The sequence below is a fragment of the Gossypium hirsutum genome, chromosome A08 (assembly GCF_007990345.1).
Source record: "Gossypium hirsutum isolate 1008001.06 chromosome A08, Gossypium_hirsutum_v2.1, whole genome shotgun sequence".
NCBI lineage: Eukaryota > Viridiplantae > Streptophyta > Magnoliopsida > Malvales > Malvaceae > Gossypium > Gossypium hirsutum.
Window position 1 is genome coordinate 94,469,099 of NC_053431.1, and position 72,089 is coordinate 94,541,187.

At 33.2% G+C, this 72,089-nt stretch overlaps 2 protein-coding genes and 1 long non-coding RNA gene across 3 annotated transcripts; 1 reads left to right on the top strand and 2 right to left on the bottom strand.

Annotated features, from left to right (window-relative positions):
• The first annotated feature begins 3,863 nt into the window (after nucleotides 1-3,863).
• On the top strand, nucleotides 3,864-4,620 carry LOC107926883 (protein SENESCENCE-ASSOCIATED GENE 21, mitochondrial). The gene is made up of 2 exons (XM_016857820.2): nucleotides 3,864-4,119; nucleotides 4,204-4,620. The coding sequence occupies exons 1-2, from the start codon at nucleotides 4,046-4,048 to the stop codon at nucleotides 4,424-4,426; spliced, it is 297 nt and encodes a 98-aa protein (XP_016713309.1). The 5' UTR covers nucleotides 3,864-4,045; the 3' UTR covers nucleotides 4,427-4,620.
• A 3,794-nt stretch (nucleotides 4,621-8,414) lies between these two features.
• Nucleotides 8,415-17,557, bottom strand: LOC107926864 (uncharacterized). The gene is made up of 3 exons (XR_001692315.2): nucleotides 17,365-17,557; nucleotides 17,068-17,122; nucleotides 8,415-8,629 (listed from the first exon to the last, which is right to left on the bottom strand). It is a non-coding gene; the product is annotated as an uncharacterized lncRNA (long non-coding RNA).
• A 2,353-nt stretch (nucleotides 17,558-19,910) lies between these two features.
• LOC107926875 (sucrose synthase 2) lies at nucleotides 19,911-25,421 on the bottom strand. Its single transcript, XM_041074568.1, has 15 exons — nucleotides 25,092-25,421; nucleotides 24,796-24,928; nucleotides 24,150-24,301; nucleotides 23,829-24,021; nucleotides 23,496-23,614; nucleotides 23,133-23,349; nucleotides 22,947-23,042; nucleotides 22,677-22,850; nucleotides 22,365-22,481; nucleotides 22,090-22,256; nucleotides 21,607-21,831; nucleotides 20,919-21,240; nucleotides 20,592-20,836; nucleotides 20,360-20,498; nucleotides 19,911-20,253 (listed from the first exon to the last, which is right to left on the bottom strand). The coding sequence occupies exons 1-15, from the start codon at nucleotides 25,187-25,189 to the stop codon at nucleotides 20,221-20,223; spliced, it is 2,430 nt and encodes an 809-aa protein (XP_040930502.1). The 5' UTR covers nucleotides 25,190-25,421; the 3' UTR covers nucleotides 19,911-20,220.
• Nucleotides 25,422-72,089: the final 46,668 nt, after the last annotated feature.

Below are 72,089 nucleotides of genomic sequence, written 5' to 3' on the forward strand. Positions count from 1 at the left end.
ACATCGGAGACTCTGTGTACCACATACTTACTCAAAATGATCCAAATTATTTGAAAACCAGTTCTTCTTCAAAACACAATTTTAGAACCCAAAATTCACAGCACGAGTTTTGCAACCTAGCTCTGATACCATTAAATATAACGTCCTAAACTCGGCCTAGACAGTATGAACGAATCTGAGAGTTTTACAAAGAAGGGTTATGAACCCGATGGTACTTCGATAAAATAATGTTTAGTTAATTGATAAAACGTCTAAGTTTTATAGAACATATTCATTTATATATATTGCTAAAACCATTACAAGTTTTTCTTTAAAGTTAACCAACTATTTCGAATCGAAAGTTTGAAAATCCTTTAAAACAAAACCACGTTCATGTTTTCAAAAAATAACATTTGTTCGCGTAAAATCGATATTTGGTCAAATCATTACAGTTTAGAAATCATAACGTAATCAACCCAAAAGTTCAAACCAAAAATCCAAAAGGTTTGGAGAGTTTAAAAATTACAAAACCCTTATGAAAATCAAAAATCTCAGTAAAACCATTAATTAATAATAATAATAATAGTTCCCATGAAGTGGTCACCGCTGAACCTCCGTCGCACCGACCCACCTATGTTTGTAGATTTCCTAAATAGAACAGACAACAGATGTGAGTATTTGTAAACTTAGTGTGTAACCTAACAGAAATAACCATGCAACATACAAAAAATTTCATGTACAGTCAGATACTGATTCGGACCTAAGTCCATAACAGATACAGATATCAAAATCAGATAAACAGAACAGATATTTAGAATCTTACCCCCATCTTCCACACACCATCTCTGATCATCCCATCACACCATGTAGGGTTAAAAACTCTCACCCATCCTAACACACCATATAGTGTTGATGCGATACATAACAGAATAATATGTAGTTATGCTACCAGAATATAGGCAAAAGGTCACCATACAGATAACTTCCTCCATATATGCAAATCCCACCCCAAACATAGATACAAAATACATAATTAACAGAATTAAGGTGCTTAACATGCTTGTAGTCAGATATCATATATACTCAAATAGAATAGTCAAACATACCTATCAGTGTCCTACTTAGTTCTGATTATCAGAATATCATATCACATGGGTTAGGCTTTGGTTAGCCCTTACCGACCCTACAGTAGGCCCACAATTGATCAAAACGACCCGTACGACCCTAGAGGAAAATTTCAGAATCCTGGGGTCACATGCCCGTGTGGCTTACACTCTCAGATTGGCCTTACCCGTATGGTCCACACAGCCTGACCCAAAACTCACATGCCTGTGTGGCCCACACGCTCAATCTGGCTTAGCCCATGTAGCCCACACGGCCACACTCACATCGTCACATTGTTGTGTCTCATACACGACCACACCTACGACATTCACAGCCGGGCGCACGCCCATGTGGATACAACAGTGCCCTTTTTCAGCTTTTACTGAATCTTCGATTTTTCGTGTTTAGGGTACACACATGGTTCGATTTCGAAGTACTTTCAAAGGTGATAATCCCAGTACCTATAATCATCAATACTTTAACAAATTAAACCATATAAACTCTCAAATTATTGATTCAACATCATCGATGTTCTTAACATGTTGAAAAACTCGAACAATCGCAACCACTCAAAATTTGGTGGGCTCGCATACCCTCGAAGATAAGGACCAACAACAATCAATCTATCGAAGAAATACCCAATGACTCACAATTCTCCCCTAATCGATTATCAAACAATAAACCAAAGGGAAAATGGTCAAAAGAAAACCCCTTAAACACGCTACAACACAAACAAAACCCCCAATCTATTCGTCAATCTCCATAACTAAAACATAAATAAAGTCACATATTTACCAAAACAATAGCAATCAAACTTGGACAACAAGGATTTCCCCAAACCAAACTTGAAATACTTAAATAGGAAAGTAGACAAAGAAAAACAAAAGAAAGAAAACCCAAAGAAAAAGAACGTGAAAAGAATTGATGGATTTTTAGGATAGAGAGGAAAATAAAATAAAAAAATAATCAAAAAGATTATCCCAACTTCCCATTATCCCACTAACTAAAAATCCCCTAAAAACTGACCCACTACCACAGACTTCCACTTCCATCAAACCTCTACTACACCACCGAAACACTCACAGGAGCAAAAATTAACATCCACGTTCACACAGGGATTCAAACCAAGACCTTAAAGCAAGCTAACACCTTACCACTCGAACTAGCATATAAACAATATCACATAAACCTACCCAACAAGGATAAGGCTAGGATACAAATAACAAAATTGCCAAAAGTGGGACTTGAACCCCAGACCTCACACACTCATCCAAAACACTTAGCCACTAAAACAGATACACATTTGTGTCAAATTTCACCAAAAGCAAACTTAAATTATTCAGTGCGTTACATCCTAAGTACTTTTAATCCATTTCAAACTATAGATTTTTTTATACAATGCTTAAAGCTATCCATACTCCCTTCTCACCCTTTAAATAGGAAGGTAAATACATTTTAGCGTGCTCAAACCCACATCCTCCTACGTTGACAATAATGTTGATCTCATCTGAGTTAAAACTAGTTGGCAACTAAACTTGCTCATGGGTCAGGCCACTTGTCCAGAGCTGAAGGCCCATCCAAAAATGGGAGGGTTTGGACTAAATATGTGGCCCAAAAAATGGGCTTAGATAAAATTTAATGCCCGTTTTATGTATAGGTCAGGCCTTGGGCAATAATTTTTTTTGGCTCAACTCGAATATTATGTTTATAAACTAATATTATATTAATTATATATGTTAAATAATATTTATATTATATTAAATAACTAATCCAATAGCAATTAAATCCATTGCTCAAAACCTAAAAAAACTTACCCAACTAAATAACCACTCAAAATATAAAATTTTAAAATTTATATTTAATACAATAAGATATATATTTGTGTTTTTAATATAATAAAATATTTATTATATTTATAGTAGTGTTTTTTAATATAAATACTTTTAAATGTATTTTAATATGTTAAAAAATTTATTTTAACTTTTTTTACTGCATTTAATGTATTATATTTTTTAAAATTTTAATTTTAAATAAAAATTAATCTAAAAATTAAATATGGATAGGTCGGATAGGGCTTGAGTTTGCTTTTCTTAATTTAGGCCGAGCTTGGAAAAAAAATAAGCTCATTTTTCGGGTCGGACTTGAAAAAGTGGTTTAAATACCTCTATTGAAAACAATACTTTAAATTTTAAATTGGTCATAAACTTTAAAACACTATAACTGAACATTCAAACTATCAGTGTTGAACCAACCAAGTCATTTTGCTAGATTAGTCATTAGCTTGGGTGTTGAATGCTAATTGAGATATGATGATAAATATATTTAAAATTTGGAGATCAAATTATAAATACGTGTATATGTACTACATGAACAAAATTAGTTCATTTAAAAAACCAATCTTACTAAATTTTATTAACATGTTAACTTTTCATAATACATCAAGTTAAGATGTTCACGCGATAGGTATACATATTTATAATTTGGTCTAAATGTTTGATGTCGGATTTAAAGTAGCATTTATCATGAAGTTATATGAAAGACCAAGATTGATACTAAGAGTACTCAATCAAAACGAAGTTTAAAGACTAATTTAAAACCTTAACTATAGTTCGAGGACATAGTTGAAATTAACCCATAATACAAAAAACACAAGTTTCGTAAACCAAAAAAAGCAAGAGCAAAAACCGGGATTAAGAAGTGCCAAGTGGCAGCAAAAGCGTGGTCCGTTATTGAGGAGGTCCGTTAAAACATTCTATATAAACCCCGAAGGAGCCCCCTTCTACAAACCCAACTTTTGGTGAGAGGGAAAGAGTTAATTGGAGAACGGTTTCTTCTTCACTGCTGCGGAATTTTCTTTCTCCTTTTCCACCTCAAAAACAAAATATCCGCAGTAGCGTTTAAGAAGTTTTCTCTTTAAGCTTATATTATTAAAAAAAAAACAAAAAAAAAAGAGAGAAGAAAAATGGCTCGCTGTTTCTCGAACGTGAGGGTTTTCTCTACATTCGTTGTCGATGGAATCTCTAACGCAATCTCAAGGTACCCCATTTATATTTTATTTTAGTTCTATAAAAGAAGTGAGAAAGCGACAGTGATTTAATGGTTTTTGGTTTTGTTTTTTAGACGGGGATACGCTGCAACATCACAAGGAGTAGCGTCGAACGGAGTAAAGGAAGCAGCAAGAAACGCTGCGGAGTTGAAGAAAACAGGGGAAGACATGGCAACAGCAACTAAAGACAAGGCTAACTGGGTTCCGGACCCTGTTACGGGATTCTATAGACCCGAAAACACTGTGAATGAGATCTGCCCCGCAGAACTCAGAGCCACACTCTTGAAGAAGAACTAAATATACATGCATGCATATGATGTGAGATGAGATTGGTTTCAAATGTTATGTGGTGCAAGCACAGGGAAGATTTTGGTTTTTGGTTTTTTTGTTCAATGGCTGAAATCGCTTCTTTCTTTGTCCTTGGTAAACGAAATGCTAATAAATTGTAGGAATGCCCTTTTTATTTATATAAATTAAGAGTTTTCTTTTCATTTAATTTTTATTTTTTCACATTTATTTTGGGTATTTAAGAGTTAAGTAAGAAACTTATTTAACAATTTAAATATTATTGTCAAAAAAATCATAATTAAAACATATTTAATTAAAAACAATTTAAATATAAATTCATTTAATAGCGATCTATGCTTTTAATTTTTACTAAATTGATTTAAAAAAATAATAAAATAATTTAAATAATATTGCTTATTGATTAAATTGAATAGTTTAAATGTAATTAGAGATGTATTACTTCCAACACTTATTATGAGTTTTAATAAAGGTAAAATTTACGTAAATATCTTAAAAGATTAAATTTTAAAAATTTTAAAAAATATTTTGAGAATTGAGAATAGAATTTGATTTAATTTGTATATCCATACTAGATAAAACTAATTATAATTTTAATGTATTAAAATCACACAATTATATTAATGTTAAAATATTAATTTCAATTTTTAATTTTAGTAGTAAAAACTATTTTAGCATTTTACATTTTATTTTTTCTAATTTAAAACCAAATAATTATTAATTAAAAATAAATTACGAGTCATAATATAATTTTTAATTTTCCAATGGTTTATTTTTGCAAGTGAGATTAATAATATAATGTATTATAGAAAATAACAATGAAATAAATAAAGATAAATTAAAAATCCAACTTCCTAAAAAGTTTGATTTAAAAATAAATACTAATAATATTATAATTATGTTTAAATTTTCTATCTTAAATTTCTACTTCAATCCATCATTCTCATCATTATCTTGTATCTTGATCTTCTTCTTCAATCTATCAACATTAGACTTTTGATGCAATTAATAGTTTTGGAGTTGCAAATAACGTAAACAATAATAACAAATTGAAGATTTGTATAAAAATCTAATCATAACACTAATTCCAAAATTAGTATAAAATAAGAAAGTGAAGCTTTCATATTAGATAATGATACAGAAAGTGAATAAACGTAACTTTTTTTAAAAAATAGTATAATAATTACAATAAACTAAACATATGTGGGATGATGAATGCTCATCACTGATTAAAAAATCTTCTACTTATTTCCAGTACTATTCTCATTTGACTATGACTTGAAATTTTCTATTTGAAAAACTATTACTTTAATATTCCATTATTTTTGAGACACTTCAAACTTACTAATGCTAATAAGTAATGACCTCCCTAATGTTATTTACAATGATAGATTTTAATTGCAATTGGTATATAATTGTAACGCTAATTAATTTAAAATAAAATTTATTATTAATAATTAATATTTCACTTGTGTAGTTCAAAACATTTAAATATGACTTTAATTAATATTGAAATATTGAAATTATTATATATATAAATTGAATGATGATTTTGTAATAAATTAAAACTTAGGGATGAAAATATAAACATAAACATACATTTGTGTGTTGAAGGGAAGAAAGAGCCAAAATACATTCATGAGAAGAATATGATCACAATTAAAACCACAAGTTGCCGTATCTACATATGAATGATATTTTTTGACAATGACGTGTACATTTAAATCTTCCCTTTTTAAGTAATCTAAAGCAAAATTAGGAGCCTACGTGGATTTTAAAAAAATAGGGCTATAATTCATATTTGAAATGTAAGTCAAAAGTGCTTTCTTTTAGTTCTCCAAAGAAACAGGTGCGGCTGTGGTTGGGGTGGAGTGAGGCAGTGATCTATTTTCTTTTTCTCATTATAGCAGGAGAAGAGATCTCTCTTCTAGCAGACGAATTAATTCAACTGATAGTTAAGAGCTCATTGGTTAGACTGAGGAGTCAATTTTTGTTATTATGTTCGGTGTGGACAAAAAAGTCTTATAATCCAGACAGTTTATGTGTGCAACTCAGAAGCATATGGAAAACAAGAAGAAAATTCGAAATTTATGAGGCCGGACAGAATTTGTTTTAGATCTCATTCGAGGAATAGGATGATTTAGATATGACTATGGATGGCAGACCGTGGTTTTTCAGAAGACAATTAATTATATTTGATAGGTTGAAAGAGGCGACAGAAAGAAGTAAAATAAAATTAATCTCCTCTCTGTTTTGGCTAAGAGTTGGATCCTGTCTTCTAGAATGCGAGGAGAAAGATCTAATGCATGTGATTGGTTCTACTTTTGGAGGAATTCTAAGATCGGAGATAAAGAACAAAACATATAGAATGAAAGTTGTGTTGGATACTAGGAAACCTCTTCGAAGAGGAATTTTTATTGCAATCGGGGATACAAGAAGAGTCTGGCTTCCTTTTAAATATGAATATTTACCAAATTTCTATTTTGGATGTGAAATAATGGGGCATTTTGTTAAATATTGCAAGGAGATGTTTACGAAATGGAAAGATTTAGGAGTTGATAAGCTCCCTTATTCAATAGTGCTGAAAGCTGAATCCAATCTGGTAGTGAGAGAGAGCTCGCAATTGGGTAGTACAGAAAAGAAATTCATGAAATAATGTTTGTATACTGGGGATAAGGAAGAAAGGGCCACGTATACAGCTATGATACTAGAAGATAACGTCATTAGTACAGAACAAGGGATGCTAATTAGTGGGATTCTAAAAACCCCCAATAAGTCTATCAATGAAGGTATAAATTCGCAGGAAAGTCCTAGGAAAATTAAAGCTGGAGGAAAAAAAAATTTTATCAGATGTTGCTCAAGTGGAGGTCGTGGGAGAAGCTAAAACGGATGCCGTTATACCTGATAAGGGTACTTATAGAAATTAAAAAAAAAAACAAAATGAACACGTAAGGGACGAATGGGGCAGATTAATGATGTACAGATAGAAGCTACTCCATGCAGGCTGGAGAATTCTTCAATCGGTGAGGATAGCTCAAAAATTTAGAATGATCATACTAACAACTACAAAAGGGCTAGAGGGGAATCTAATAAAGGAAATTCTCCTATAATGGAGACAATAGGAGATCAGTTGATAGTGTCTCCACACTTAGGATAGACGGCTGCCAATAGGCAAGCCGACTGGAGCCAATGAAAATGATAAGCTGGAATGTTCGAGGATTGGGGAGTCCTCGAGCAATTAGACGTCTTCAATTTTTACTGAAGCAATACAATCCCCAAATGGTCCTCCTTATGGAGACAAAAGTGAGTGCTACTTGGATGGAAAAAGATAAGAAGGAGATGTGGATACACGAATGGTTTTGATGTGGAAGCAGATGGATCTAAAGGTGGTTTATCACTCACCTGGCAACAAAATATTCAGGTGACAATTTTTAGTAGCTCTAAAAACCACATCGATGGGCTAATAAAAGAAAATCAAGATAGTAAAGAATGGCATTTCACGGGCTTCTATGGGAATCCATTTTCTAATGAAAGGTGCATTACTTGGAATTTACTAAGACAGTTAGGAAGGATCAGATCTTATCCTTAGATCGTTTGTAGAGACTTTAGCAAAATACTTTTTTCTTTTGAAAAAAGAGAAGGGGCACCTAGAGAGGAAAAACAAATGGAGGCTTTTCGTAATGTTCTTGATGAATGCCAGTTGTTGGATGTAGGATTTTCATGATCATGGTTTACATGAGAACGAGGAAATTTAGTTGAAACCAACATAGGGAAAGGTTAGACAGATGGGTAGCAAATGCAGAATGGTTTTTGGCTTTCCCACACGCGCATATTCAACATCTTTCCTACTCACACTCAGATCATTTGTAACACCCCTATAACCCGTATCCGTCGCCGGAGTGGGTTATGAAGAGTTACCAAACCAAAACACTACATTTTTACATTCACATTTACATAAGTTCATTAGCAATTATATGCATAGCCAAACAAAATCAAAGATCGAAATTCAGACTTATACCGACATTCAAAAGTTACCATATTCACATGGCTTATATACAACAACATCTTCAAAATATCATCCACATAAGTCTAGTCTATACATGCCATACAAATTCCAAAACATAATAGTACCAAAACGATAGATAGTGTGACGAGTTGCTGACGATCCCCGAGCAAGTGGCTGGAGTCAACGATCTAAAAACAGAGAAACATAACAAACGGAGTAAGCTTCCACAAGTATAGTAAGTTTTAAGCAATACAAATAATTAAATTAAATTATAAATCGATCAATCAAATTCTCAAGTGACATTTCTTAGGTATATTGCCATTTGGCCGAATATATATACAAACATTTAATGTATATTTAGCATATTAACTTCACTTGAATCTGAATTCATATAACATAAGTAAATCAAATATTTTCACATAACTTCACATTTTGGTCGAATGTATCAGGATCATATACATATAGTCTTAATACTTATTCACATATACATCATATTACATACTTGGGATTCAATCCCCAATAAAGCTCATATAAGTACAAGATACATACCTGGCCAACTTAAGGTATTACACGATTTCAATTGTCGTTTTGTCATGAAATCTCAAAATTTTAGATTTATATCAAATAACCGGCAATTAGCCTGCTAGGTTTAAAACCCGAATTCATCACCGGCACAAAGCCTCTAGACTTTAAGTCTGAACTCATTCACCGACATTACGCCTGCTAGGCTCGAAGCACGATATTAATTCACCAGCATTATAGCCTGCTAGGCTCGAAGCCTGATATTAACTCACCGGTATTATAGCCTGCTAGGCTCGAAGGCTCGAATAGTACCGTACGATAATCAAATCAACAAGTTTCATATAACATAATCATATCAATTAGGTACTAGCATCATGTGAACATATATAATTATACATCTCAAACACTTTTCTCTCATCTCATTTTCACACTTAGCATTCGATAGCTTATGCATAACATTTCGCTCACATTCATTTCAAACTTATCATTCGATTATAAAAGCACATTGCATATTTATCAACATGTTATACTTGCCATTAGGCCATATAAGCATGATACAATACACCATCATTTCATCTTTAACATTCGGCTAAATCCATACCTTACAAGGAGTACCTAATTCACATAATATATCAGATTATAATCAATTGTTATTTACGTTTGATTACTTAAAACTTACCTCAGATGTTATCGAACGATTACAACGGCTATTCGATTACTTTCTCCTTTCCCCTATCCAACTTTGGTCCTCTAAGTTCTTGAGCTAAATCAAACAAATTTACTTCTCAATCAAACACATACATACGGCAACCATATACATTTCAAAAACCAATTCATTCGTATCATTTGTCCACTTAAGTCTATCACCATTTCATTTTCAAATTTATGTACTTTGTAAGTCACATTCGAACACATTCGGTACTATGCATCTTTTCAAATATTTCTTTTAACATTAAACTCAACTTATAACTTTCTTCTAATTAAAAACATTCAACACCAACTAGTCATGCTTACATGTCATAGCCGAATATCATTTTAGACATTTGAGAAATCATTTCTCAACTCAACTTATAATTGTGAATCTCATTCAAAACATCCACACCAATTTATTATACAATTAACCATAGCCAAATACTAAATCAAATAGATATTTGTTCACATTTCCATAACACATATTTATCAACTAGTCCATATATTAGCTTTTAGTCATTAGAGTGACCTATTTAACTTTCAAGCATTCATTTCTAATTTTAATTAAACGATGCCGAATGCCATTAACTACTAATGCCACACACACATATGCATAAAATTCATCCATACATAACCTATAGCTCATTCGGCCATTCATCACTCAAACCAATCAAAGCTTCATATCAAACTTCCTTGGCCGAGTACACATATAAGCACATAATGCACATATATGCTCATTTGTCTAGCTCAACTTCACCTATCTACCATTACTCATAAAAAGAACATGAAACAACCATTTCCTTCAATTCAATTTATGACCGAATGCTCACAACACAATAATTTTCAAAATTTAAACATGGGTTAACTAAGCAATGCTTTGACCATGCTAATTTCGCAAGAATATCAAGAAAATACATGGAACATACCTTTGAATCATGCTAAGTAAATGACAGAATGTGCTTGAGCATTTTCCTCTATTTTTCTCTTAATTTCGGCTATGAAGAACAAAGATGAACAAGTTTTGTCCTTTTCCTCATTTTGTTATTTTATTTATCTTTATTTTATAATATAAAGCCATTAAATATTTTAATGCTAATTTAAAATGCATATATTGTTTATCATTATCATTATGGCCAGCCACTACAAATTAAAGTGGAAAATTTGACATGCAAATCCACTTATTTTAAACCATAAAATATTTGGCCACTACAAATTAACCTATCACATTTTCAAAATTTCTCACATAAGTCCTATTTAATAATTTCACATACAAATGACAAAATCAAAGTATGAAATTTTCACACATACACTTTCACATATAATAAGCATAGAATATAACATTTAATTATTTTTTTGTGATTCGGTTTTGTGATCCCGAAACCACTTTTTGACTAGGATCAAATTAGGGCTGTCACATCATTGCCCTCTTCTTATGTCATTGGATAAGAAAAATAAAACGGCTCACATATCCTCGTTTCGGTTTGAAGCATCATGGTTATTAGAAGACTCCTTTAAGAAGATGATTATAGAGTCTTGGTAGAATTTAACAGGGCTATTAACAGATAAGTTGGAGGGGTTAAAACAGAGAATTCTTCTATGGGCAAACCAAATAAATAATGCAAGAAGAGGTATCAAGTAGAATATAAAAAACAATGGGAATGCTTGCTGGATGAGGATATAAGTGAAGAAAACTTGGCTAAAATCATTGATACGAAAATTTCTCTCAATCTAGAAATTGACAAAGATAAAGCTTACTGGAAGCAAAGTGCACGTGTTAATTGGCGGAGATTAGGAGATAGAAACACAACATTCTTTCACAAATGGGCCACACAACGACATAAAACTAATGATATTCGTAGTTTGCAAGATCATAATGGGGGGAACATGGATGATGAAGATGGGATACAAGGATTATAAAGAATTATTTTTAGGATTTGTTTGCGTCTTTAGGAATAAGTTATACGGAGATGAGTTTATAGGGAGTGCAGAGATGTATAACTGAAGATATGAATGCACAACTTACAGTAGAATATACGGCTGAAGAAATATGGGCAGCATTAAAGGGAATAGGTCCTACAAAAGCCCTCGGTACCGATGGACTTCCAGTAATTTTCTTTCAAAAATGTTGGAACATAGTTGGGACAGAGGTAACCTCTTTTTGTTTGGAGATTTTAAATCAGAGGAAAGATTTAGAGAGTATTAATGGTACGAATATTGTTTTAATTCCTAAAACCTCACAGCCCATTGATATGAAGAACTTTAGGCCTATTGGCCTGTGCAATGTCCTCTACAAGATAATAGCTAAAGTAGTGGCTAATAGATTTTAAAATGTCCTAAAAGTTTACATTGATAAAGCTCAAAGTGCATTCGTTCCAGGCTGACTTATTACGGATAATGTGCTTGTGGCTTATGAGATCATGCATACGTTGAAGAATAAAAGAGTAGGGAAAAAAAGGGCATGTGGCACTTAAACTGGCCATGAGCAAAGCCTATGATAGGGTCGAATGGGAATTTCTTAGGGTTATGATGGAGAGAATGGGTTTTGCACAATCTTGGGTGGCTTTCATAATGAAGTGTATTTCGACGGTCTCCTATTCAGTTCTTTTAAATAGGAAAAAGGGAGAAGTTTTCAAACCAATAAGAGGACTCCGACAAGGGTACCCCCTCAGTCCCTATTTATTTCTAATTTACAGTGAAGGCATGTCCTCAATTATACACCCAGCTCTAATAAGAAAGGAAATCAAAGGATTGAAAGCTAGCAGACGAGGACCTAAGATCTCACACATTCTCTTTGCAGACGACTGCATCATTTTTGGTGAGGCAATATTTTTAGGAGCTTGATAGATCAAGAATATTTTTGCAGAATATGAATCCTACTCAGATTAGTGTGTGAACTTTGCAAAGTCTATAATATTCTTTAGCACGAATACTACAGAAACAAATAAATTGATAGTTACGGGCTTGCTAGGCATGAGGAGATCAACTGATATTGAGAAATACCTAAGTCTCCCTAATTTGATAGGGAAGAAAAAGAAAACTTCTTTCCAAAATTTAAAGGATAGGATGAAAAGAAAAATTGATGGATAGAGTTCTAGGTTCTTGTTACAAAGTGGAAAAGAGGTTTTTATTAAATTAGTTTTGCAAGTGATTCCAACTTATTCTATGATGTGTTTTCTTTTGCCAAAAACTTTATGTGAGGAAATGGAATCAATTATTGCAAGGTACTGGTGGCAGAAGGGTCATGGACGAAAAGGAATACATTGGTGCAGTTGGAAGAATATTTGTGAATTAAAATATGAAGGAGGATTGAGTTTCCAGGATTTGGCCAAGTTTAACGTGGCTCTACTTGCTAAGCAAGGTTGGCGGTTAGTTGAGCATCCAGATTCTTTAGTAGCACAGGTTTTAAAAGCAAAGTACTACCCGACCACTAATTTTCTACAAGTAGGGCTAGGATGTAGACCTTTATACATGTGGAAAAGTATTTGGGCAGCAAAAGGTCTTATTAAAGAAGGTTTGGGGTGGAGAGTTGGCACTAGGGAAAAATCTTAATTAATGAGGATGCGTGGCTCCTTCGGGCAGCTAATTACAGAATTTGTTATCCTATTCTTAATACTGATATTACTACTGTCATATCATTAATTGTTTGTAATAATAGGAGGTGGAAGGAAGAACTGATTCGCAATACCTTTAAGGCAAACAATTCAGACAGAATCTTATGAATCCCACTAGCGTTAGACGAGCATACTGATATGGTCATCTGGTGTGCAGAGCGCTCGGGTAAGTTCACAATTTGTAGTGCTTATAGACTATTACAGACCTAAGATCATACATCAGACTCTACTGCTACACAAAATACAACCAAACTATTTTACAAACAACTCTGAACACTCCAAATACCAAATAAAATTAAAATTATGCTATGGAGGATAACACGAAACTATTCCCATGATGGGCAACTTGTTTCAGTGAAGAGTGGTCCGAGATTATAAGTGCCCTAGATATAAAGCTTGCTCTGAGAATCTATGGTCTACATTCGTTGGGTGTCTTATAGCAATAGAGTTATGGAGAAGATTAGATTTTGAATGGATAAATCAAGGTGAACCCAGTGGATGGTTTGATTGGATTACATGGATTTTTAGTAAATATGGAGAAACCCAGCATCGCGTTTTTGTCTGTGGAATGTGGGTACTATGGCTTGACAGAAACAGAAATTTACATGAAGAGAAGTCATATAAAGGGGAAGATGCAACAAATCATGTTAAATATTATATTGGCGAAATTGATGGATTGAATGGGAGACAACCTAAAATTACCCAGGAAGTTGAAAACTGGAAAGCCTCTGAGAAATAAAAAATCAAAATCAATTTTGATGCCTCGTTTGATAGTAAAAATAACATATCAGCATCTGGGATAGTGGCGAGAACTGAAAATTGTAACATCCCGAATTAGGGCCTAGTCGGAACAGTGGTTTTGAAACCACAAATCTAAAGTAGAAATAATTATTTTATGATTATTATAAGGTCTATGATATGTTTACATTCTTGTGTGAAAATTTCATGAAGAAATTTTGTCTAAGGTGCTCAATTAGACTTTAAGGACTAAATTGAATAAATTGTAAAATATGAGTTCTAGAAGTTTTCAGTATGAAATTGAATTGGAGTTTTAATTAGAGGGTCTTAAATAGCAATTTGACTCAGTTCTAAAATTTTGGACAAAAATGGACTTGAATAGATAAAATTTTAAAGAAAGGCTAAAAGGGCATTTTGGTCATTTGGTCATTAAATGGACTAATGTCTAAATAAATATGGGAATGTGTTGAATTGGATGTACATTGTATGGTTAGCTATGCATATTGAGATACTTGATGAAAATAGAAAATCCTGGTTGAATAAAAAGGGGAATCCGATGGATAAACCATGGCTTACATGACTTGAGATCCTGCATGTATTGCAGAAAAGGATTTAGCCCGGACGGGTAATCCGTTGATCTCAAATATAGAAAATGATCTAGCCTGGACGGGTGTTCCTTGAGTGATCGAGCCTCCCGAAGAATATGTGTGCATTAAGAATTTAGCCTGGACGGGTAATCTGATTAGGATCTGAATTTAGCCTGGACTGGTAATTCAGATCCGATCTCATTTGGGTATATGTCGTTGTAGGGTATTTAGCCTGGACTGGTAATCTCGACAATACTCTATGAGTTTATATTACTGGGGATTTAGCCTGGATTGGTAATCTCGCCGTAAGATGTAAGGTTTGCGGGAGTGCGTATTTGAAATGATCACTTGTATGACTTGACGGTAAATGGATTATCCATCGAGATTTTTGAGAAATTCAACGGGTATTATAATGAATAATGCGATGAAAGTCCCGAGATGGGCATGGTGATAAAGGTAAAGTTAATTGATATGCTACGGATATGTACAGGTACGTACATTATACTCATAAGTGATGCCTTATTGAAATGTGATAAATGATGAGTAAGCAAATTCATGCATATGTATGCGTATACATGATAAACAAGTAAAAAGGTTTGAAAGATGAACCATCCTTATGCTTATGATTATGGATTGTGTTGTAATATCATGTTAATTTACATTGTGTAATGAGATATGGGTTTCATGAAATGATGAGTTCATGATCAATAAGCTTATAATAGTTACTATGAATTTGCACTGAAACAGTTTTGGACAGCAATAATAGTCCAACTTTGAAAATCCACCAAAAATAATGGAAATTGAGTTAGAGACTGAATCAAATATGAAATTAAAGCTTATTGGGTCTAGTTTCAGTTAAAAGGAATGGTGCTAGTAAAGGAATCTCATATGATGAGATATTTGAATTCTTGTGAGACAGTGTCAGAATGAGTTCGAAATCCCCTGTTTTGACTTGGGAAAATTACTAGAAATTGTACAAAAATAATTATGAGTTAGAATCATATTAATGAAATCCTTAATGAGTATAATTTCAGTATAAAGATACGGAAACATTATCCGAGTCTCGTACTATGCGATAAATAAATTTTAGTGAAGAAAGGTAGAAGCTGTCAAACAGTGAAACATGAGAGAATTTGAATAATAAACTGTACTTATTGGCTAGACAAAAAATTCTGGAAATTTTATTGTAAGGAGATAAATGAGTCTAGTTTCAGAAAAAATTAATGAATCTTAATTTGGAGTTCTGTAACTCTAGATATAAATAAATTAATAACTACGACTCGAGAAAACAGCTTAACCAGAATATGAGTAAAAGTGTCATTATGGTTGATTGCCTAAGGAAACATGTTGTTATAATGCTTATTATTTTCATATGGACTTACTAAGCTTTAGGCTTACTCCCTCCTTTCCATTTCCTTAGTGTTCTCAGGTTAGCTTGGGGTTGGAGATCGTCGGAGGCAGCATCAAACTATCAAGTTATCAACTCTAGAGTATTGTCATACGTGTATTAAACACTTTCAAGTGAGTGGCATGTATAAGGATTAGGTTTTACATTAGATGTTGTTATGATTAGCCAAATGTACCAGCTTATATTGATCTATTGTATATAGCCATGAGATGTGGCTTATTATGGTTATGGCTTGTAAGTCTAATTATTCGTGCTATGGGTTAATGCATGTCGTGTGATTATAATTGGTTGCTATGAATAATTAGTATAACACATGTATATGATGAATGTCCTAGAACCATTCGAGGTGATCACGGCCATGGAATGAATATATGGCCTGGTAGTTAGTTGAAAATGATTAAACATGGACAATTGTAGAATGTGTAGAGATTAAATGCTGGGTAATAAACACATGTAAGACAATATGCAATTTATTTATTTGAATCTTTCTCAAGGTCGATTAACAATTAAATTGATGCTATAAGTTAGGTCCATGATGTGTAAAGTATGGGAAAGAATTAAGGACAACATAAGGCTTCGAAAATAGCCTAAGTGTTGGCCATACGGGCAGAGAACGGCCATGTTTCTCAGCCATGTGGAGGACATGGTCTAGCACACGGGCGTATGGCTTGACCGTGTGGATCAATTTGTTTGGCTAACATTATAAATAGAGAGTTACACTGGCCGAGGATATGAGCGTATTCCAAGCCACACAGGCGTGTGTGACCACACGGCCCAACCCACACGGGCATGTGACTCTCCAAAGCAAGAAAATTGGTTAAGTTGTCAAAAGTTTGTCGAAAGTTCTCAGTTCAGTCCGAACCACCCCAATGCATGTTACAGGCTTCGAAGGCCTATTTAAGGGACGATATGCATGTGTTTAAGATGTTTTAATTTTGGGCAAAAATTTTGTGACCTGATTTTGCATGTTGTGAATGTTTAAGTCTGGTAACGCCTCGAACCCTGTCTCGGCATTGAATACGGGTAAGGAGTGTTACAAAAATGAGGAGGTTGAAATTTCTAAATGTTACCTTCATATAACGGTAGGCACGGCCTTTGACGCAGAAGCGATTGCCTGCTACGAAGCTGCTCTCACAAGATTAAAGATAGGATACACAAAGGTTGTTATTGAGAACGACTCCAAGTCCATCATCAACAAATGCATGACACAATCGGTGGACAAATCACAAGTTAGTGCGCATATTCGAAATATTCGAAGAGAAAAAAGTAAGTTCTAGACCATTACATTTCATTATGTTCCAAGATCGGCTAATCACTTAGCCAACACCATTGCTACAACAAGTTTGAAGGAAATGGAGACGATTTACCTGCTTGGAGAGGTCCCTTGCTACACCAATAGACAGTGGGAACTGGATCACCCACGGGAACCTAATTGAAACGAAGAAGAGGAAAACAGGGAATGGGGTATTTGAGAGCGACCCTAATCAAAACTGTCAGGCCTCATCTCCAATGAAAATGAAAAGTTATCCGTGTAAAAGGCAAAGTTGGAGACAGGTCATTCAAAATGGATGAGGATTTTAAGTTTATTTATTGTTTTAATTAGTTTTGGTCTTTTTGCTTCTACTTTTAGCCGTCGCTTTGTTTCTTTTTAGTCTGATGATTAGACTAGTGCTTTTCCCCATTTATTGTTGACATCACATTTATTAGTTTTATGGCTTCAATAAAATATCCCCAATCTGATTTTATTCCAAAAAAAAAAAAAAACTTCCCTTTTAATGGATTTCAAACATTTATGCCCCCTTACCAGATATCTGTCATTAAACACCACCACTTGCCAACCCTCCTATTTTCTTTTTGAATATTAATTTATTTTATATTTATATAAAATTTAAGGATAACACATGTAGTCACCTAATTATAAAATATTTTCATTTTAGGTACTCAAAATAAAAAAAATTATAAATTTAATACTCACGTTACGTAGTTCACTTATTTTGATCACTCTCATTAAAAATACAAATGCCAAGATGACGTAGCAGTTAAAAATCAATATAATAATAAATTTAGCCTACAACTTTTATATATTATATCAATTTAGTCATAATTTTTAAAAAATTAACACTCAAAATTTACAAATGGTCTCAATTTGATCCTAATTCTAAAAAATTCAAATATATATAAAAAGATCATTTGTAAATTTTGAGGGTTAATTTTTTTTAGATTATGACTAAATTGATATAATATGGAAATTTTGAGGGCTAAATTTATTATTATGTCAATTTTTTAACTGCCACCTCAACTTACCATTTGTGATTTTAATAGGAATGACCAAAATGACCGAACTATGTAAGGCGAGTGCTTAAATTGTATTTTTTTTTTATTTTGACTGCCTAGAATAAAAATTTTGGATAATTGAATGAATATCTTTATAATGTACCAAAAATGTAATAACTAATATTTGTATGTTGTGTGAAGGGATATAATCGTAGTGGTTGACATGACAATAACGTATGGTTTGTAATTGTTGCAAATGTTTTTGCACAAAACTAGACTCGTAGATTAAAGCTTTTGAGGCTAATGCATAACCCCATCCCAGTTTCTTAATATCTCTTTTATCCAATATGAAAATACTTTTAGAAACATTTACAATCGACTAAATGGTGAAATTAGGCCAAGTTAAATCTTTCAAAATCTCAGACAATTTTTATAACAATAATTTTAATAAGCAGATTAATTTAAGTAAATTTTAAGTGAATTCTAACGTATTTAAAATAAAATATTTGGCAATGGAATAAAATATTTCCTAAAAGTAAAACAATATAAGAAAATCATTATTTGATATCTGATATATGACATTTGAAAAGCTCTTATTTGAGTATTTTAAAAAAAGTTTGTTTTTTATTTGAGCACTTTGAAAAGTTTGACTTTCATTTAAGCATTTTAGTAAAAGTTAAGCATTTTGAAAAGTTTGACCCTTACATGCATAATTCCTTAAAAGTTACCCTTACATGCATAATTCCTTAAAAGTTACATCTCAATTTAAACATTTAACCTTTACAATTCTATGATTGATTTTAAATATAATGATTTATTTACCCTTCAATTTTTAAAAAAATATTTTAACTTAAAAAGAGATGAAAATTAAATAAAAGACTAGGATGATATTTAAAAAAAAATTGGAAGAATTTTTCAACAAACTAACAGAAGTATTTATATAAATTTTTCTTTTATTTTTCCGAATTTGAAACCCTCAAACATACCGTAGTTATATTAGACTTTGACTAAATCTGAAATAAATCCCTTAAAAAGCGAGACGAACTTTGTCTTTTCTTTCACAAGGGAGCAAATCCTTGTTAGGTGTTACGTATTTACGTCCCTTAACAAAAGAGAAAAAGCAGACTGTGAATTCAATGGATAGTAATTATACCATTTCATGAAATGGTCAGTAAAATCCGGTATAAGGGAAAGAAGTGAAAAGGTCCCATGGAGTAGGTTGCTTTGGTTCCCATTTTGTATACCAAAGTGGCTAGCTATACAGGATTGACTTCCTACATCTAGAGAGTGATGGAAAAGGCAAATTGTGCCTTGAGGAGTAGGAAACTTGGGTTGCAAGTTCTCTGAAGTAATTTGGGAAGAAGCTTTTTCAATTGCAAAGGCAGGCTGGACATTGAGGAGATTAAAAGATAAGGCATTGATGGAAGCAGAGGCTCTAAACAGAAATAAAAAGTGATTAGTTTGATACTGATGAGTACAAAGATTAGAAGACATGATAACTGTTAATAATGGGTTATGTTTAGCTTAAGAGTACACATGGTATTAAAAATAATTATCAGTCATTACTAATTCATTTATGTAGCAGATTTCTGCTGTCTTTAGGTAATAAAATCATAATAATTATACCATTTCTCAAAAATAGCAGCAAGCGAGACCGAATTTACGATTGCAATTCTTACCACCTCTCATACAGGCACACTGTTAGCTTTACATACATACAAATCTTCAACCAGATTTCAAGAGGCAGTCCAAAGCCAGAACACTGCATTTATTTACAAAACCCATCACATATTTGATTTTTACTTCCAACACAAAGCCGAATTAAAATGCTCCATAGCAAGGAGACCTAGTCTGCTTTATTTATATATTATATTGTTCATCCTCGCAATCAACCAGACCCTTAAATGTATACCACCAGTACCCTACGAGCGCAACCAGGGATTAAGCTTTTAATCATCACTGGCCAAGGGAACAGATTTTACCTGAAAAAAGAACACAAGCATGCTTAAGTTCTATTATAATCCGCAACGAGATTCAGAGGTAGAGCTGCCAACATCAGGCCATTAAGAGGGAACAAAGTCCACTTACCAATTCACGGAACTTGAGGATGTAGAACATTTCAAGATATCTTCGGGTCTCACGCCTCTCGAGTTTTGAGACGTACTTCCAGAAACCATATACTCCAGCCAATGTCATCAGCCTTTCAGAATAAATTTTCCACGTATACCTGAAGTACAAAAACCTTTGCTTAAGCTCTGCTTCGATGGTAGAGAGAATGGAAGTCTAAACTCTAAATGTAAAAATTAGAAGAAACACGCACCTTTCATAAATCCTCTTAAGCCCTCCATCAGATATTTTAGTCCAGTGGCTTGGATCCTCCTTGCAACGTTCAAAGAAAGTTGCCAGGAGTTCAGCGGTCTGGTCAGGGTGGTATGGATCAATATGGAACCCTGATATACCATGTTCAATAATCTCTGCAGGACCACCATGCAATGTGGCAAACGTTGGAAGGCCACATGTCATGGCTTCCACCACTGTAAGTCCAAAGGCTTCGTAGAATGCAGGCTGAAAAACGAGAAGGGGTTAATTTATTAGAAATCTCAGGAGGTTGTAACACAATAGAATCATATTGCTACGGAGCACATACCTGAACAAATATACCCTTTGAGTCAGCTATGTAGCGATAGAGCTCACCATTGCGTGCTCGATTTGTTTGGGCTGCTATCCAACGAAATTGACCATCTAATTTATACTCTTTCATAAGGTCATGCATCTTTTCAATTTCTGCTATCTCTTCTCTGTCTTTGGACTTCTTTACATCAATGTAACCAGCAACAACAACGAGGTTTGCTAATTCCCTCAGCTTGTTATTCTTAGCATACAACTCTACCAATCCAGTCATGTTTTTAACTCGATCCAGCCTTGCCATGGAAAAGATTAAGGGCTTTGACCGATCACTCAAAGTACCACTGCACATTGAAGATGAAATTTGCATCACAAACTTGGCAAAACAAGAAAATTTCATCATAGACTTGTGCTGCAAAATTTTGCAACAAGGCAAAATGTCTAGTTTCAATTTGATGTCAACTACTAAGGTTCTTGAAAGTAGATATCAAAATGTAACTTCCTTTTCTTGGCAACCAACATTCTTGATTATATTTAATAAATAGCAAAAAGAGAAAGGAAAAAAAAAAGGACAAAAGAATATTTATAAGTGCTTCAGCAAATAAAACATTATGGTATAACAAGCAGATCAAAATGTTATTAATTCAAAGATTATGCTCTTCTAGACATTAATGTATAAGGTACAACAAACAATGAATGAAGAAACTCACATGTGTTCATCATTCTGCTTAGGATCAAACAACAATTCTTCTATTGAGCCATGCAGTGCCGTAAGTCTCTTTTCCTTTTCAGAGTATGGAAAATAAATGCACATATCTGCCCCGGGAGATACAATATTGAACTTCGGATCAAAAACATCAATGCCATGAACCACTCGATACAGCCCTGGAAGAGTAAAAGCAGTATGGCTCTCATACTGACCAACAGTATTCTTCCTGAAGCCCAAAAAAGAAATAAAAGTGTGATAAGCAATTGATATAAATTGAAAACCAACACTTCGCTCATATTTTACCCAAGGGATCCATCTCCTTACTATAGGACAGCAGATGACTTGAAGTTTATTAAGATAAACAATGTTCTTAAAACATATTAAGATAAAATAATGATAATGGCATATCCATACCAAAATGAACGGTAATAATACCAGTCCAGTAAATAAATAGTATATTCTAAAGTAAAAGGAGAGAACTTACGTTCCTGCAATCTCTTGGTATGTGCTGGTGATAATAAAATCAGCATTATTCATGGCTATTAAGTCGGCAGTAAACTGACAAGAGAAGTGATATTTCTCGTCAAACTTTTTCCAATATATATCTGAATCTGGATATTTTGTTTTCTCCAAAGCATGGGCAATGGTACACTGCAGAAAGTGTAATTTACACATTGAAGATTTAGTAACAAAGCTTTCAGCAAAAGTAAAAGGCAAAGAGTGGAGGGAAAAGGGAATTGGGACAGTGGAGGGACAAACCTGTGTGACGCCCATTTTGTAAGCCAACAAAGATGCAACCAGGTTTCCGTCACTGTAGTTTCCTATAATAAAATCTGGAATACCCTGTAACTCTGCTGCAATTTCACTTGCGACGTCCTGATTAGTTATACAAATAGGAAAGCAAGTTATGAAAGAAGATTAAGAAAGAAAGAAAGATAGACCCTATAGAGAAGTACATAGAAAACGTCCTCCTAAATTTGTTGTGATTGTTGAAAAATCTAATGTTTTTTTCTTCAAAAAAAAAAAGGAAAATCAATAGCCTTTGAAACTTTGAAAGGGAAAATGATTTACCTCCGCATAAGTCTCCAGATAAGGCCATACATCAAACCTTGATATCCATTTACGAAGAACTCCATGTTCTGACCTAAAAGGAACTCGCAGAATATGAGTATGCTCTGTCCCACTGACTCTTTCCAGCCGCTGATTGCAACTAGTTCCCTTCGCATCAGGTATTAACCTGGTCACCTTAAACAAGAAGAAAAAATGTGTCAAATTTACATAGGCAAAATATAAGTGTTGAAAACAAAATAAAGCAATATGGCATCTAGTTAGTATACTTACAATAAGAATTCTGGGAGTAATATCAAGTCCTTGCCTCTTTATCCTTAGAAGCATTTCATTCTCTAAGGCTCGCACTTGGTCCAGTATATAAACAACCTACACATTAAATAAGAAAAATGGAGATCTTAAATGAAGATATTTACATATAAATTATCCTACACGTTAAACATCAGATTCACTACAAACCTGACCACCAGTGTCAGGCAAACCTAATACATTTGCTTGCCCGAAGTATCCATGTGGAGACAGAATGACAACATTAAACACCATAGGCACTCTCCCAAGGAATGTCTCTAATATAGAGGGATCAGGTGCCTGAAGGATGTCCAAGAGAAGATGCATCGTCTCCAGAACATGAGCTGCAGTATCTCCCCATCCTCTCTCAAAACCCATTCCTTGTAATCTGCATTCATAAAACAAGGAAAAATCAGACAGAGATGTCAACAACTTTATTGCTCTGCCACTACCAATATGCTGATAGACTCCTTGAAACAAATCTATATGTATGTATTAAATGTATATACAAATAGAACACAAATAGAAACTCACTCGTATTCAAACTCAGAATATGGTGCATCAGGTGAAAGCTTAGCAAGATGATCTTCTGCCTTAGCCAAAGCAGCTTGAAGTCGGGGTATACTTTGTATCCGATCATTCAACATCAATGCCTACAGAAAAACCTTCATTAGTTTATCTTGTTATGAGAATTTCATCACAAAATAGATACTCCGACATATTCCTTTCCAAAGCTGTTAATACGTCACCACACATAAAACAAGGCAAAATTTTCTTTTCCTAAAATCTAAAGGAACATAACACATAGCTAGTGAAGTTGCAACTATGGTAAGGGGTTTAAAGGAAACCCCTCTGATGAATACTTACATGCCCTTTATATTTGTGGGCTCTCAGGAAATTAAGTAAAGGCTCCAAAGAATCTTTGTTACGGAACATGTTTGAAGAAAGGTGACGGTTGAGGAATTGGACGCCATTGCCAATGGATGAAGAGCGGTTGGGCCGAGGAAAGGATGCATTGAATGGCTCAAAATCAAGCTCAAGCACAAAATGGTTGTCCTCCCTACGCAATGTGTAAAAAGAAAAATCACAATGAGTTATGAGGTAGAACATTCATAATCAAGTACTATGAATCTATTGACTTCAAAGAAACAATAACCGCAACTTAAAAAGAACAGAAAATAAGCTTACCCCACATCTGCAAGTGCTTCTTTGAAGCGAAGATATTCGGACACATCCAGTTGCTCCACGCTGAGTTCATGAACATTGACTCGTACGTATTCCCAAACACCAGGTCTTGGGCGAACTGCTATAGCCACGTATGGAGGCAGAATTATGGCCTCCTGTAGTTATTAAAAAAAACCCCAACAATTTAGTATATTAAATACAATAACATAATCGAGACCGTACATATTCCATTTGACAGACGTTAAAAGCTTACCTAGTACAAAGGCTGAAAGTTAGGCGTGAAAATTAAATAGCATTACTACTAAAACTTCAGTTTACATACACTCCTTTAAAGACGCAGCATCGAGGTAAGGAAAGAACATAAAACACATCCAGAAATTCATTTGTAAATTGAATTAGAGTAAATTTAGGAAAACAGAATCTTAAAAAAAAAAAAAAACCTAAAAGTTCAACTGAAACTAAATAGTACAAAAATAATTTAGCTGAAAAAACAATTAAGCATTTAAAAAGTATTAGATACTTTATTTACTGCATCATGAATCACGGACGAAAATTAAATAAATATCTAAAAAAGTCGTTTATCCTTTTTAATATATAAAAGCTAACAATATCTTAAAAATTAATACGATAATTAAGGGGGGGAAATGACCTGTGCAGATTTAAGGACTTCGCTAAAGGGACCATCACTTAGCTTCTCTCTAGCTTTGTCGTCGCCTACAACATTTTCCAGTTCATCGATCAAAGTATGCGGTTGCAGTATTCCTTTTCCCTGCGCCACGTACCTTCAAAATTCCACAACCCTAAACTTCAGTAACATATCTTCCTTTCCTTTCCTTTTACTTTTCATCGTTTTCCCATAAGCCAAATAGAGACTGCAAAATTTAAAATCCGGAAAAGAAAAAGAGAACAAGGTGATAGGAACTGTAAAATCGCGGAAGAGCGCACCTGGAGAGAAGAGCAACGAGCTCGTTACGATGAGCAGAAAGCGTGTCCTCCACGCGGTCCCTCATGCTAGGACTTCGACCGAGGTTAGGATTCGCCATTGTTAGACTTCGTATCTACTCTGTTACTGCTGTTGAAGTGAACTATTATTGATTGGAAAGAAAAAAGTGAAAAAGAGTTTTTATCAGAAATCAGTGAGTTTGAGTGAGCTGTGAGGCAATCGCTGCGGTTACATATATAATATAAATATAGATCAGCGCAATGAGGGGATGACGGACGCAGCTGATGGTTTTACTCTTTGTTCATTGGATTTGCGACACGTTGAAATAATTTGTAATGAAGGCGAAAGTCCAAGTTGCCGCATCATGATGTTGAAACAAAATTGGATAATTTCGTTATTTAGTCCCTCAATTATTCATATGTTTGATTTTTGCCATTAAAAACTTTATAGTTGAAAAATGATCTTAATTTTTTATTGGTAAGAATATAATAAAACGAATAATTATTTGATGCCTAATTGGATAGAAGAGAAGTTCATTTTCTTCACGTTTCTTCAAAAACAACAAAGATAATAAAACTAAGACAAATTGACTCCACTAAAATATATTAAAATTGTGCTTGAAATTAGGAGCCTATAGTGTAAGAGCCCATTTTTGCCCGAGGCCCGAAACCAATACAGACCCAAAGCCCAATCTGAACCAGCCCAAACCCAAGACCAAAACAGACCTAACCCCTAACCCTAGCCTAGCGCCGCACGTCCTTGCCCCTGGCCTCCTCACCTGCTCCGCCGTTCACCTGCTTTCTGCCATTTGCCCAACTGCCCGCCTGCAACATAGAGCAAACAACACACAAGCACTAGAAGACAACAGAAACAATAAAGAAATAGAAGTTTAACAGTTTTAAAGATTTGGCTATATAAGCCGAACACAACCATTGTAATGGAGGGGGGGGGAATCGATCTGGTCCTTTGCAAAAAAAGAGATCTCTTTTTGTAACTCTTTGCAAGATTGGAAGAAAACAGAAATAAAAAAGGTCGTTTTTTCGTTTATTTTATTTTATTTTATTTCGAAACAAAAATAAAAAAGGAGGCATTTTTACCTTTTTTGCCGTCACCGGAGCGTTCAGGAGGTCGAGGAGAGGCATCGGAGAGAAAAAGGAGAGACTTTTGGTCTCCCTACCGCCGTGCACGGCGGCGCCGGCGCCGGCGACCGGTGGCCGGCACGGTGGCTCTTGCCCAGGCCCTTGACCGGAGAAGAGAGAGGGGAGAAAGAGTTCTGAAATTTTTTTTTTAAAAAGAGGGATGAAATGATTTTTTTTAGGGGGGTTTGATTTATATAAGGATCCAAAACGGCGCCGTTTTGGAAGGGTCAGAAAGCCCCTAAAACGACGCCGTTTCTGCATAAGACCCGAGACCCGACCCGTCTGCCTTAGGGGATCCGCGTGTTTTAACGGAAGGGCTAATTGCGCGTTTAGCCCTTCCGCTTTTTTAATACTTTTAAAATTAGGTTCTTTTAATTTTTTTAAATTTACCCAAAATTTTTTCCGTATTTTCAACTTCGTCCTTACTCGAACTATGCCGTTTTAAAGGAAGGGTAATTTTCTTTGATGGACCCTCCATGTTACATGCGTGTTCAGATCAATCCCTCCCCTTTCGTTTATTTGCGCTTTGAACTCCCCGAATCTTGTTTAATGTTTAATCTGATCCTTTAGTGATTTTGTTTATTTTCTTTACAAATTTTATATTATTATTGTTATTGCATTATTATTATTATTATAATTGCTTTTATAGATATATACATATATTATTATATATTTCTACATATACTTATACACATTTTTTTTGTAATATATATATACATATAAACATACCTTTTATAATTTATTTATACATGCATATATATTTATAATACACATACATATTTCTAACCTTTATAAATAAATAAATACATATTTTTACCTATATATATGTACATATTTTATATATTTTATAATTCATATATGTACATATTTTTCATACTTCATAGCTTAAAACCATCTGTGTATATCTATACGCATTTTTATAAATATATGTATATAAAATATATTTTCATACACCTTTATTATATATACATATTTATATACTTACATACACTTCATACATATTTATTTTTTCTTTATATTTTAAAACATACTTTATATATATTTCATATATTTTGTAACTTACGTATACACACATATTTTAATTTACATTTCTATACATATATATTCCTTTACGTTTTATTTGTGTTCACTATTTATTTCATTTTATTATCATTTTGAATGGAAGTTTTGATTTATTTGTTTATATACATTGTTATTTTATATGATTATAGGACTAACGTTTATTTATTATCGTTGCTATTGCTCATATCATTTTATACTTTTGTATTCATTATGATTTTGCCATGAATAACAACAATGCAAATTGCTTTCATATTTTACTACGATTTTAGTGTTTTATTTTACTCGACATAACATAATTTGTTTTGAATAAACAATATTTCGTCTTTAGATTCGAGAGAATCGTATCTTAACTTACTGGGTTTCGATTTTCATGATAAATCTAAATGACGAATCTTTTAAACTCAAATTTTAAATGATCTCGGGATTAAAAAAATTGCGTCCTAACTTACGGGTCGTGACATCATTTTTAAATCCGAGATGGCTAAAATATCTTTTAAATAAGCATTTTTCATTTGCGTGTTGGGAATTTGAGACATTGTATCCTAACTTACTGGATATAATTCTTTTTCTCGAATAATATGAAATATGCCATTTTCCTAAAAATTTTCAACGTTTTAATACAAGGATCGTATTTTTTAAATTCTTCTAAGTTTTTCAATTTTCGACATTAAGACATTAAGTAATCAACTAAGGTACCAATTTTGGGCGTATCGAGGGTGCTAATCCTTCCTCGTGCGTAACCGACTCCCGAACCCGTTTTCTGAATTTCGCGGACCAAACTTGTTGTTTTAATAAAATCAAACCGTTTATTAAAAACAACCGCTTTTCGAGGTGATCCAATCACACCTTATAAAAAAGGATTGGTGGCGACTCCCGTTTCTTTTTTTAAAACCCAAGTCGACCCCGTTTTTCAATCAAAAAATAGTGACAACAGCTTGGCGACTCCGTTGGGGAAGAAACACGAGAGTCAAGCCATGAGTTGATTACTTTTTGTCTTTTTGTCAAAAATCAAAAACTTAGTTTAAATATACGATCCTTTCATTGTATTTTTATCTTTATTATGATCTTCGTCATTATGATTCATAATTGTTGTGTTTAAGTTCAGATTTATTTTTGCACATTGCATTGCATGACCGTTGGTCACACCCTTTTTAAGTGGGAGTGAGAAGCTACGCCTTCGTGAGGTTTTCACCTCCGCATGGGATAGTGAATCGCTTTCGGGATACATCCGTACCTATGTCTTCGTGAGATTTTCATCTCCGCATGGCCATAGGGAAATGTATTCCCCTGAACTGAACTCAGTCCGTATGAGCCTATAATGGGTGAGGATCGAGGAATCTGCTGGTTCGGGTACCCTTACTTTAGAACCAACCCTCATATAGTAGACTTAGGAACTTAACCTAGGTAGAGCCACTCCAAACCCCTAGTATCTACCCGATTAGGTACTTTTTGTTTTCCTTGTTTGCTTCTGTTTTTTACTAACCGATCTTGTTTTGTTTTGATTATGTTTGCATTGCATTTTAGGAAAGAGATATGGATTCAAATCCAATTACTAAATTAGAAAGCTTGTCATGGAATACGAATTCCTTGATAAAGTGGAAAACAATACGACTTCCCAAACCTATTCTGAGAAACACAAGAATGGCGATGGAAGAGTTCGTGACCTTGCTTGGTGGCCTGGGGATTCGAGACGATTGTCCAAAAGCCTTCAACAAGCTGACGAGCCTTATGAAGATGGGCAGATGATGGATCGCAACCAGGATCAAGAAAATGAGCTAGCAATGGCATCTATTGGTGAGATTACCTCAAACATGCGGATGAAGAAAAAAATCGATGTTGTTTCTTGGAATATGAGGGTAAGGTCGTACATGTATCCGTTTTATGTAAGGGAATTTGCTTTCTAGAAAAGTTTCCTAAATGTAATCAGAATCAACGTCTCTTTAGGCATTCATTTCATGCATTTGCATTACATTGCATCATATGCATTAGATTTTCACGAAGTGACCCTAATTATGTAAAATTATTTCAGCTAATCTGGAAAACCAATCAACCAAACATCCTTACGGTACTCGTCGCAAAGCCAAAGAAATGGATCAAAGATTAGAGAAACTGGAGCAAACGCAAAAAGAGATGCAAGACCAGTTACAGGTGCAAATGAAAGAACATATGGAAAAGATCCAGAAAGACATGGCACAAAAGATGAAGGAGTCTCAGGATGAACTAATGACTAAATTGACGCAATTAATAACCAAGGGAGTGGATAAAAGGAAAAATCCTGTGGTTTGCGATGAAGAAGGAAACAATGATGAGCCACTTTTTCTCCAGGATACACGCCACCACAAGCGCAAATTCAGATTGAACCACATCCACGAAGATCTTCTGTCTCGATTAGACCTCAGCACTTTCAAGGTGACGCTTCAATACCGAAGAACCTTCAGGTCAGATCTGGTTCTAATCCTGACGATAATCTGGTTGTCCCGGACTTCGATGAAGTAGCGGAGAAAGACAAGATGAAGGAGGAGTTACCAAAGCAGTTTGAGGAGAAATGGAAATGGATTGAAGAGAAGTTTAGGGCGATAGAAAGTATCGACGGCATTCTTGGAATAGATGCGAAAGATCTGAGTTTAGCTCCGGATTTGATACTTCCTTACAAATTTAAGATGCCGGAATTCGAGAAATATAATGGGACCAGCTGCCCAGAAGCTCATATTACTATGTTCTGTAGGCGTATGGCCGGATACGTCAACAACGACCAACTGCTCATACACTGCTTTCAAGATAGCCTCACAGGGGCAGCGTCTAAGTGGTACAATCAATTGACGCGTATCCAGATTAGCTCTTGGAAGGATTTAGCACAAGCCTTTATGAAACAATACAGTCATGTAGCTGATATGGTCCTTGACAGAATTACCCTTCAAAATATGGAGAAAAAGCCTAATGAAAGTTTTAGGCAATACGCACAAAGGTGGAGGGAGGTCGCTATCCAAGTTCAGCCGCCACTCCTAGAGAAAGAAATGACGATGCTCTTCATCAATACATTGAAGGCCCCGTTCATCACCCACATGTTAGGAAGTGCTTCGAAGAGTTTTTCAGACATAGTCATGAGTGGTGAAATGATTGAAAATGCCGTGAGAAGTGGAAAGATTGATGCTGGAGAAAATAATAGGAGGTCAGACTTAAAGAAGAAAGAAAATGAGGTGAGCAATGTGAACACCTACAACAAATCGATTACACAGCCAAGAAAGGTGATTACTAGTCAGCAAGGTTCATCTAGACAAGAATCGTATGCGAAGCAAGGCACTGAGAACCTTCAATTCACGCCAATTCCGATGTCATATAAGGAGTTGTATCAAAGCTTATTCAACGCACGTATTGTCGCCCCTCTCTACACGAAACCTCCACAGCCACCGTACCCCAAATGGCACGATGCGAATGCACATTGCGAATATCATGCGGGAAATACGGGGCATTCCATAGAGAACTGCATAGCCTTCAAGAAACTGGTTGAAAAGCTCATCAACATGGGTGTAGTCAAGTTTGGTGATTCATCTAATGCAGAAAATTCGCCACCCAATCATGATTAACAATGGGGTGAACGCAATATATGAGAAAGTGTTGGGAAGTTTTCACATCAATACCATATATGAAGGCATAATTGAAAAGGGATCTTGTTAGATGTCCGCCTTTATAAACCTGGAGTGCTCCAAGCAATGGGCTTGTAGAAGAAATCTCTGTAGTTTTTAGAGCTTATTTAGAGTAATGTTCAGAACATTTTTGCTGTTTTTAGCCTGAAGCGATAGAAATTCCTTTGTGAAATAGGCTAATGTCTGAACGTTATTATTCTAATAAAATACATCTTTGCGTTCCTTTTTGAGCCAATATTCTTTCATTCTTTTTGATTATTTCAGTCTGTTGGATTTTCTTCCACAACATTCATTCATAATCATATCGTAAATAATCATTCATAAATTTATACATTCTTTTGTATATTCCTCGGTGCTTATTATGAGTCCTCAGATATCAATAACATGAATGAAACTGCTGCAAACTCAGATTTTCCACTTGAGTGAGGCATGTGCTTAGATGGATATCATGACTTTGGAAATGACATAGATAGTAGCTTACCCCCAAACTTGTTGAGGATGGTAGAACAAAAGGATAAACAGATCCTACCTCTCAGTGAATCATTAGAAATTGTGAGCTTGATGAAGACTAGAATTAACCTGCCTACAGAGACGAAAAATTCAAAGATGTCTTTGTATGATCATACCAGGGTATGCCTCGATTCTTATAATAAAACCTGCACAACAGTACGATGTCAGAAATTTACAGTGCGAACGATGCAATTCTTTGCCGGGGCAATACCGTTCTCGTCAATTCAGCATAGCTTTGCCCGTTTGAAGTCGAGTTTCTATTCCTTCAAGATGTTGCTGGATTTTATCCCGATGGAAGAAGAAGATCAAAAGTTTCCAGTTGTAGTTTTGCCCTAAAAGGCTCTATAAAGGAAATTCGATATCGGAGAAGATCCTTTGAAGGGGATAACAAGGACTTGTCCAATCCTAAGAGTTTAGATCCGATTCAAAAAAACAAGGGAAAAGGAAAAAAAAAACAAAATCAAAATCAAAAATAAAAAAATAAAAAGAAAAAGAGAAACCAATCAAAGTCAAAATAAAAATATGAAAAGCAAAGAAAAGAAAAGAAGAGGCCAAGGCGAAAAGCCAAAAAGGGCGCTTTGTGACCAAAAGTGGTTTTGAGTTGAAAACCGAAAAAGGACGACTCAAATTTTGAGCACAATGGGGCATGGACATCACCATTATCGAAGACTTCTAATGGGCATTGCTTCACTATTGAGATCATTAATTACTTCATCAAATGGATAAAAGCTACAGCATGCGTCAATGTCATCATATGCCAATATAGAATTCCAGAGACGATGGTATGGGAAAATGTATTGAACTAGAATGACAACATGATAGTTGAGGGCTGTAATCAGTTCAAAATCAGACATCACAGTTTGTCACTGTATTATAAGACAATGAAGTTCAAAAAAGAAAAAGATGAAGAATGAAAATGGAAAATGAAAAAAGTAAAATGGAGAGGCTAAGGGGAAAACCCGCAAAGGGCGCCTTAGGCCAAAGGGGATCTGAGCTGAAAACCCGAAAAGGGCGGCTCAAATACTGATCAAAATGGGGCATGAGGTGATATAAGCTGCTCAAGTTTTGTTCATATTGAGGCATGTGTTGATCTTACCATGCCTGAATCAACAGGAAAGGATATGCAACATCTTGGAACATTGACAGAGTATTGTAGATCTCCTAAACACATGTCCAACTCAAAAGGGTCTTCAGAAAGTTTGTATAGAGAAGTTCAAGCTATGATATCTGGGGCACCCAATTCTCATGTTACTCTTGGAATACTTTTTCTTTCTTTCCAAGATATACATTCCCAATTAATTCTTTTGTTGTCCTTCTTCACTATTTTCGATAATTTGTTCTTTCGAGCTATGCTCAGAACCAACTTTATTCTTATCCATTGTTATGACCTTTTTGCAAGCATTAGAATAATGATTAATGGACTAATAATACTTTCACAAAGGAAGTTTTGCATATTACTCTGAAAAGTTTCTAAATAATACAGGAACCTGAAACAGGACTATTGTTTAGAACATGCCAAATTTGAAGGTTGGAAATTTGAGAAGGAAGAGTCTAAGTTTGGACTTTCTCTTTGGATTTTGTTGACAAATGCATTGATTGAACAAAAGGACAAGATGTCGTGTCAATGAAAAATCTTAAATAAACAAGCAAGCAATGATCACTAGGCAATAGGAAGAGGTTACCTCGGAGAAGAGAGCCTTCATTTGTGCATGAGTCTTTGAAGCGACACCCTGGAAATGGTGTAAGGGGGACCAGAAAGATTAAGATCCTATATCCTTGAATTGTGATAAAAGAGGATTGAGGAAAAACCATATTTCTACCCTTGGATTGTAGAGGGAGAATGATCGTACAAATTTTGTGCCCTAGTGGATTAAACTTTAAGGTTTACCGTGGGGGCAATCAGATTAAGTGATTCTTTGGATATGCTAGCCGAGCAAGAAGGTGGTATAGCACGTCAGTAATAAAGCCTTAATATGCTTTTGTGTGATGATAACCTAAGCATTAAGGAATCATTTTCATGACATTTTGCATGTCATTCATACACATCTAGTTAGGAGCATTTGATTCGTTCTGATCATGTCATCCTAATCTCTAGGCACAATTAGGTTCATAAAATAGAACATACAGGTCATGTTCCCTAGAGAACAAATCAGTGAACATCGAAAACAAAGCCTTGCCTTCATTGGTTGCAGTGGAGCTGGTTAAAGAAGCAGATCTTGCCTTCCAGCGTTAACAACGAAGCAGATCGAAAACAAGCCTTGCCTTCATTGGTTGCAGTGGAGCTGGTTAAAGAAGCAGATCTTGCCCTCCTGCATTAATAGCGAAGCAGATCGAAAATAAAACCTTGCCTCCATTGGTTGCAATGGAGCTGTTTAAAGATAGCAGATCCTGCATTCCTGCATTAACAGCGAAGCAGATCGAAGACACAAACCTTGCCTCTCTCGGGTGTAGCAGAGCTGGTTGAAAACAGCAGATCTTGCCTTCCTGCATTAACAACGAAGCAGATCGAAGACACAAACCTTGCCTCTCTCGGTTGTGGTGGAGCTGGTTGAAGACAACAGATCTTGCCTTCCTGTATTGACAGCGAAGCAGGTCGAAGACACAAACCTCGCCTTTCTCGGTTGTAGTGGAGCTAGTTGTAGATAGTGGATCTTGCCTTCCTGTACTGACGGTGAAGCAGATCGAAGAAACCAGATCTTATCTCCCTAAGCAGTAGTGGAGCAGATCGCATCAAGTCTTATCTCCCTAAGCAGCAGTGGAGCAGACGAAAGAATAAATCCTATCTCCCTGAAGTTACAGTGGAGCGGATTAAAAACCACAAATCTCATCGCCATAGAGTTGCAGCAGAGTAGATTGAAGCCGTATCTCTCTGAACTGCAATGAAATGGATTGAAGCTATAAGCCGTATTTCTCTGAAGATGCCGTGAAGAGGATCGAAGAAAAAAGACGCAATGGACTAGAATGAAGCTATCTGAAGAAGAAAAGCACCAAGATGTTAAGACTCGGCGAGACCGGGCAAAATTGGTCTCTCTTAGTCTTTGCTCTATTCTCGTTACACGACAATAAGCAAAGAGGGGCAGCTGTAAGAGCCCATTTTTGCCCGAGGCCCGAAACCAATACAGACCCAAAGCCCAATCTGAACCAGCCCAAACCCAAGACCAAAACAGACCTAACCCCTAACCCTAGCCTAGCGCCGCACGTCCTTGCCCCTGGCCTCCTCACCTGCTCCGCCGTTCACCTGCTTTCTGCCATTTGCCCAACTGCCCGCCTGCAACATAGAGCAAACAACACACAAGCACTAGAAGACAACAGAAACAATAAAGAAATAGAAGTTTAACAGTTTTAAAGATTTGGCTATATAAGCCGAACACAACCATTGTAATGGAGGGGGGGAATCGATCTGGTCCTTTGCAAAAAAAGAGATCTCTTTTTGTAACTCTTTGCAAGATTGGAAGAAAACAGAAATAAAAAAGGTCGTTTTTTCGTTTATTTTATTTTATTTTATTTCGAAACAAAAATAAAAAAGGAGGCATTTTTACCTTTTTTGCCTTCACCGGAGCGTTCAGGAGGTCGAGGAGAGGCATCGGAGAGAAAAAGGAGAGACTTTTGGTCTCCCTACCGCCGTGCACGGCGGCGCCGGCGCCGGCGACCGGTGGCCGGCACGGTGGCTCTTGCCCAGGCCCTTGACCGGAGAAGAGAGAGGGGGAGAAAGAGTTCTGAAAATTTTTTTAAAAAGAGGGATGAAATGATTTTTTTTAGGGGGGTTTGATTTATATAAGGATCCAAAACGGCGCCGTTTTGGAAGGGTCAGAAAGCCCCTAAAACGACGCCGTTTCTGCATAAGACCCGAGACCCGACCCGTCTGCCTTAGGGGATCCGCGTGTTTTAACGGAAGGGCTAATTGCGCGTTTAGCCCTTCCGCTTTTTTAATACTTTTAAAATTAGGTTCTTTTAATTTTTTTAAATTTACCCAAAATTTTTTCCGTATTTTCAACTTCGTCCTTACTCGAACTATGCCGTTTTAAAGGAAGGGTAATTTTCTTTGATGGACCCTCCATGTTACATGCGTGTTCAGATCAATCCCTCCCCTTTCGTTTATTTGCGCTTTGAACTCCCCGAATCTTGTTTAATGTTTAATCTGATCCTTTAGTGATTTTGTTTATTTTCTTTACAAATTTTATATTATTATTGTTATTGCATTATTATTATTATTATAATTGCTTTTATAGATATATACATATATTATTATATATTTCTACATATACTTATACACATTTTTTTTGTAATATATATATACATATAAACATACCTTTTATAATTTATTTATACATGCATATATATTTATAATACACATACATATTTCTAACCTTTATAAATAAATAAATACATATTTTTACCTATATATATGTACATATTTTATATATTTTATAATTCATATATGTACATATTTTTCATACTTCATAGCTTAAAACCATCTGTGTATATCTATACGCATTTTTTATAAATATATGTATATAAAATATATTTTCATACACCTTTATTATATATACATATTTATATACTTACATACACTTCATACATATTTATTTTTTCTTTATATTTTAAAACATACTTTATATATATTTCATATATTTTGTAACTTACGTATACACACATATTTTAATTTACATTTCTATACATATATATTCCTTTACGTTTTATTTGTGTTCACTATTTATTTCATTTTATTATCATTTTGAATGGAAGTTTTGATTTATTTGTTTATATACATTGTTATTTTATATGATTATAGGACTAACGTTTATTTATTATCGTTGCTATTGCTCATATCATTTTATACTTTTGTATTCATTATGATTTTGCCATGAATAACAACAATGCAAATTGCTTTCATATTTTACTACGATTTTAGTGTTTTATTTTACTCGACATAACATAATTTGTTTTGAATAAACAATATTTCGTCTTTAGATTCGAGAGAATCGTATCTTAACTTACTGGGTTTCGATTTTCATGATAAATCTAAATGACGAATCTTTTAAACTCAAATTTTAAATGATCTCGGGATTAAAAAAATTGCGTCCTAACTTACGGGTCGTGACATCATTTTTAAATCCGAGATGGCTAAAATATCTTTTAAATAAGCATTTTTCATTTGCGTGTTGGGAATTTGAGACATTGTATCCTAACTTACTGGATATAATTCTTTTTCTCGAATAATATGAAATATGCCATTTTCCTAAAAATTTTCAACGTTTTAATACAAGGATCGTATTTTTTAAATTCTTCTAAGTTTTTCAATTTTCGACATTAAGACATTAAGTAATCAACTAAGGTACCAATTTTGGGCGTATCGAGGGTGCTAATCCTTCCTCGTGCGTAACCGACTCCCGAACCCGTTTTCTGAATTTCGCGGACCAAACTTGTTGTTTTAATAAAATCAAACCGTTTATTAAAAACAACCGCTTTTCGAGGTGATCCAATCACACCTTATAAAAAAGGATTGGTGGCGACTCTCGTTTCTTTTTTTAAAACCCAAGTCGACCCCGTTTTTCAATCAAAAAATAGTGACAACATATAGGATATTTGTAAATTCTAGAATCTATAAATTTACTAAAAATTTTGACACAAAATATATAAAATTTTATTTAATGTGGGATTTAAATACATGATCTTTGACGATTAAAACTGTGCTTTAATTATCAAAGCTAATCCTCAACTTTGATTAAAGTTTACATAAAATAATAAAGAACTATAAATATCAATAAAAATGATTTTTAAAATTAAATAATAAAATTTAATATAGTATTTAAATAATTAATAATAAATTTAAATATGTTTAAAAATAATTTATCAAAAAATATATCCCATTTAACATCTTATTCTATTAAATTTCATATAGCTTTTCTTAAATCTTATTCTTTTGTATTCGTAAACCTAACCGAACAAAAAGATGGAGTCTTTAAAATTTTTAGATTTACAATTATCCCTTTTATTATTTGTTCAATTAAATTCGTTAATTTTTTAAAACAAAAAAATAATATTTATATAATTAAAATAAATATTATGATATATTATATCATATAAAATAGTATACATACATGTTTAATGACATATAATATATTAATTGTTATGTAATTAAATTATGAATGTAAAATAATTATTATAACATTATGGTATTACAATGTGCATATTTCTATTAACAAGATGCAATCTAAACCTTAAACATGTAACTAATTGTATATAGGTTAAAATCCTCTGTTACATCAACTAGACTTACTCCTACAAAAAAGAATCTTTTTTACCGACCAATCTTAATTTCAAATAAACCACTCTTTTTAGTTTGTTTCTCTTTTCTTACATTCTTTATTAGTAGAAGAGATCCTTGAGAAGATTTTTTGCCAATTCGGTAGAATTTGGCATATGGAAATGTTATTTTCAGTTGACATGCCAAATAAAATTTGATATGTAACCTTTATATACAATTATGCTATAATAATATACCTTAATTATATATTACTAATTGTATATATTATAGTATACCATAAAATTAAGGGTAAATTATCAAAATAGTTACTTTTGTTTATCTTAGGTTACATTTTAGTCACTTATGTTAACATGTTGTAACATTTTAGTCACTGAACCGTTAATTGTTGTTAACGGTGTAACGGTAAGCTGACGTGGCACATTAAATTATCATTTCAAACAAAAATTTTAGGTTAAATTATACAATTAGTCCCCATATTTTTTTCGTTTTGAGCAATTTAATTTTTTTCTTTTATGTTCTATTAACTTTCCTTTTTGTCTTTATTTCTCATTCTTTTCTACTTCTTCTATTTTCCTCCCTTCTCCATCTCTTTTAATATAGTTTTTCTATGTTTTTCATTTGCTAAAACTAAAGAGGAAGAAGAAAAGGAAAATAAAGAAGTAAAAAGTAAAAATTAAATTGTTCAAAAAATAAAAGAATAGGGACTAGTTTTAACAAATGAAAAATAGAGAAAAACTACATTAAAAAAGATGGAGAAGAGAGGAAAAAAAGGGCGAAGTAGAAGAGAATGGAAAATAAAAATAAAAAGTTAGAAGAACATAAAAGAAAAAAATTGCTCAAAATAGAAAAATATTGGGACCAATTGTATAATTTAACCTAAAATTTTTGTTTGAAATGATGATTAACGTGCCACGTCAGCTTATCGTTACACCTTTAACGACAATTAACGACTCAGTGATTAAAATGTTACAGCACGTTTACGTAAGTGACTAAAACGTAACATTTCAAACAAAAGTGACTAAAATGTAATTTGAAGTAAACAAAAGTAACTATTTTAATAGTTTATCCTAAAACTAATTATATATTTAAGGTTTATGTTACACATCATTAATAAAAGAATGCACATTGTAATGTCATATTGTTATAATAATTATTAAACATTCACAGTTTAATTATATAACAATTGATATTTTATATGTTCTTAAAAGTGTATGTATACGATTTTTATAATATTAGTTAATTTTTGTTTAAAATAATTTAACTAATTGAGTTGATCGATAATAAAAAATTTAGAAATTCTGATTTCGGATAAGTTTTTAAATTTGTTATAATAATTAGTATTGGACCTACTGATTTTAAAATCAATTAAAATGTTTAAAATTAATTTAAGTATTTCTAGAGAAACCATTGAAGGCCAACTGATTTGTAAAAAAAAAAAAAAAGCCCACGTCTTTGCAAAAGCCTTGTCCTTTTATGGAATTTTCATTCCATTCATGCACTTATAAAATGGTAAACTTTAAAAAGGTGGTCCAATGATGTTCTATTGTCTACTTCTTTTTATTATTTGTCCCACCATATCCTTATCCATTATGGATAAAGATAAAGTAAGATCATTTTTAGTCTTAAATAATTAACTAATATTGAATATAATTAGAAAAAAAAATAAATAATTATTGCTAATCTTTGTTGGACATCACATGATGGCTCTTCTTTTAACTTCTACCTAGACTCTTCTTTTAAATTTTAATTAGGTAATTTAATGATTCTATTCGTCTATGTTTAAAGGTTTATTTGAAATTTGAGAGGGTATAAATAAAAATATTGGGCCCAGAAAATAGATTTAAATAAAAAATTAGGCTCGTTTAAAATATGGGTTGAACTTGTACTTAAACATTCAATGCTCAAGTCCCGCCCGGCCCAACCCATTTAAAGTTTATAATACTTAATATTATGTTTTTTTATATATTATGTAATTTAAGACACATTAAAAAATAAAAATATACTAAATATGTAATATTACTCTAATATAAACATTAAAATAATGTTAACATAACTATATACAAAATTTCAATAAATAAAAACGGTATAAGATTATTAAATATTAAAATAAATTTAAAAAATAATATGGGCGGGCCTAAAATAAGTTTGGGTTAGTCTTTTGAAAATATAGGCGAATATGGATAAAATTTTAGATCTAGATTTTGGACAGGGCTAAACTTAGAAAAGTATAAAGTATGTTAATATCATGCTTAAACCCGACTAGACTCATGAGCACCTCTACTTTTAACTATGGTACCCTTCAAATAAAAAAACTTTGACTAGTGAAGCAATTTATTTTATTTAATTAATTAATTTTCTTAATTGGTGATTCATGTGTTTAATTGTAAGTATGAATTAAATGTATTAAAATTTTATATAAATTTAATTTGATAATTGATATGATAAATAAATTTAAATTATTTTACTGCAAGTAAAATTTTAAAAGAAAAAATATTAGTAATAAAAAGGAAAATAAAATCATTTTTTAAGTAATTTTTTTTATCAAACCTTGTAAATTAAACAAAAAAGATAATTAGAATGAGAATAATTGAAATTAACTGAACCTTTTAATAAAAATAAATATTTTATATTAAAAGTTTTGACAAGCCCTAAAAAGTCCATTCACCGTTACTTTGAATTCAAAAAGCATCAAATGAATACTTGGAGAATTTTTTTAATTTGTAAATTTTTTTTTACTAGGATACCCTTCAAATAAAAAAATTTTGATTGTTGTTGTAGTTTTTTATATTTAATTATTCATATTTATTATTTAAAAAATTATAAGCTATATTAGATTATTTTATTCACAAATTTGTACGGCTTTAATTTTTTATGTAATTTTAGTTATATTCTAATAAGATGTTTATTATAATTTGTATTTATTAAAATAAGTTGAAAATACTTTTTCTTAATTAAAAAAATAATTAATTTTTTTTTAAATCATAAACTTCTTTATTAAATCAAGTGATGAATTCATAAAATTAAAATATAACTATGAGTTTTATTTTTTATCATTAAGAAAAAATTCAAGCCCAGAGCGATATTGAGCAAGAACAAGTTCAAGCCAAACAACAAATACAAAAAATCGCGCAAACTTCGATACAGAAGAAAAAAAAGCATTCTGGCCAAAAGCTCCACAAATTGTTTCATTTGCGAAAGGAAATGACACTTTGCAAAACAATGCCCGAAAGTAAAAAATAAAATGCTCGAGATGCTGGAGCATGTAGCCATGACATCAGGTTTCAACATGTCCAACGACAATGACCTTCAATTGATCTTTTCATTGGATGATGAACAAGGACCACAATCTTTGTTTGTTGTTCAAACCTTCAACTCCAGCAGTGAATCAGACCACACAGATGATTAAGAGATAGATTCATCAAGCTCGAAATGTTTAGTGATCCAAAACTACCTACTAGTCCAACTGGCCAAAAGCCCAACAACCCTAGTCCAAATATTCCTCGACGAGTGATAGCCTCCCATCGAAGTTACAATGTTCTTTGACACAGGTATGACCCAGACAACTGCTGTAACGATCCAAAATTTACAGTTATTGGAAAGTGTATTTTCGAGTCTTCGTTTTTGTAAAATAAATTCGTAAATATTTATTAAAAATATTTACGAAGTTAATTGTGTGGTTAATTAGGTTTTGGCTAGATGAATTAGCTTGAATCAATGTTAATTAGGCATACGGACTAGATTGTAAATAGAATAAAAGTTGAATTATAAAATAGAAAAAATTTAAAGGACTAAATAAGTAAATAAACCAAATTGTGGCTATGGTAATGGTAATATACATTTGTAATAAATACATGCATACATTTGTAATATATATATACTTACTTATTATTTAAGAAAATATTATTATATTATATTATATTATATTATATTATATTATATTATATTATTATTATTATTATTATTATAATTAAAACAAATAAATAAAGAAACAAAAAGAATAAAAAGAACAGGATAGAAAACGAAACAGAGAAGGAGAAAGGAGAAAAAAAAGAAAAAGGAAAAATTAGGGTTTTAAAGTTCTAAGTTCAATTGGTAAGTCATTTAATCCATTTTCTTGTAATTTTAATATTTTTAGAATCCTAGAACACTTGATTTATGTTGAAATTTTAGAAGATAGTGGATTTTTAGATGTTGTTTATGTTGAATAAATTGAAGTATTTGGGGTTAAATTGATAGAATTTCAAGTTAGAATTGAGAAAAGGATTGAATTGTAGAATAAATTATAAGTTTGAAGTAATAGGGACTAAATTATGAAATTTTTGAAATTGGGGTTTTATGGTGAAATTTGAGAGCTGAAATTAGTTTAAAGTGGGAATGGAATGAAAATATGGATTAGTTTTAAAGAAAACGAAATTAGTCTTGATTAGGGATTAAATTGGAATTTAGGCAAAAGTTGAGTATAAATTGAAATAATCAATATGAAATTGTAGTGTATTGATGATTTTAAATTGTTCTAATTTTCGTAGCTAACGTTGTGCTGGAGACCTCGGTTAAAAAAGGAAAAGAGAAAGACGACGAGGAGTGACTCGGGAAATTACGGTTTGTATTTCTATAATCCGAATCTAATAATTAATTGTTGTATTTTTATTAATATTTATGGTAAGTGATTGAGGTGAGAAATTAGCATTTTTATATTGAAATGAATTTATATGAATTTGTGAAATATGTGAAATGTGGATATTGGACAATGATTGTTTTTGAATGTGGAATTAAACACTATCAACTGTATTGGGCTGAGTCGGATATAGTTGGCGTGCCATAGATTGCAAGTATTCAGGGATACTTCGACCACGAGTCGATGAGACACTAGGTGTCAAACTATTACTTCGGATAAATTCGATGAGGTACTGGGTACCAATTTACTTCGGCAAGGTCGATAAGGCACTGGATGTCAATCTAATACTTCAAATTATCCGATGAGGCACTGAGTGCCATATTGGTGTGTTTTGGTTGGATCCTTGTATCCGCCAAAGTTCAAGTCATGTTAATAGGGGTAAATAAATGAATTGGCAATAAGATTGATATTGAATGTGAATTTGAAATTGGGCATTGAATTGAATTGTATAAATGAAATGAATGAACCATGCATGAACCATGGGTTCATGAAAAGAGTATTGTTATTGCTAAATGATATGTGAATCAAAGTGAGAAAAACTATTTGAATTAGCTATTGTTAAGAAATGAAGGTTAAATGGATGAATTGAATTATTGATTGGTTAATGTTTATATATATGGTTAAAAGTGTATATTTTATAATGTTATTTTATTTTAAGCATTCAGATTATAGAAATACCGTTGAGTTTATACTTAGTGTATGGTTTATTTTCCGTGCGCAGGCTAAGTTAAAGTCAGATCGTTGAATCAGCATCCAAGGTTGATCCCGAACTCAAAGTGGTGATGTATATTTCTTTTTTGGTAATGGCATGTACCTAGGACATTTTATATTGGTTATTTTGAAATGGTGAATGTAAAATATGTTATAACACACTATTGGTTACATATATATAAGTTTATATGATATGTTAAAATTATAAAATAGTATATTTTGGTATGAAATTAGATTTGATTTGAATGAAGTTAAATGAGTTGATTTGGAAATTATGTGTGAAATATCTATGAAAATACATTGATAAGGTCATTAGGTTGAATGTTTTGACATGTTTTAGATGTATTTGAATGTGTTTTGGATTGGTTGAATGATTGATATTTGAATTGCTTAGTGCTCAAGGTTTGCACGGTTGGCATACTTAATGTGTAAGGCTCATTTTTAGTTCACAGGCCTGGTACACGGACGTGTGATCAGACCGTATGAGACACACGGCTTATACAGGGGCGTATGATTAGATTGTGTGTCCCCTGCAATTTAAAAATTTTAAAATAGAATGCTCAGGTATTACCACACAGACATGTGTCTCAGCTGTGTGAGGAACACGGCCTAGCACACGGGCGTGTGACTTGGCCGTGTGAGGTAAGTCAGGGAGTTACACGGGTTAGGACACGGCCTGAAGCACGGGCATGTCATAAGGTCACAGGGGCGTGTCCTTTGGCCACACGAGCGTGTGTGCCTTGCACCTAGGAAAAATTTTGAGATTTCTCAAGAAATTCTCAGAGAACTCGAATTAGTCCAGAATTGTTTCTAATACATATTAAAGGTCTCGAAGGCCTATAAAAGGGGCGATATGAATATTTTATGAAGTATATGTTAATTGTTTTGTAATATGTTCGTATTTAATCTGAAAGTCCGGTAATGCTCCGTAATCCTGTTCTGGCGACTGATAAGGGTTAGGGGGTGTTACAATTTTCTTACATGATGGTCTTACCCAAATCCTTCTGGAAAGCCCAAAAGATGTATTTTAGAACAGTAGACGAAATGTGTTTGTAACGAATTATGTGAGCAAGCCTATTACAATCCAATTCTTCCCAAGCTTTTCGATAACCTAAAAGGTACTTGGATCTTCCCTACCAGGAAAAGATCTAATTGTTGGTTTTGATATGATGACCAGCAAGATAGGTTTAAAAGTTCAACAGAAAGGGAATACAATTCAAGAATTATTCCAAGCTGTGGCAGCCATTAGTGAACTTATTCACGATGCAACAACAGACAACGTTCAAAGAGTTAAGATAATGACTAGTAGCGATCTCATGCGCAAACTTGTTGGATTTGATGCCCTAAGTGTAGTATTTTTGTCTAAGCATACTTATATTTTTGAAAAAACTAGTTTAATAAAATATCAATTAATTACATCAATACCCTTTGTATATTGCCCTCAATGTTTTTACACACAAAGAAAAATGGAAGAAAATATTGACTTACTGGTTATCTAACGTTTAACTAATACTAAGTAGTATTACGTGGTTAGATTGTAATATGGAAAGACAACTTGTTTTAATAGATAAACCTAAATATGTCCTTAGGCTAATAAAAAAAAGAGCAAACCAATTGAAAAACTAATATGTCGTCTATCAAGTCCAATTGAGAGATGCTTTCTCTTGAGCATCAAAGCTGATGAATCTTAGAAGATAGAGACATGAATGTGGTTGACTGGACTGATAGTACATTGGATAGGATCTAAGTAGAATAGATCTTGAATCTATTTACAGATTTATTCACTTATGATGTTCATAGTGTGGCATACCTTACTCCTGAGTGGATGAAGGACTATATATGCACGATTCGTATACTTCGATGTAAGTAAAATCCTGAGTTCAAATAGATAAGGAACCAAAAGTTGGAGCATTGAGTATTCAATTTTTGCAGTATGTAGCATCATTCATAATAGTGAAATTCATAGCCCAACTAATGGGTAAATGATATTCTCTCATCGACATTACATGATAGATGAAAAATAAACGTGACCACGAGTTGTTTGTCTCTGTGGTATATGACGTAATTATTATTTGATAGTAATTGACTTTTCATTAAGGAATATATAATGGTTACCATGAGATAAAATAAGATCATATTGGGAAAACGAATTTATCCAAAAGAGACTAAGGATATCATATGAGAATAACACACTTATGATAAGGTCATTAGATGACTTATTGAATAATTTTCATAATGATATATAATTAGGGAGAACTTAGTCACGATACTATAATGAAATGACTTCTTGACTAAATATGTTTATAATTATTAAGTGAAAAGCTATAAATTATAAATTATTTATCCTTAATTATATATTTTCAATCAATTTCTCTGTTAGCTTATGTAGAACCAAATGAACAAAAATGAAAGTAAATGATGAAATTATAGAAATAGACCGCATTCGTAAATGAATATGTTTCTTCACTAAGTACATAAATGACTTGAGAATTAATTTAATTTTTAAGTTCGAAAATGGAATTAAATTAATTAGTCATTATGAATCTGTTGAAAGTGAAAATTAAATATATTTTTCATAGCTTCTTTTATGGTAAAACTGTCATGATTTTAATGGAATTAGAATTTAGTTGAGAAAATTATTTAATTATAAAATTAATTTAGTTAATTTAATTAATTAAAATAATATTTATTTGGTAAATGAAAAATAAATATTGGGTTGGATTAAATTATAAAGTACTAGGTCAAAAGTCCAAGAAACATATATAATTGAACCCAATACAGGAGATGCCTAAAACCTCTCATATTACATGTTATTTAGGGTGTGTCACCCCTCACTCTCCTAGATGGACTAGGAGAGTATTTTCTATTAAATAAATATTATTTATTTTATTCCTTTTCAATTAGGATTTTCCTATCACTCTCTATAAATAGACACCTTTGGTAGAGGAAAATATACTTGATTCATACATTGTCATTTTGTAGAAAAATAGAGAGGATTTATTCCTAAGCATAAATTTTATTTTTCAGAATAACAATCTTTTCAATTTATAGAGAGAGAGAAATTACTTTTCCATTAAAAGTAATAATTCAATTTCTGGTTCTGTGTTTGGTTCTTGATTGCTCGAGTCGAGTCAACACTCGATGCAATTCAAGGTATAAGGATAGTAGAGAAGGCTATTTGGTTGAATGTCGAGAACATTTCAAATTTGTATCACACAAATCACGTGTACTTTTCAGGAAAAGTTTATTGCTATGAATATCACAAATTGACTCAGTTTAGAAAGTTTTTTGAATTTCCACTGTTACAGTAAACCGTTTTCCTAACAGAAAATTTCCAACAAAACTCTTATTTAAAGTTTCTCCACAAATGCAAGAACCTGTTGTGGATGAACAAAGAATTCTTTATCACTTTACCGTTCAAGAAAGACGAGTTGCTCAACCTGACAAAGGCCAGTCACTTAGGCATGAATCCTGACCACTAAAGCTAGCCATACAAGAATGTTCGTAACTCCAAAGGTTCATCAGAGTCATAAACATATCTTGGGCATGTAAAACATTCTACGTGAATAAGATATCAAAATAAACGTACAAAAAGTTATGACTTATGATCAACTACTACCCGCTCAACGAATTTATGATGAACGACAAATTCTCATTACTAAATAGGAAGACACTATCACTAACCTATCAAAATCCAAGATATTCTCGACGTTCAACCTCAAAGTAGGATTTTGACATCTAGGAATCAAGTCGGCTGAAAGGTATAGAAAAATGTTCTGTATCCCACAAAAACACTATCAATGGATGTTAATGCCCTTCAAACTGAAGACAACACCTTCATTGTTCTAGAAAGCCATGACGTCAATATTCAACTTCATTAGAAAAAGAGTCTTATCGAGAATTTGATGGCCATTAAATTAAGAAAGGTCAACAATGATAAATCCATATATGATCAAAGATTCAAACTCCCAACAATGAAGCCATTTCATCTCGAATACAAGTTCAACACAGACAAACTCCAATCGATGCAATGGAATCCATACTGAAAGCCCCACCAGCTAAAGATTCAGAATCGGACCTGCAAATCTACTAGCAAGCATAAGATTCGTATGGGCTTTGCAGTGATTTTGACCCGTTAGATCTTTGTACCTCTGAATTAAGGCAAACTAAGGTGGCACAAAACAAGGAGATAGGAAGCAGCAAACCGCCATGCATGGAAGATGACGCGGAGATAAGACCGAATAAATAAATGAAAAGATCCTATTGAGTTGGCTTGAAAGCATAAGATACGATTTCACCCGGAGCAGACAATTCCCAATTGAATCTCTCATGGGATGATTGAGATATATTTTCTAAAGTCACAGGATGAACAGAGACGAAAAATATGTCATTCTTAAGATGACAAGCCATTTTTGAAACTTTTCATCTTTTTATGTATTTCGTCGCCTAGTGTGCTTCATCGTGTTTCATAATTATTTAATTAAATTTCATTTTCGAACTTTAATTATTTAATTAAATAATAAATCGAAAAATTTGATCCTAGCAAATATCCTTGTCCATATAAGGACTAAATCCTAGTCCATTCCCAGATCGTCTTTGTCCATCTAAGGATATTTTATACATGAATCGACTATCCTTGACCATCTAAGGACCTGAGCCTAGTCCATTCATGGATTGTCCTTATCCGTCTAAGGATTTCAGTTTGTGTATGTTATATTTTTTAAGTTTAAAATGCTAAAGGCCCCTATACTCATTCAAAATTAAAATTTAGTTCCTATAATTTAATTTTGAGACATTGAGTCTTTATGCTTTTTTTATTTAAAAATATTGGTCCCTTCATTTAATTGTCATTAAATCCAACCTTTTTAACTCTTACCATTTACAACTTTTTTGTCATTTGGCCTTTACCCTTTAAAATTACATAATTTGGTCTTATCATTTAAAAGTTTATCTCTTTTTTTTTCATATTTTAAATGAAAAAAATAAAAATTCAAAAAATTGTAATTTTTTAAAAAATAAAAAATTATGAAAAAATAAAAACTATTTAAAATTCAAAGTTAAAAATAAAAATTATTTTTTAAAAAATATAAATAATTTTAAAAATATAAATATAAATTACAAAACTCAATGTATCTAAATCTGATCAAACCAGTCAGTCGGGTTTTGAATTGGTTAGGATATCGGTCCAGTGAGAAGTGAAAAATCGATTGACCCTTAAATCGGTATGTACTAGTTGAACTGAGCTAAAAATTGGTTGAACTGACGGTTGAACTTATTTTGAACTAGTTTGACCAATTGGTTCCCAGAATGATTGGTTCGATCGGTTTAAAGCAAATAAATTATTAAAAATAAAATATTAAATATTAAAAAATTATAAATCGATTCATTTGCTAGTTCAGCCAGTCTATATTGGTTCATAGGTAAACCAATTTTTAAATTTTTTAAACTTTTTTAGCCCTTAACATTTATAGTTTTTGTCAATTTGGTCCATACCCTTTAAAAATAAGTAAATTGTTTTTAAAATTTATTCTTTTCTTATTTTTTAAAAAAATAAATTTTAAAAAATTTTAAAACTAAAAAAGATAAAAAATATTTAAAATTCAAAAATAAAAAAGAATTATAAAAAATACTTTAAAAATATAAAAAATTGCAAAATTCAATGTTATCTAAACTGAATTGGACCGATTAAATCAAGAACCAGCCGGGGTATTAGTCCGGTGAGAGCTAAAAAAATGGTTGGCTCATGAACCGATATAGACTGATTGTACCTAGCTAAAAAACCAGTTGAATTGGAAATTAAACCAATTTTTATAATTTTTATTTTTTTATGTTTATTTTTATATATTAAAAATTAAATACAAAAAAAATTAACGATTAGATTTGTCTAAATATTTAAATTTATCATGTTCTTTGTCAAATTATGGTTTTCGCTTGGTAAAAAGATTTTTTTGGGCCATCTTAAAAAAATCAGAGCAATTTAATCTCGTCAAATTTTTTTTTGGTACATGAAAAAGGATAAAACCATATCTAGTCTATACAAGGCCAAGTCATTCCACTGCAGACGTCATGTAATCTTTGAAGAATTTCATTCAGGGGTTGCACATAGCTAGCCTACCTAGAGGCCTTAAAAGTGCCATTACTGCTAGTCCATCAGTGACTATGTTACCCTCTTTGAATACATGTGTAACCCGAATCATTTAAGAACGTTGAGTTATTTCTTTAATAGCTCGTATCACGACTGAGTGATGTTGCTCAACAGACTTGTCAATTTTGAAAGTGAGTAACTAACGATAATTAATCACAATATTAATATTTTTTTCAATTATACATATTTTTATAGGTATAATAACAAAATTAGCCTTTAACGTTTACATATCCTACCATTTGATATTGATTTAACAAATTTAGCTCACAACATTTACACGTTCTATCAATTTAGTCATGATTTAACAAATTTTGCTTGCAACATTTTCACATTCTATCAACATTTACAGAACTTTTCCCAAAAAATACTTGTTCTTTGTGCGAGATGGATCCTTGACGTTCTCGATTTTCATTCGAACGACCTTCTTTGTTATTCTTATACCTCGAACCACTTTGAGTGTGAGCTCAAATAATCACAAATCAAAAACAGAACCAAAATATTTTTTTTACTTTCAGTAGGAAAGTAATTCTCTCTCTCTATAAAAACTGGTAGAAGTGTTATTTTTGGAAAATAACAATATCCGTACACTAGTTGTAAATCAATTATGTTCATTTTGAAATCATATAACTCATGTTTCACATATGTTCGTTAATTTCCAAATAGGTACTTACTCAGCTTGTACTTAATTATAAGCAACTAATAACTTCAATCTTACATTAACGATTCAACCATAATTTAATTAATAACTTCATAACAACACAAATCATAAATATATTCACATATCTATACTATGAACTTACCTAATATATTCGGCTAACGAGTTGACTCATAGGGACTAATCTATGATTTTTCCTTTTACTTGATTGTCCTTCGTACGATTTAATCCTTGATTTATATAATAGTTAAATTCAATTTATCATTTTCAAATACATTAGCATACTAGTTTTTATGCATATGACTTATAGAGTTTATTTTACTAAATTTCCCTGAACTTTTACACTTTGTTCAATTTAATACCTAAAACTGAAGTATTAAAATTTTCATATTTAAACCCCAATATACCAAACCAATTATAAGCTCATCCACAATCAGCCTTCAAACACTTAAATTTTTACAATATTTCATGCTAAATTTTACTTATTTTCATTTTAGTCTCTAAACTCAAAACTAGCCAAAATTCATTTACAAAATAGTCCTAATTAGTAACCAAACTTAAAAATCTTTCATTTAATCTCATGGACACCTAAAATTCGTCAATGGAAAGTCCTACAACCTTTAACAGTTTTACAAAATAACCCCGGATTAGTTAGATTAAGCTACAACGATCTCAAAAACATAAAATTTACGAGAAATATGCTTCACTTACTCACCATTCAAGGAAAAGAAAAAGGTCGAATCTTCCAAAATTTTCAACAATGGTGTTCAATTTAGAAAAAGAAGAAAAGATGATAAAATGACAACTAACTTAAGTTCTATGTTTTATTATATTATTAGTTAATTTTTAACTTAACTTATAATTTTAATAGTAAAAACCAAGTAGAAACCATCTACTATATTAAAAGTGGTAAATTACCATATAAATCCTTAAACAATTCCTAATTATGCATTTTAGTTAATAATAATCAGTAGAGATGAAGTTCTATGTCTTTTACAATTTAGTCATTTGCTCTTAATGGATTAAAACTTAATTTAACTCTATAATAAACTCATAAATATTATAAAATAATATTCACTAACACGATTTTCAAAAATTTAGGTTCTGAAACTACTAATTTCAGTACCACTAAAAAATTGGATGTTACAATTCGAACATCAATGCTAGGAATGGTGAAATGGAGGAATAGATGGAATACAATGGGAGAAGTAAATATAAAGATCGTGGCTAGGCCATGAGTCCAGTTGGAGGCTATACACCAAATATGAGTAAGATTATACTGAAAGATGTTATTACATCATAAATGAGTAAGACCACAACTGAAAGATGTTATGACATTATAAATGAGTAAGACCATAGTTGAAAGACACCATAACATCCTCTGATAGTCCATCGAGACAGTAAACACGAGATTATATCGTGTAAGACCATAGATGAAAGACGCTATAGCATCGTAGATAGTCCGTCGGGACAACAAACACGGGATAATCCACCGAGACAATAATCATGGGACAATTCGCCAAGACAGAAAGGGTGGTAACATCCACCAAGACAATTAGCTTGGAAAGAAAGAGTGAAAGACGATAAATCAGTTATGGCATCATGAAGACTTAATCGATAAGGTGAACATGAGAGTTTAAAAGGTGTAAATTCTAGGCTCGTTGATAGAGGTTGGTAAAGATCATTGAATGAAGTGGACTTTAAGGCTTATTGAACAAGATGATATATTTAATCAAGGACCGAGACTTAAGAGTCTGCGGATAAAGGGGGGAATTAAGGGTGATTATGTCCATCGAGGTTATACGGGGCTAAGTCACCTGGGTTGGCAAAAGAAGGAATCTGTTAAAGACTAACTTGGGGCGGGTAGTCTACCAGGAAATATAGGGGATAAAAATTTGAAACCTAAGGAAATAAATGTCAGACAACCAATGACCGACATTGGGTCTTCCGATATATGTTGTGAGAGAAAAAAATTTAAATATGAGTGAGATCATAGCTGAAAGATGTTATGGTATCATAAATGAGTAAGACCATAGCTAAAAGATGTTATGACATCATAAATGAGTAAGACCATAGCTGAAAGACACCATGGCATCCTTTGATAGTTCGTCGAAATAGTAAACACGAGGTTATATCATGTAAGACCATAGCTAAAAGATGCCATAGCATCCTAGATAATTCATCGGGATAATAAACACGGGATAATCTATCGAGACAATAATCATGGGGCAATTCGCCAAGACAGAAAGCGTGTTAACATCTACCAAGACAATTTGCTTAGAAAGAAAGAGTGAAAGACCATAAATCAGTTATAACATCATGAAGACTCAACCGATAAGGTGAACACGAGAGTTTAAAAGGTGTAAATTCTAGGTTCGGTGGTGGTGGTTGGTAAAGATTGCTGAATGGAGTGGATTCTAAGGCTTATTGAACAAGAGGATATATTTAATCAAGGACCGATACTTAAGGATTCGTAGACAAATGGGGTAATTAAGGGCGGTTATGTCCATCAAGGTTATATGGGGCTAAGTCACCCGGGTTGGTAAAAGAAGAAATCTGTTAAGGACTAACCTGGGGCGGGCAGTGCACCAAGAAATAGGGGCGATAAAAATTTAAAACCTAAGGAAATAAATGTCAGACAACCAATGACCAACATTGGGTCTCCCATTCAAGGTTGTGTGAGAAAGAAAATTGGTTAAGGTGTATTTAGGCATGTGTCCCTAGAGAACCCTTACTCTTAAAGAAATTGACTTATACTATAGATAAAGGAGAAGTCAGTCAACTGTAGGCTGTAAGGAAAAAGGGGAAAGCAAAAGCCTTATCGATATAATTTGCTAAATGCCAGGGCTGACCAAGGAGTGGAAAAATTCTTTTAAACCTTCAACCCCTTAATTTTGAATTTTGACATAGGTTTGTTATGTAGAATCTCACTAAATTTTATTGAGCTTATGAATGTCTGCTTAATTGCAGGATAAGGTTGCCATCAAAAATTGAGTGGAGGGTTGAGCTAAATTTCGCCAACTTGGAAGAGAAAGGGAATGGTTGTCATAACATGCGTATAGAGGGGGTGATCTGAGAGGTTATGCCTAGAGGTTTTAGCCAAGCTATAAATTCTTCGAGTTTTACAGTCAAAATTGTAAATGAAGTTGTTAAGCAGCGATTTTAAAAGATGTATGTGCTAGTATAGACTATTGTGTATAGTTAATTTGTTGAGAACATAATTTAAATATGTTAGTCAGTTATTCATAATTTGTATCATCTAGGACCTAGACTCGGAGAGCCATTTGCTCCGATGCTGAAGACAAACATCTCCTTGATTGGACTTGATAGACAACATATTAGTCTTTCAACCGGTTTGCTTATTTCTGGTTAGACTAAGAATATGTTTAGGTTCATCTACTAATATAAGTTGTCTTTCCATATTACGATTCGACCATATAATACTGCTTAGTATTAGTTAAATGTTAGATAACCAATAAGCCAATATTTGATTCCATTTTGCTTTGCGTACAAAAACCATTGAGGACAATATACAAAGGGTATTAATGTAATTTATGGATAATTTTATTAAACCAATTTGTTCTAAAAAAAATACAATTGTACTTGGATGAAAATGCTATACTTAAGGCACCAGATCCAACAACTATACCAATCAAAATTATGTACAATTGACAGAAAATGTTAATACTATAATTAATTATCCTTAATTACTTACTTTCGAAATTAATAGGGATTAAATTGCTCTAATTTTTTTGAGAGGGACCAATTTTCTCAATATCAAAATTAAGAGAGACTGGAGAGATCTTTTTACCTAGTCCTTCTGCTATGTCTAAATTAAAGATTTAATATCTACAATTTATTTATTAAAAAAATTAAAAATTTACAATCAATCTTACTATGATAAGAAAAAAATAATGAAACGTGTCATGTAGGAAAGGCTTAGGAGTTAGGCCGTTTCATATATGGTAGTGTAGATTTGTATTGCTCCTCTTTTTACCTCAGCCATTGTGTTGGGCATGGAGTTTTTATGTTTATTTAATCCTGAGATTGGGCAAAGTTGTTGGCAGTGTTTTAGGCTCCATGTGGATTTGTTGGGGGCAAGTATCTATACTAATATTAAATATTGATTGAATTAATCTTACAATTTAACTTTATATTAAAAAATAAAAAAAATAATTAATAAATAATAAATATAAAAAATAAATATACGATGGGATTTGAACTTAAAATATCAAACTCTCAAATCTTTAACTTCATTGTTAATTTATATAAATTTTTTAAATAAAATTTGTGATTCACTCACCTTGTGAGTGTTTTCTAATCTAATTTAGATTAAGTAGAGTTGAGTGAAACATTTTGAATTAGTTGAATTAATAAGTCGTGTCAATTATAAATCTATATAAATTTTTACCTAATCAAGTTAATTATGGAATTTAAATTTGATTAAATTTATTAAAGTTAAAATAAATATTCAATTAGGTATAATGTCAATTAATTTTTAATCTTTATATTTTTTATCAATTTGGTTTTAAATTTAGTTATTAATCTTTCAAAAAGAGTCAACTCGCTTTATTTTAATAGAAATGTTGACTAAAATGTTAATTTTTTAATAATGTTGGCGTGGCAACTTGTGTGGCAATCTATGTGTACTTCATTTTGACATAATACTATTTGTCTTATATGTCATATTAACAAATAACTTAAAAATTATAAACATATTCACAAATAAAAAAAATTCAAAAAAATAAAAGTAAAAGTAAAAATTAAAAGTTCAAAAAATTATTATGAAGTATTTGTGGCTTGCCATGCGGGCTATCATGTTTAAAAATTTAATATTTTAGTTAGTATTTCTATTTAAAAAAAACAATTTAACTTTTTCGAAAAAGTTAAAGATCAAATTTATCTCTTTTAAAAAGGTTGATGACCAAATTTAACTCAAGAAAAAAAATCAAATTGATAAAATATATAAACTATATTGAACATTATTCATTCAATTATAGGCACATCAATTTTTACGCAACAAAGAAATATCACTTAAAAACATTAGTAACCAATAGAACCAAATACATAATTTTAAATTGGCTTAATGTAAACTTTAATCATTGAAGTATAAAGCTTTTTTTCATTTTGGTCCTTCAAAGTTTTTGGCTCACTTCAGTTCCTCATGTTATCATACATTACTAATTTAGTCCTTAACGTTATTAAATGTTTTTGATTCAGTCTTTTGGACGTTTAAAAAATGGTTGAGATATTTAGTCCATCATACGTTGCCACATGTCACATGATGATGTCATCATCCAAGAAACCTTAAAAATCTTTAAAACATAAAAAAATTCAATAATTATTAAAAAATCCAAAAAATTGTTTTAAAAATTATAAAAATTATTAAAATGGAAAAAGAATTATAAAGTTACAAAAAATATAAAAAAATAAAATATACTAAAAATATTAAAATATATATTATAAATTTTAATATTTTATAAATCGCATATACTCACCTACGATAATTGTTTTATAATTCAATCAATCGGAATGTATAATTAGTAGATCTTTTTAGGTGATAAATTTGAACTAATTTAAGAATATCTAATAATGTTACAGACAGAAGTGGGCCAAAAAAATTTTAAAGACTAAAGTGAAAAAAAGTAATATAGTTTAAGAATTAAAGTGTGCATTAAACCTTTTAAACAAAAACAAGTTTTTAATAAGGAAAAAAAAACCAAGGTTGAGAGTGGACCAATCCAAGGACTAAGTAGTTTGCTCGGCCTATTTGAGGCCAGACTTGAACAAAAATTTTTAAAGTTTGAATTGACCCGAATTTAATTTAAATAATTAAAAATATTTTTAGTATTTAAATTTAATTATAAAATTATAAAATATTAATTAAAAATAAAGATTTTATCAATTTTTTAATAATTAAACTTTCCAAACTAAGCCCAAAATGACCGAGCTTGGAGTTTTAAAAGTACATAACTCTAATTTTAACTAATTAATAAGATATTTGAAGAAAGTTTAATCAAACTTTTGAAATGGAATGGACCTAGCAATAAACTAAGTTAGAGCTACGAAAATGACACGTCCCAATAGCCTTTTTCTTAAAGTTATTCGAATATCCGTGTCTTGCTTAGATACCTTACTTTATTTTTATTTTTTTTAAGCTTTTAAGAGAGTAAATAGAAGTTATTTATTTGAGCAGCCCCTTACAACTTTTTGTGTGATGTTAGTTTTTATATAAAAATAAAAATAATTAATATACTCATAATAATAAGTTTTATTTTTATAAAAAAATTATTTTTAGCATTTTTTATGTCACGATTAATGCATCATCATCATCTTGTATCTCTTGCACTTTTTTTCCTTAATTTTTTCTTGATTTCTTCTTTATAGACCGCAAAATAAAATAAAATAAAGGTAGGTAATCATCCAATTTCTTTAAGTTTGCATTTTAGATACCAAAGTTTAGATCTGTTTTCAGTTTGACCTAACTTTCATAAATTTACATTTTAGGTACCAAAGTTTAAATCTGTTTTCAGTTTGCCACTTTGAGTATAAGGCGTAATGGAAATCCAAACTAGCGTTCCAACCCCCCTTTTTTTTTTTTTTTTAATTTCCCACTTAAAACTTGTGTAATTAATATATTGCTTGTTAACTAAATTAAGTTATCAATTTACTGGTACGATTAATAAATTATTAAAAATTTTAAAAAAATTTCAATTTAACTAATCTTTAATTAATTATTTTTTAATTGATTCGTATTGATTATTAATTTAACCGATTCAATTTTTGAATCGATTCTTGTTGGTTCCTGCTTTAACTGGTCCAATCAGCCAGTCCTATTCAAACAACACTAATAAATAATTTCATCCAATACCTAAACCATGAATTGAAACAGGTTGATTATTCATTTGTTTGTTGCTTTGGTGAAAAATCAATACCTTTCTCTTTCACAAATACTTTTCACTTTATTGTTCATTAAATTTGTTTGCTAGTAAACAAGGGTGACACTGCACATCTTAAAGCAACCCAGTCCTGTTTTCACCATCGTTGACATCCCCTAACCAAGGGGCCTGGTGTGAAGGCTTAATCAAGGATTCAAGCAATTACAGTTTTAAAGGAAACTTTTAGTATTTCTGATTCATTGAGTACATGGAGGATGAATTACAAGGTTGAGACAGAAAGGAAGGATTAAGAAGGAATAGAAAACTCAGTACAGCTGAGGGAAGAAGAGAGGTAGCAGCTATTGCTAAAAAGTGATATCATGCCTCACCTAGTAATACCTACCCTTATTTATACAACAATACCCAATGTCATTATCCGAATGGTACCTAAATTGTGGCTAGCGCACCAAGTATCCACGAAGGACCACAGGTGTCCTTTTCTCCCGTTGGGGTCTGTTACTTCCTAACGGTTTGCCAGGTGGATCTTCATTGCTGCTTGTGCTTGGCATAGGGGCAGGGTTAAGGTCCATTACATTACTCCCTTCTGCAAGATGAACCTTGTCCGCAAGGTTCGAAGGATTTGGGTCGATGAGGGGTAGAGGAATACTTTGGCTCTCGGGGTTGCCGATGCATTTCTTCAGAACTGAAACATGAAAGACTGGGTGTATGCGAGAAGATGGCTGTAAATCAAGCTTATAAGCCACGGTGCCAATGCGTTTTAGGACTTTAAAAGGACCAAAGTAACGTTGGCTGAGTTTCTGATTTCTGTGCAGGCGAAGGGAAAGCTGTCGATAGGGCTGAAGTTTAACGAAAAGCCAATCGCCAACAGCATAAGAGATGTCTCGACGATGTTTATCAGCTTGGTTTTTTTGACGATTCTGGGCTGTAAGTAGATTGTGTTTAAGCTGTCGGAGTATAATGTCACGATTGGACAGGTCATGGTCGAGGGCTGAAAGTTTAGCCGTGCCTGGAATATATCGAATAATTGTTGGTGGGTCGCGGCCATATAAAGCTTTAAATGGGGACATTTCGGCTGAGGTATGATGCGAAGTGTTGTACCAATATTCGGCCCATGGCAGAAATTTAACCCAAGAGTTAGGAATGTCAGCAACAAAGCACCTGAGATACATTTCCAAAACTTTGTTGACAGCCTCAGTTTGTCCATCTGTCTCTGGATGATAAGCAGAGCTCAATGCTCATGTAGTGCCCTGTAATTTAGTGAGTTCATCCCAAAAGACACTCAGGAATAAAGGATCCCGATCACTAATTATTTTTGTGGGAATTCCATGTAATTTAACCACCCCATTCAAAAACACCTCAGCTAATTTTGTACTAGTAAAGGTACTGGGCAAAGGCAAAAAGTGAGCATATTTGGATAATCGATCCACAACGACAAATATGATCGTTTTACCAAAAGATGGGGGAAGACCGGTGATGAAATCCATAGTGAGTTCCTCGAAAACTTGTGTTGGCAAAGGTAAGGATTGAAGTAAACCGGCGGGGGCCAATTGAGAGGCTTTCATTGTTTGACAAACAACACATTCGCGAACAAATTATTGTACATCTTTGCGCATGGAGGGCCAGTAAAAATTTGCTGCTAGTCGATAGAGGGTGCGTGATATTCCAGCATGTCCACCGACGACTGAGCAGTGGAATTCTTCGAGTAGAGCTTTACGCAAGGTGGCGTCCGTGGGCACTACCAATCTATTTTTAAAGAGTAATAATCCGTCATGCACCGAATAGTCTTGAAATTCAGAGTTACAAGCAGCCAGCTGAGCGTGGATGTGTAATAGATCGGGGTGAGAGCTATTTAATTTCCGAAATTCTGCAAGTCGAGTAAATTCTTGAACTGACAAGGTAAGAAGACAGCCTGTCGGGTAGCGAGATAAGGTGTCAGCCACTGTATTTAACTTCCCTGGTCTGTATAATACTTCGAAGTCGAACCCAATCAATTTATAGAGCCAATGTTGCTGTTCTGGTGTTTGTATTGTTTGTGCGGTGAGATTTTTCAAGGCTTTTTGGTCCGTGATGATGGAAAATCGTCTCCCCAACAAGTATTGTCTCCATTTGCCCACTGCTTGGGTAATAGAAAACATCTCGCGATGGTATGCTGGTGCGCCTTGCATTCGGGTGGATAACTTTTGGCTATAGTAGGCAATGGGTTTTCCTCGTTAAACTAATACGGCGCCGATTCCCGTTCCGGATGCATCGGTTTCGATTGTAAATGGGGCTAAAAAGTCTGGAAGGGCCAAGAGAGGTGCACTGCTTAAGGTTTCTTTCAACTGGATGAATGCCGATTGTGCCGCGGGTGTCCAATTAAAATTATCGATTTTGAGAAGGTCAGAAAGTGGTGCTGCGATCTTTGCAAAGCCTTTAATAAAACGTCTGTAGTATCCTGCCAGGCCTAAGAATCCACGGACACCCTTAACAGTAACTGGAATTGGCCAATCACGAATTGCTGTAATTTTTGAAGGATCAACTTGAAGTCCGTTGCCATTGACGATATGTCCTAAGTACTCGATTTGAGACTGCCCGAAAATACACTTGCTTTCTTTTGCGACCAAGTGGTGAGCTCGCAAGGTTTCAAATACGATGCGCAAATGGTTCAAGTGATCGTCCTGTGTTTTACTGTAAATCAAGATGTCATCAAAAAAAATGAGGACAAATTGACGGAGAAAAAGTTTAAAGATACCGTTCATCGTGGCTTGGAAGGTAGAGGGGGCGTTTGTAAGGCCGAACGGCATGACGAGGAATTCGTAGTGGCCCTCATGAGTGCGGAAAGCTGTCTTTGGAATGTCCTCTGGTTGAATCAAAATTTGATGGAACCCGGCAAGCAAGTCTAACTTTGAAAAGATTGTAACCCCGAATAGTTCGTCGAAGAGCTCATCCGCCGTCAGAATTGGAAATCGATCACGGATTGTTACTGCATTTAAGGCTCGATAATTGACACAGAATCTCCAAGTGTCGTCCTTCTTCTTAACGAGCAACACTGGTGAGGAAAATGGGCTGGTACTCGGCCGAATGATTCCTTCCTGCAACATTGCTGATACTTGTCGCTCAATTTCTTGTTTTTGGAAATGGGGATATCGGTAGGGGCGTACATTGATCGGGGTGGAGTTAGGTTTAAGGTGTATAGAGTGGTCCATCGGACGTGTTGGGGGTAGGCCGGATGTTCGAGTGAAGACGTCTCGGAACTGGTTAAGTAATGGGGTAAAAGCTGTAGGTGTGTTAGGTGTGGTATAGGACGGATCAAATGATATCTGTAGGCTATAGAAAGCTGCAACAGCTCCCACTTCATGGGTACGCCTCAATGAGTTTAGCTGAATCTGCTTAGGACCCGAGCCATGTAGTCCTTGACAAGTAACTTGCAACGATCCAGTACCGAATTGAAAGGTTGAAGAAGCATAGTCGGTTATGACAGGGCCAAGAGTTGCCAGCCAAGCCACTCCTAAGACTACATCCGAGCCATGAAGAGGTAAGACATAAAAATCAGCAATAATATCAGTACCCTGTATATGTAAGTTCACATTTTTTACTCGCCCTTCACTGTGGATACTCTCCCCATTGCCAACTAATACTGGAAAAGACGCCGATGGATCAATATCAAGGCCTAAAAACTGAGCAACACGGCTTTGAATAAAATTGTGTGTGCTTCTCCCATCCAAAAGTATCTAAACCGAATGTCATTGTATCGTACCCATGAATCGCAAGGTCGCTGGAGAAAGGCAACCAGACATAGCATTGTAAGAAATCATTGTAGTGGCTGTCGAATCTGTGAGGGTGGAATTAATTATTGGGGTTTCAATAGGTGTGTCGGTGGAGTTTGGACGATCGGTTGGAGGCTCAAGGGGTTGTGGTGATTGATTGTCGTCGTCACTAGGGTAGGTGTCATCTAAGAGGAATAATTGAGGTTTATTGCATTTATGCCCCTCACATATTTTTCATCACAATAGAAGCACAAATTTAATTCTCTCCTACGCTGTGCCTCGGCCTGTGTTAATCGACGGGCAGCTGGAGGAATTGGCGATTTAGATTGGTCTGGAGTATGCTTAAGTGGGATTGATGGGTTTGGTAGCAGCCCAGGAGTGAAAGACTTGGGGTAAGGGATTTGTTTTAATAAGAGTTTTCGGGTTTCGGATAGTTTAGCCTCTTGTAGGCGGGCCAAACTAATGGCATGGTTGAGTGTAGTGGGTCGAAAAGATAAAACCTAATTTTTTATGTCGGCTCGTAGTCCAGATATAAAATAATCCACAAAAAAGGAATGGGGCAAATCGGTCGTTAGATTGGAAAGAGATTCAAATCGGCTTTGGTACTCCTCGACTGTGGTTGTTTGTTGAAGTTTTGACAGCAAACCTTGGGGTTCTTCGAGAGTTGTAAATTTGAAACGGTCAAGCATTGCACGCGTAAAATGGTCCCAACACGAGAGCTGCTTGTTAGTTTTCATCCATCTATACCATCGCCTAGCTTTGCCTTCAAAATGAAAAGCTGCCATTGTTATCTGAACAGTATCATCTGTATCGTAAAAATCAAAGAATTCGTTGGCATTGAAAATCCACGATTCGGGGTCGGAATCGTCAAATTTCGAGAGCTCAACACAGGCTGGTTTGGGTTTAAATGGGAAATCGTCGCGATTATAATCGTCATCATTAACTGGGCGCCGGCAATTACACGTAGCGGAAGATTCGGTGGTGAACCCATCGGGTTTTGTGTGCCGCTCAGGGAAGGGTTGTTTTTCAGTAAGGATTTGATTTAGGTTTTGTATCTGTCGGTTGATATCTTCCATGGTGTTTTGTTGGGTAGTAACGATGGATTGAAGAGAGCTCAAGGCGGTGGATTGGTTGTTGAGGACTGTGGCTTGGGCGAAAAGGTCGTGTTGCAAGGAGGTTACGGTTGTGTCAAGGCGAGCCAAACGGGTGTTGTCTGCCATAGGGAGGAGGAGTAAGCTCAATGAAAGCACCAAAATGTGAAGGCTTAATCAAGGATTCAAGCAATTACAGTTTTAAAGGAAACTTTTAGTATTTCTGATTCATTGAGTACATGGAGGATGAATTACAAGGTTGAGAAAGAAAGGAAGGATTAAGAAGGGAATAGAAAACTCAGTACAGCTGAGGGAAGAAGAGAGGTAGCAGCTATTGCTAAAAAGTGATATCATGCCTCACCTGGTAATACCTACCCTTATTTATACAACAATACCCAATGTCATTCATCCGAATGGTACCTAAATTGTGGCTAGCCCACCAAGTATCCACGAAGGACCACAGGTGTCCTTTTCTCCCGTTGGGGTCTGTTACTTCCTAACGGTTTGCCAGGTGGATCTTCATTGCTGCTTGTGCTTGGCATAGGGGCAGGGTTATTAATTATTTTTTAATTGATTCATATTGATTATTAATTTAACCGATTCAATTTTTGAATCGATTCTTGTTGGTTCCTGCTTTAACTGGTCCAATCAGCCAGTCCTATTCAAACAACACTAATAAATAATTTCATCCAATACCTAAACCATGAATTAAAACAGGTTGATTATTCATTTGTTTGTTGCTTTGGTGAAAAATCAATACCTTTCTCTTTCACAAATACTTTTCACTTTATTGTTCATTAAACTTGTTTGCTAGTAAACAAGGGTGACACTGCACATCTTAAAGCAACCCAGTCCTGTTTTCACCATCGTTGACATCCCCTAACCAAGGGGCCTGGTATAACCTGGGTACCTACACCCCCTACCCTTCTTAGCTCGAAGGCATTACGCTAAAGCTAGTGTATTGGTTGAAGCTGCTATTTCTTGGTAAAAAAACTGAAGTTACCCTACTGGGTTTTGGAAGATGGAGTTTGGGTATCACTGCAGACTCAAGTGTTGCTTTTGTTTTTCTTTTCCCTTTTTTTTTCAAATTCTACTCATTATTGTTGTCTCTGCTATTTTTTCTCTTGTTCACTCGTTGAACTACTTGTCTTGGTAGTTTCTTGTGGGTATTAGGATTGATTCCTTAGCCATATTGGGGTCGATTCCTTGGCTTAGGAAGTTGGGAGTCATACGCTCAGATGATTAAGTTCTTAACAGACAAATGAAACTATTATCAAGTCCTACACCTTTTCAATTTTGTTTTGGGTTTAAAACAATGAATAATATTTGATACACAATTACATGAGGTTTTAAGACTTTACAAGTAAGATTAAGTAGTTGATAAGTGTCCTATAGGGATACAGTAAAATATTTAAAAAATAAATACTAAAAAATACACATACCAATTTTTTAAAGTTACTTGAGGAATAAAAAAATACGGTAACAATGTATCAAATACTAACACTTAAAACAAATACTTGACATTCTTAAATTGAGTAAAAATTATAAAAATTATTTATTAATTACACAAATCCTAGGTAGAAAAAAAAAGTTGGAATGCTAGCTTGGATTTCTGTTACCTTCTACATCTATAGCGATCAAAATGAAAACAAATCTAAATTTTAATGCCTAAAATGTAAACCTTTTTGTTTTAGGTACTTAAAATAGAAATTTATTAACGTTGGGTGATTATTTATGAAGTTTATTAAAAATATAAAATATGATGGAGCATTAGATTACCATAATTACTAGGAATCTTAAGAATTAGGATAAAGAAATTATTTTCTTGTTAACTTATTTAAATGAAAAATGATAGGGATTCAAATTTAGAGAGAGAGAGTTCATGCTTTAAAGGAATTGTTTTTTTAACTTATTTAAATACAAAATGATAGGGATTCAAATTTAGAGAGAGAGGGGTTCATGCTTTGTATTTTTTTTATATGAAAGTCTTAGTATTATAAATTACACGTGCTCATAGTTAGGTTATTTTCTGAGTTTGAAGATTTATTCGAAATATGGAAAGGTTTAAGTAAAAATATAAAGGCACGTTTGGTTCACTGGAATAGAATATAGCTGTAATAGTATTCTTATGTTTAGTTGAATGAAATAGATTTGTAATAGCATAAGGAAAAAAAAACTAAAATAACCAGAATACCTTTAGCATAATTTTTTTAGGTAGATGATTATTGTTATTAAATTTTAATAAGATTATTATTAAATATAATTTTATAAAAATAATATATAATTTAACAAACATCCTTAATATAATTATTTTATATTAAATTATATGAAAATATTTTTATTTTATATTAAATTATATTAAAATATTTAAAAAAATTTACTTACTACATTTTAAAATGATACACTATCATTTGAATCCATTACTTCTCCAGTTATCTCCATTTTAGTTGACACACAACAAACACATGGTTAGAGTAGTGCATTTTCATGGTTTATTATGATATTTAAACCTTCAAATCACAATCACTTGTACTGTAACTGCTACAATAGGATGTAACACCCCAAACTAGGCTTAGATGTTACGGCCGAATCTAGTAATGTTACAAGGAATGAGTTTTGAAAATTGTGTTGACTTGGTAGACCATCAATATTTATTATTTTGCTAAACTTTGAATTAGTCAATTTCTTTTCCAAAACCTATTACAACGGAAGCCTTAATCGTTATAGTTTGAAAACGCTGTCGTGTCTTTAGGAAAACCTTTGCTTGCATAAAAACCGTCGTTTTGATAAAACAACTTTACCAAAGCAATCAAATTAACGAACAATCCAAAAATAAACAGTTAAAAACCAAACAGTCCAGAGAGTCCCAAAAATGACAAACTCTCAAATAAATCTCCAAAAGAAAAATAAAATAAACTAAAAATGCTAAGTCTAATAGTTATACGGTTGAGTGGTCACCGCTGAGTCTCTGTTGCACTGATCCGCCTAAGTTTGTGGACTACCTAAGCAGAAGCAGACAAACAAATGTGAGTTTATGTAAACTCAGTGTGTAACCCAACAGAAAAATACACGCAATACAAACAAAATCAAATGCACAGTCAGATACAAATACAAATAGAGATTTGGGCTCAGGCCCATTTCAGATACAGTAAACAGAATCCTACCCCCATCCTCTACACACAATCTCTAACCATCCCAACACACCATGTGGGGCTATAAACACCCACCCATCCTTACACACCATATTGTGCCATTACGACACGTATCAGATATGGTGCAGCCAAGCTGCTAGATAATAGGCGATGATCACCATACAGAACACTTCCAACACAGATATATCCCACCCCAAAATAGTAGCAGACAACAGATATGAAATTATAGAATAAACATGCTTAACATGCATAGGTACAAATAACAGACATGCTTATACAGAACAGTCAGACATACGTTTAGTATCCTACTCAGATCAGTTTATCAAAATTTTATCGGATACAGAATAGGGTTTATTTAACCCTTACTGACCCTACAGTAAGCCCACAGTCGATCAAAGCGACCCGTGCGACCCTAGGAAAAATTACAGAATTATGGGCCCCCATCGCCGTGTGGGCCCACACGCCCAGATTGGCCTTGCCCTGTGGCTCACACGGCCTGGCCCAAGAATCCACACGTCTATGTAGCCCATTCTGGCTTTTGCCCATGTGGCCCAAACAGCCACACTCGAGCCACCACACTGTCATATGCTGCGCACGGCCATGTCTTCGTCAACCACATAGCCGTGTTCTCGCACACAGCCTACCACACGGGTGACCACATGCCCGTGTGGTGTGGTCACCCGTGTGGTGTCGACAGTAAGGTTTTTCAACTTTTGCTGACGATAGCTTTTCTGCATTTCGGGTACACACCTTGTTTCAATTTGATGCAAAAACAACCCCGAGCCTCTTGTAACCTAAAAATAGAGTACCCAACATTTAAATTAGCAATTAAGTCACGAATTCCCCAACCCAAAACGAGCCAAACACAAACTTACCGCAATCCCACCCATCTACTAGCACAAATCATACCGTTGGGCGACAACCACTGCCTCACCGCTTTCTTTTACACCATAGAATTCAACTATTATGACCATTTATCGATCACCAAAAAGATCGCCCAAAATTCCAACAATCAATTGCTAACAATCAACCCAATTTTACTTACCACGCCGACTAACGAATCCAAAAGAGATCGTAGTAACAACAGTTAAGCCAGGAAACGACCAAAATCCGAAGAAGAAACAAAAGAGATTGAATGTGGAGAGGAAAAACGGCAGAAATAAATACAAAGAGAAATAACGTCAAATTTTTTTTAAGAATTTTCGAAAAGAGAAAAAATTTTGAAAACAAAACAAAATATGAGATATGATACTAAATCCCTAGATTCTCTCTATTACCCCACTACTGATAACTCCCTCAGAATTCCAACATAACTAGAACTCTATCAGATAACAGGGTAAAAATAAATGCCCACACTAACGCTAGGATTCAAACACAGGACCTCCAATACACCAACACTCTTACCACTCGAACCAATAGGATATGAAATTACGGGAAATTAAAAATAAGCGCACTGAACAAAGATAAGGCTTAGATCCAGAAATAACAAAACTTGTCAAGGGTAAGACTTGAACCTAAGACCTCACACACACACCCAGAGCACTTAACCACTGAAACAGATATACATTTATGTTAGATTTTAGAAAATCATAAATAAATTATTTGGGGCGTTACATAGGAGGTCAAGTTTATGGCATAAAATGTTGTTTCATTAGAAAAAAAATTCAAATTTAACATTACATAGATTGCGGTTCATCAACAAGCGATATGAACAACCTTAAATTTTACTTTTCTTCATTACTGTCTGAATCAAAGAGATAACAAGAAACGCAAAAAACAAATTATATGTTACTTACTTTAATTCGTGTAAAGAAGGGGCTTGGTTATAGGGAAATGTGAATGAAAAGGTACAAAAGAAATCTATAAGGAAAATTTGTTTCGTGCACATCCAACTTCGCCATCTTTACGCGAGATGTATCATTGTGTTTAGCTGTCATTCGGCTACTCAAATATGTCATGTAGAAGATACCTTCAACTCAAAGTCCTCTTTCCACCAACTCTTCCCATCAAGTAGAAGTCCGGAATAATTAATAACTTGGTTTGTTGGTTTGTTGATTAAATTTTCATAATGCCAAATTATGTGTATTTTTAAAATAAGATGAGAAAACCTTCAATATTTTCATCTAAAATTCTAATGAAGAATGAGAATTAAGCAACATAAAAATGCGATGCATATATTTGATCAGTAACTTTTTCTATTCACTTTCAGAAGAGATGAAAAAGTTGAATTATAGTGTATTTATCAATAGTATGCAGTTGAATTACCAAAAGAAGAATATCAGTCTTTGCTCCTTATGAAACCTTGAAGGTAACATAGGCCATTTGAGACCATTGATTGTCACTGCATAACAATATAATAAGCTTTACACCCATTAAAAAGTAAGAATAAAAGATGTTAGGAAGGAACTAATGTAAAAGGTGCAACCAACCTTTGCATTTCTACATATTCTATATCACCAGAAAAGGAAAAGAACTCATTGATGTCTCACTCAGTAGCTTGTAAAGAAATTTTGATGACCTTAATGGTTTTAATCTGCAATGGCAACAACAAGCATCACTAATACAATCTTCATAGTAACTAACAAAAAAGAAAATCATTGTAAGTATATGCAAATTAACAACCTTAAAATAACCATTTCTCATTAATTTTATATTATATATGCAAGTTATAACCTATGAACTCCAATTACTTATCATGTAAGCACTAAGAAAAACTCAACCTCAACAAGCTTACAAGTAAAAAGAAATGAAGCAATCTGGGAAAGAAAATTAGAAAAATTAAATGGAAAATCTAGAATGATTTAATTAAGCAAAAACACAATTAAATGCATAAGGCAATCTCAACTCAAGAGCTATAACCCATTAACTCTATCTTATATTAATCAAGTCCTCCAACCCTTCTCCAAGAATCCTTTGAAATACAAACTACATTATGCACAAAGTTACAGTAATTGTTGAATTAACAAACATATATATCAAAACAGAAATAGATTCAAAAATTGGAATGAAGAAACAAGTATGAAAACCAACTTTGGATTGCAAAGAGAAAATCAACAAAAGGGAAACAAAGTTAACATTCATGAATAAAAAACAAAAGCTAATAGAAGAAGGAGAAATCAAAGGAAATGAAAAAGAAGAACTAACCGACGACATGGTCAAAGAGAGATAAGAACTTTACAGCCAATTAATGAAGCATTTGTTGCTTTGTCTTAATGAAACTGTATACTATTGATATAACCCCTAAGGGCTCAAGATTTGGCTTCTCTTCATTTCTTCTAAAAAATAAAGAATTTTTCAAAATAGTAGATCCCAAACAAATAAACAAAAGGTCCATTAGAAAATAAAAACCTTATTCTCAGTCTCATGGATCTCATTTCCTGAATATCAAACCCCATCTTTATCTTTGTTTCTCCAATCCATTCATTACTCCAACCCCATTAACAAGTAACTAGATAAAAGAAAAGCACTGCACCATAAAAATACATACACCTTGACACAATAAAAAAACCTTAGATAAAAACAAAAAAGCCACCAGCAATCCATTCTCAACACTAATCAGCATTGGAGAACACAACACCAAATAAAAAAAAAGTATTATGACAAGTATAGAAACAAGCATTAAGCATCATTAACCAACAAATATTGAAACAAAAATTATTAACTTTAAGAAAGCAAAGGCAGAATATTAATCAATATAAAACAAAGGCAAAATATTAATCAATAAAAAAAGTATTATGACAAGTATAGAAACAAGCATTAAACATCATTAACCAAATAAAAAAATGCAAAATGAACCCTAGTTGAATTGAACTTACAACAAAACCCAGAATATTAATCAATATAAAAATGTTTCAATCATTTGGGATAGAAGCTTACCTTAAAAAGAAAGAAAAAAACTGGAGAAATGAGAACTAAAAGGCAAGTATACAATGAGTAAACACTGTCGATCTATAGATGTGTATAAATAGGAGAATCAACGAGATTCAACCAACCATTGTTAATATTTTTTATTTGGAAATTTTGGAATTCACATTTACATATATAAGTTTTTATAATTTCATCATCTAACAATTTAAGGGTTTTTTTTAATTATTTGAAGTTTTTAGAGTCAACAAGTTCAACTAAAGAAAACTCACATCTTGAAATTCCTAAATAAATGAAAAAAAATGAAAAAAAAAGCAAAGGAAAGAGAAGGTACCACTGGTAAAACAATACTGAAACTCAACTCTGTCAATAAGCTTAGCACTGCGACCATCAAAACAAGTAGGGCCTTGGTGAGCACCAGGCGATTCTAGTGCTGGGTTGGAATCACTTAGGAGTGGTAAACAAAGTGTGGGTATTTGGCTTTCAAGTTGATTTGCTTCGTTGATTTGAGTGTAAGATTGTTGATGGCCAAAGGGAAAAAAAATGGTGAAACCGTTGAGAATCTAAAGGGTATTTTTGGAGGGTAAAAGAAGGGTCATTCGGTGGAAAGGCTGGAATAGCCAATTCGGCACCTCCTCCCCTGAATGGCTATTCAGAAATTTTTGGAATGAAGCTGGAATCGTCATTCGATATTTTGAGCTTTCCCCTGAACTAAACATTTGTTTTACTATAGAATATGGAACCGTGTTGTAATGGCTATGCCATTACATTGAAGCAAACAAGGCATAAGTTTGAAAAATGGGTTTAAGTAAAAAAAAAAAAGAGGCTCGTTTAAACTATGAGCTAAGCTAGGGCTCAAACATTCAAGGCCCGAGCTTGGCCCAACCTATTTCCTAAGTTTGTAATGTATAATATTATTTTTATATATTATGTAATTTATAGCACATAAAAATTAAATCTATAGGAATATACAATGCTATATGTAAACATTAAAAATTTTGTTAAAATGCTTATTTATAATTTTAACAAATAAAATATATATAATTATTAAGTACTAAATTAAAAACAATATAATTTTTTTTAAAAACTAGAAAAATATGGGCAAGTCTATAATAGGCTTAAGTTAACCATTTACTGATATGGGTGACATTGGACAAAATTTTACGCCCATATTTTGGGTCGTGTCAAGCTTAGGCAAACACAAAGTGTGTTCATATCGTGCTAAAACTCAACTAGAACCCGGTCCATGAACAACTCTATTATAAATACATATTTGAGAAATGTAGAACTAAACTAGTAAAAGGCACAAGAATAAAGAATCAGACAAAACTTATCCATGACATATGTACATGTTTGGAATAGAGACTCACACATAGCGATTATGCATGGTGGAACTTTAACCTAAGTGTTTAAAGACCCAAGACTTCCGTCTTAACTAATAATGCCAAAGCCTCGTTGACAAAACTGATGCTTTAATAAGTTCTCTAAAAATAGGTAATTTTTGGGTAAATTACATTTTAAATCACTCGACTTTAAGTCAATTTTCATATAAATTTGATACATGCATGAATGGGGTAAATTTTATTAAATTTCATTCACCGAAACTGCCAATTTTCAAGCTTGGGAAATCAGCATACTTGTGATGACTTTGTGGATGGGATCCTGACATTTCTTGTAACACCCCCTAACATGCACACAAACAAAAACCGACCCTAAAATTTCATTTAATTCAAAATTGTTTAGACACATGCATAGCATCCCTTATTTGGGTCTACAAAGCCCAAAACATACTTTGGAACAGTTTCGGGACTAAACCGAGAACTTACGAAAACCTGGAAAATTTCACGCAACAACAAGTCTTTCATTTTAAACATATTTCACTTTAACCAACATCCATGACTATCAACCTCAACACAAGATATTAGCACATACATGAGTTCAATAACATTCAATATCTTCTATTTTAATACCAACGTATCATTTGCCTACCATCATGTATATAATGTACATTCTTACATTAACTAGAACTAGATATGCCAAATCTTATTCTCGTTTAATACCATCTTACTGTGGTTACCAATTTGTCCATTAAACATTCATGTTCAAGGCATCATTACTTATTTCCATTTAATTCATGATCCATAGGTATGCTTTCAACTTACCTAATGTATTACCAATCATGCACAACAAACAAAGCTAACTACTTCATCACACTAGAAACATAGAACATGACATGATTAATTAAGCTTACAAACCATAATAAATATGGGCCACATCCCATGGCCATATATGATAACTCAACGTAGATCCATAGGTTAGGCCAAATCATAATAATAATACATGTCATAAAACTAGCTTCCTATACATGCCACTCACTTGATATTTCTAATATTTGAATTAATTCTTTCAAAAGTGATAGCTTGATAGTGTGATTCTGCCTCAGACGATCTCCAACCCCGAGCTGACCTGTCAATACTAAAGAAATGGAGAGGAGGGGTAAGCTTACGCTTAGTAAGTCCATATGAAATTAATAAGCAATTACTAACATGCTTTTCAAGATAAAACACTATAATTGTACAATTACACATGTTCAGGTTAAGCTGTTTTATCGAGTTACAGTTACGAAATCATTTATATCTGGAGCTACGAAACTCCAAATTAAGTTCCGTTAATTTTCCATGAAACTAGACTCATATACATTTCTCCCATAAAACTTTCAGAATTTTTGACTTAGCCAATTAGTACAGTTTATTCATTAAAGTTGCCCCTGTTTCGCTATCCAACAGTTCTGACCCCTCTTCACTAAAAATTATTTTTCTCATAGTACAGAATCATCTATATTTATAGAGAATAGACTCAATAAGGATTCTAATCATATAAATTTTAACTCATAATTTTTTTTGTACAATTTTTAATGATTTTCTCAAATCAGAACAGGGGATCACGAAGTTATTCAGACTCTGTCTCACAACAATTTAAATATCTCATAATATAGAATTCAATTGCATGCACCATTTCCTCTTTGTGAAACTAGACTCATTAGGCTTTAATCTCATATTTTATCCTACCCCTAACTCAATTTCCACAATTTATGGTGAATTTCCAAATTTACACTACTGCAGTAACCCAAAACTGCCAAGGCTAAATTTACTCAATCACAACTATTATTCACTAAATCCATACAATATCATTTCATCCATCATGGAAAGAACACATAATTATGCTTCATAGGCATAGATCCATAATCTCAATGTCATCAAGTATCAATACTTATTCCTCATCATGTCATTTTCATAGTATTCACCAATACTATATACATCATATATCAAGGCATCACACATAAGTTTAGTGTACATACCTGTACAACTTGTAATTTAACTCAAGAACATACTCACTAATGGCTTGTCTCGTTGGTACCATTATCGAATACTCCGTCAAA

Excerpts from the sequence above, each read along its gene's own strand:
- LOC107926883 (XM_016857820.2), top strand. The coding sequence starts at position 4,046 with ATGGCTCGCTGTTTCTCGAACGTGAGGGTTTTCTCTACATTCGTTGTC. Across the intron at positions 4,120-4,203 it reads ATCTCTAACGCAATCTCAAG|ACGGGGATACGCTGCAACAT; the intron begins GTACCCCATTTA and ends TTTGTTTTTTAG.
- LOC107926875 (XM_041074568.1), bottom strand. The coding sequence starts at position 25,189 with ATGGCGAATCCTAACCTCGGTCGAAGTCCTAGCATGAGGGACCGCGTG. Across the intron at positions 24,302-24,795 it reads AAGTCCTTAAATCTGCACAG|GAGGCCATAATTCTGCCTCC; the intron begins GTCATTTCCCCC and ends TAATAACTACAG. Across the intron at positions 22,257-22,364 it reads ACAAAATGGGCGTCACACAG|TGTACCATTGCCCATGCTTT; the intron begins GTTTGTCCCTCC and ends CACTTTCTGCAG.